We start from the raw sequence: 72,089 nt of genomic DNA on the forward strand, positions 1-72,089 counted from the left end.
AACCTCCGTGTTGGGAGATCCACTGCTCTCTTCAAAGTTGTCAGACAGAGTCTTTCGCGTCTGCACAGGTCTCTGCTGTTTCCCCTGTTCTTGATGATATTTTTGATTGAAACATTTTTTATGGGTTCGTGTTATATAAAGAGTTAAAACTGGAAACATGGTTTTTATGCCACTTGTCTTAGTCCATTCAGGCAGTTATAACACAGTATCATAAACGATGTGGCTTATAAATCATAGAAATTTATTTCTCATAGTTCTGGGCACTGAGAAGTCCAAGATCAAGGTGCTGGCATATTCATTGTCTGGTGAGGGTTGGAGTTCTGGTTCATAGATGGTAGCTTCTTGCTGTGTCCACATGTGGCGGAAGAGCTAGCTGGCTCTCCGGAGTCTCTTTTATTAGGGCACTAATCTCATTCATGCTGGCTCCGCCTTCACGACTTAATCACTTCCTAAAAACCCCATCTCCTAATACCTTGAGAGTTAGGATTTCAACACATGAATTTTGAGGTGATGCAAATATTTAGACCATAGCACCAACAAATGATTCCACAGCAATCAGTTGTATAACTATACCATAATTTCACCAGTACCACATGGTTAGCATGAAGTTTTGTTTCTTTGTAAGAATATTAATGATATTGGGATAAACATCTCTGTAATTATCTCTGTACATTCTAATATTTTATGAAAGGGAAGAAATATTTTTTAAGTGTTAAAAAACTGTTAGCCCAGATGTACAAAAGCAGTCATAGACAATTCATAAATGAAACAGCATGGCCGTGTTTCAACAAAATTTTATTTGTAGACCCTGAAACGTGATTCTCATATAATTTTTATGTGCCATAAAAGGGTCTTCTTCTTTTGATTTTTTTCTAATCATTTAGAAATGTGAAAACTACCTTTAGTCTGTGTGCCATACAAAAGCAAGTAACTGGCCCTTCCTTGCTCCAAATCATCCATTCATCCTTAGAGACCTAAGTCTATGACTGTTTCTAGCCACAAAGTTACAGAACTGTGAGAGTTCTCTTTCCAACCCTTCCTTCTCCTGGATTTACACACACACATATACAGGGACATATACTCCTGATCACCCCAAAGTCCTGCCCTAGTAAGCTGGCCACCCTCTCCCAGAGTTCCATAAGTTCAAATATTACTTCTATTTTGTTTAATTCTGTTTCTTGGAGCATCTGATTATCTGAATGAATTAATTCACATTAAAGAGTGATTAGTAGGGATCAACTCTCCCTTTGATAATTTCCATTTAAAAGAACATGCACCAGTGAGGCTAACGGAATGCTGGGGAAAACGTTTTTGAGTGACTGGTTACCCAGCTTTTCATTTAGGATGTTGATTTTGGTATTATAAGGCTTGCCAAGAAGGCTAAGATGACTTATCCACTGATGCTTACAATCAGGGAGGCAGAACAATTGTGGTACAAGAAAAAATAAAAATTCAAATCAGAGGCTATTAACTGCCAAGAAAATGATAAAGAAATTAAATAACTAAATTATGATAAGGACAAAAATAATTGCTCAATGTTACCAAGCCTAGGCAGTCAGGGACATTTGTCTGCATGTTGATAGACATAGGACCTTGCCTTCTTCCTCTTACGGATAATGGCTTCACAATATCCTCAGGGTCTTCAGCCTTTGATCCAGTCAAGGTCACTACTTCATGGTTTTACTTGTGCATAAATGGTAAAAAGAAAAATAAAATTTAAACAACTTGAGCTTAGAGGGAGTTCTTGAGTCATTTACTAAATTTCTAGAGATTTGTAAAGCTCCAAACAAAATGCATTCATGAGTCCTTTAGCACATGACTGAACCTGGAAGTTTCACCACTAACTCCAAGGTAACCCTTGGACAGGCAAAGAGAAATAGGGCAATGGAGGGTTGATGTGAAAGCATTTCCTGCAAAGGTATCCTCTCACCAGGTAGACAAAGAAAGATAAGTTACCCAGACTGAAGTTGCAAGAGTCTTTTTTCCTGAAAATCACATCCTAAACCCCTGGGACAGTAAAACTCTTCACTGAGGTCTCATAGAAAGGTGGTCTTGAGAAACTAAAACAAGCTTTGACCTAGGAGCTGCCAGCCAGCAGGTTTTCTCTTGTGGCAGTGTTTGCTTGCCATCCATCCAACCCTGACGAGAGCCTTCAAAAGCTGGAGCTCAGCTCTACCAAAAGCACAGGGGACACTGGGGGACAGGTCTGCCCATGAAATGCCAGGAAATGCCAGAGCTAGGAGAGGTAGCTTAAAGGTCAACATCTGGGCATGAGGGTGCTGCTTAAAGTGAGTGGTGAAAAACACATCTTACCTCTATGTTCTAAAAATTGTTGCCGAAATATCTTTGTCTTTAATCATCCAATTTTCATTTCAAAGCCAAGCGCTAATAGGATATTAACATAATATGCACATTACTAACCCAGGCTATTGGCAACTGCTGCTTGCTGCAAGCCCTTGACATTGCCTCCCTCTATCTAACCATGGTTCTGCTTAGTCTGGCTTCCTGCCTTTGGCAATGGCCAGGGTTTGATGGTTCAGAGAAAGGCAATTTGCCTAGTTAATTAAAATCTGTACTTTTAAAAACATTTTTTCTCTTATATTGCCAGCCGAAGTTAAACGAGTACAACTTTCTTTTGAAAGGGCCAAAAATAAATTCTGGGCTTAAACACTGTAGATGAAATTGCTGCCTTAAATTTTAAGTTGCAGAAAAATAAAGGCTTATCATGAAAATTGTTATTTAGCTGTATCTGTGGGGGTGTGTGTACAAAGCGATTATTAACCTCCTTTACAAATGGGTATGTCAGGAACTTTGAAGGAAGACCCAGAGTTTGGTGGCCAAATGCCAGTGTGTGTTCAATGTTCACAGTGAACGCTTCTCCTTCTGGTAGTTGTAATTCTACGTCTGTTTCTAGCCTCTCTCACCTTGGTTATAGCACTCTGCTAGGGTCACAGGGATTTCCAAAATCAACTGCAAGGGAGTATTCTGAATTCCTGTCGATAAATAAATTATGTCCCAATTGCAGGTGCTTTTCTGAAATGTTACTCAATGAAGAAAAAAAAATGAAGCTCCTGAGCTCAGCATATCTTATTTTGCTATCGACTGTATTTCTGTGTCTGTGTTCAAGTAACTAACTCCCTTTGGCAACTCCAAGGAGAGCTTCAGGTAAACAAGTCAAACTGTCTTCTTGTTTATACCTTTTTTGGAGAAAAAGTGGGAGTGCTATAATTTTAAAAAATTAGAACAGTAACAATGTCATCTTGAATTTACAAAGTGCAGGAGTTGTCAGATCTGTGATTTCAAGTCTTCCAACAACTCTTTTTGGGTAGGAGTACTCAGGAGTCTGTGTGGTGGTTGAAGCCCAGGTTGGCTACTGGGAGCTGAAATAGAGGCCAGGACTTCTGGCTCCCTGTCCAGACTCTGAGGACCCAGAGCCTCCATGGGTACACTCAGAGGCCACACTAGATGCAGAAAGAACCAGGCACAGAGAAGTCAGAGGGTCTCAAAGGTATTTGTTTCAGCATTTAACAAGGAATTTTACCTGGGAGATGATTTTCATTCAGAACCTGGCTACAAAGCTTAAATAAAAAAGAGTCAGAACAACTAAGGAAGCCTGTGCCTGCCTTAGAAAGGCAATGAGAAGTCTGTTTATGTCTTTTGCCCACTTTTTAATGAAGTTAATTGCTTTTTGCTTGTTCAATTGTTTAGGTTTCTTATGAATTCTAGATATTAGACCTTTGTTGGATATATAGCTTGCAAATTTTTCTCCCATTTCATAGGTTGTCTGTTTACTCTGTTGATTGTTTCTTTTGTTGTGCAAAAGTTCTTCAGTTTAATTGGGCCCTACTTGCCAATTTTTGTTTTTGTTGCAATTGCTTTTGAGAACTTAGTCATAAAATTCTATCCCAAGGCCAATGTCCAGAATGGTGTTTCCTAAGTTTTCTTCTGGAATTCTTGTAATTTGTGGTCTTACGTTTAAATCTTTAATCCATCTTGAGTTAATTTTTGTATATGGTGAACGGGAGGGGTTCAGTTTCATTCTTCTGCATGTGGATAGCCAGTTATCCCAGCACCATTTATTGACTAAGGAGTCCTTTTCCCATTACTTATTTCTGTCAACTTTGTTGAAGATCAGATGACATATAAGCAGCGAACAAACGTGAAAAAATGCTCAATATCATAATAATCAGAGAACTGCAAATCAAAACCACAATGAAATACCATCTCACACCAGTCAGAATGGCTATCATGTAAAAAAAAAAAAAGACAGATACCGGCAAGGCTGCTGAGAAAAGTGAATGCTTACTGCTGGTGGGAATGTAAATTAGTCCAGCCACTGTGGAAAGCAGTTTGGAGATTTCTTAAAGAACTAAAACAGAGCTACAGTTGACCCAGGAATACCATTACTGGGTATTTATCTGAAAGAAAATAAATCATTTTACTAAAAAGACACACGCACTTGTGTGTTCAGCACTATGCACAATAGCAAAGACAGAATTAACCTAGGTGCACATCAACAGTGGTCTGGATAAAGGAAATGTGGTATATATACACCATGGAATACTACACAGCCATAAGGATAATGAAATCATGTTCTTTGAGAAACATGGATGCAACCTAAATGAAGTAACACAGAGATAGAAAACCAAATACCACATGTTCTCACTGATAAGTGGGAGCTAAACACTGGGTACTCACAGACATAAAGATGGCAGCAGTAGACTCTGGAGGCCACCAGAATGGGGAGAGAGGGAAGGAGACAAGGACTGAAAAACTACCTATTGGGTACTATGCTCACTACCCGGGTGATGAGATCATTCATATCTCAAACCTTAGCATCACACAATATACCCACTTAACAAACTTGTACATGTACCCCATGAATCTAAAATAAAAGTTAAAATTATTTTAAAAAGAAGAAAGGCAATGACATGCAACAATAAGCAGTCAGACTGATATTCACCGCATACCCTGACAACTCCCCTCATTTGTTCTCAATCACACTTGGGGTGCTTCTGCAGGAAGGCAATGGAGGAGGTTTGGCTCTTGGGACCACTTTCTGTGTCAGTGACTATAGATTATAATGTTAATTTCTGGTTTGGTTTTTTGGGGGTGTAGGGGGAGAGATTATTTTTCTTTTACTTTTTCTCCTCTCTAGAGCAAAACTCTTTTTCCCTCACTCTTTTTAAATAATTTTATTGTCAATGAAAACACAAAAGAGAGTTGAAAGCAACTCAAAATAGGGAATTTTCCACTGGGGAGAAATCAGGGAATGGCATAAAATGGCTTCTTACTTTTTTCTTCAAATTCCATATTAATATTAACAGCAAAAGTTGATGATTGATCAGCATCTGTTTTGAATCATCTTTGTCTCCAGACCTCACTCTCTTCCCACACTGTTCTCCAAACTGTCATCAGGTTTAATGGCACGGCAGTCTTGGGCGCTGCACGCTACCCTCAGAGACCACTCAGAACTTTCAGTGGCCCTGAGTGCTAGATCCTTAGAAATGGAACCATCTTAGAGATCATCTGGTCTTGGAATTTCTTTACCGCCTTCTTTAATAACTTGGATTGAACATTTATAGAGCACTTACTATGCACCAAGGAATGGTTTAAGTAGTTTATATATATTAGCTCATTCATTCATCACACAGCCCTATCAAGTAGGCACCATTATCCCCATTTACAGATGAAAAACTGGGGCACAGAGAGGTTGACTCATTGACCAGGACGGCCTTCTACAGGGTGGCATAGCTGCCTTTCCTCGTCACACATTCTGCATTCCAGCCAAACTTGCTGTAGGCTCTAGGTCTCCATCTTATGCCTCTGCTCACTCCTGTTCCTTTTGCCTGGAAAGCCTCCACACCTGGTCCCTCCCCTAAGCTCTGCATTGTCCAAATCCTATATAGCCTTCAGAATGAAGGGTGGATGCTATCTCCTCCAGGGAGCTTCTCCTAATTGCCTTTAGCTAGGGTCAATCTCCTTATGCTGAAATAGCAAAGTACTTCCATTGTACTGTGTGACATGTGCCACATTCTGCCCTGCAGTCTAGTTATGTATGCATGTATTTCATTTTTTTAAACATAAGATAAGCTCTCTATGGTAGAATGCATGTGTGATGATCTCCCAGCTCCCATATCACCTAGTGCATTCTGTGGCACACATTAAATAATGTCTGTTGCTGTATTTACCACATGGTAGGAAAAATGTGTGAATGAATATGCACATCATAGATAACATTGCTTCATGAGCAAATTCCCTCTTTTACACATTGCAATCAGGCTCCTATAAAATTCCATATTTATAAAATGAATATTTACATGTGTTAGTCAAATGAGATGCAGTTTTTCCTAAGTGAGGAGGCATATGTGTGATGTGTAAACTTGCAACAACAGAGCAGCAGATCTGAGGACCCCATGTATACATGCAGGGTGCTGTCTGCCTTGGATGAGCTAGTCATTGCATGGCTTCTCTGCATGCTCTTGTGTGAAAGACAGCTTTTCTCTTGAGTCTCTATACCATCATTGCCCTTTCTGGGCCCATGAACTTTTGAACCAGGCGGTGGGGCTCAGCTCAGAGTAATTCTCACCCACCAATGTGCCCACATTGCAAGTGGTATTCACAGGCCACAGAAGCGTCACTGCTTAACCATGAGCCTTGAGACTCAGCCACAGCTCAGGCCACCACCCTCAGGACGCAAAACACTTCCTCCCATATATAAAGCTACACACTGAAAGTCATTATTGATGACACTCAGCCACATGGGTAAACTTATGAAGGAGTATACTTTTTCTAATTTTCATGTAAGTATCAGAGAAACAATGAGGCAGAGAGAGCAATGAACACAAAATATTTTGATCTGATCATTTGACAGGGTCTTAGATCGTAAGTATCAGCTTATAATAGAATTTAAATCACCTCCCAACCTCAGGCTTACATGGTTCACAGTGCAATATTCCCTGAAATTAGTAATGTGAGGGTGCTTGATTCTGGCTACATATCAGATTTCCTGTGGAATTTCACACACACACACACACACACACACACACACACACACACACACACACACCAGGCTCTCCTCTTGGAAATTCCACAATTCCAAAAAACCGCATAGTTCATTCTGATGTGAAGCCTGGGTTGAGAATTACTGTGACCAAATGAGACACAAAAATAATAGGCCACTCAGTCCCAGGCTGTGTCTTTTGCTGTTGCTGCTTTTTAATCAAAAAGGCTAGAGAGGCATCTCAGTGGGAACATTAGTTCTGCAAGTGACAAGACTTATAATATTTCATAACTATAGAAAACAGCGGGTGGCCATGATTTCAACAGCAGAAGTCAAACATTTTTCCATCAGCACAAACCAAAATATATAAAACCCTACATACCCAAAAGAAGAAGAAATATAAATACAAGATTGTGAAACTTATATTCTGTTTACATTAGAATACCATTAATTAATTATTGACAATAGTTTAGTTTGAAAATAAAACCAGAATGGAGAAGACTCATTAGTGCCTGAGACTCTAAAGAAGGCAAACTGTTGTTTACTGAAAAAATTTAATGAACCATAGTCTATAGCCATATGGAAAAGCTAGTACATTATATTTTACAGCATGTAATTGATCTACAATATTATCTTCAATTCATCCTCATTAATTGGCTTTTCTATGAAACAGAAGGGCTTCCCCTTGCCATCTCTGATTTGGCAGATGTCGCTGGATTTCATGCTGTCAGGGTTCACCCTATGTACTCCCCTATAGATGTTCTTTCTCTTTCTGACACTTCACTCACTCCAGAGATGAGCCTTCACACTGTTAACAATACTTTCATATCCCTGTCTACCCTGGAAGTAGATTTTGGTCTCTACCTTTCCAACATAATCAGAGTTTACCAGTCCCATGTTCCCTGATTCCAGAGTATCCTGTTTCCCAGACTCTAGGAAATGTTAAAGTGTTTTGTAGAATAATCTGAGAAAATGAGATCTAATAACAAAATACATCATATTTTCAGGGTACAGATTTGAGTTCAAAGGGATCTTTTGGCAATAATGCCTTAGCCTAAAAGTGGCACTCTAAAAGTCGGAATTCCAAGCACTCAGAGCGAGGGGACTGATGCAGCTTTGGCAGGATGCGTCACTCTCAAATCACATTGCATAAGCATCTACTTAGTCCACCTATTCCGAGAGCTTTGGCCCATTGGTCCATGTGGTCTCCTAGCACAGAGGAGGATGAGAACTACAGGCTCCTTCTTTTGGTGTCTAGCACAGTCCAGGACTCCCTACCCCTTCTGTTGAGGCTGAGCATCCAGAGTTAACCCAACAGCTCATCATTCTTTATTTCTCTTCTATATATGTCCTGGTAATTTTCCTGAAGACACCATCTCCAAAGGAAAGAACAAGTATTCAAAGCAGTCAGTTTTGCTCTTGCTTAACAATTCTGGCCAAAGTCTTACCACCTGTAAATAACAGGGACTCTTCCCGCTTTATTTCCCATTTCCAAGCACAGTGGGGAGTTGGGTCCTTGGGGTGGACAAGGGTTAAAACATGTACTTATGGCCGGGTGTGGTGGCTCATGTGTGTAATCCCAGCACTTTGTGAGGCCGAGGCAGGCAGATCGCCTAAGGTTAAGAATTCTAGACCAGCCTAGCCAACATAGCGAAACCCCATCTCTACTAAAATACGAAAATTAGCTGGGCATGGTGGCACATGCCTGTAATCCCAGTACTCAGGAGGCTGAGGCAGGAGAATCGCTTGAACCCAGGAGGCAGAGGTTGCCGTGAGCCAAGATCGCACCACTGCACTCCAGTCAGGGCGACAGAGCAAGACTCCATCTCAAAAACAAACAAACAAAAATGTACTCATTTCTCGTTCTTAGTAAATCTCTGGAGGGGGTATAAGCAATGCCCTGAGTTCATCTAGGTTCCATCAGCAATTCACCGTGGCTTTCCCATTTCACACACCCTGTTCTGCTGTCCCTCTGAGTACATCTGTATATGCCAAGCCATTTGGTCCTACTTTCGCTTCAGAAAGAATGAGGATTCTATTCTTGGAAAGGAGAAATGAAAATTTTGTAGAGTTGGGGGTGTGGTTCATATATATATATGTGTGTGTGTGTGTATATATATACACACACACAACATATTTCAAATTGCCATCTTCAATTTTGTACTTACTATATCAAAGTAGTCTGGTATCCAGAAATGGGAGTCAGGGTTTACCTAGATTCTTCTCTTTGGGAATGAAGCCCATGAATTCCAGCAGAGAAGACAGAATCAAAACAACTGGATTCGTCATTAGAAAGCACAAGTTCACCTCGTCTGGCCCAGTCATGTGCTCACTACAGTCTCACAAGGCTGAGGGCAGAGGATGTGAAGCAAGATCGTTCAGAGGCACAGGAATATACATGCAGCAGCCGACTGTCTGCTGGTACTGACACAGCTCACTCTGCTGACATTCGTTTGCCTGTTGTCACAGGTACAATTTAGTAAGCTGGCAAGGAGGGAGACATTTATTTTAAAAGCTGTGGGAGGGGAGCTAAAAATTCTAGATATATTTTGAAATTAGGATTTGTCTTTGCTTCTACTTATTCACATTCTTCGGGAAAAGGTGAATGCTAAAATCTAAGAAGAAAGCGTGTTTCTTTGGCTGCATTAGAGGCTACCTTACAAATACCCTCTCTTTGTCAGAAGGGAAGTCTGGAGCTGTTCTAGGGCAGCATTGCAGAGTCCCTTGCCTACTTTCCATACCCACATGACTTCCCTCTGCAGGTGCAGGTGTGTTGACATCCCATCAGTAGCATCACCCCACACCGAGGACCCTGCAATGAAATGCAGCTCATCAGGATGCCTTAAAAAATAAGAAGGTGGCTTAGGTAAAAACTACAAAAGGCATTGTTTACTAAACTGAGTGACAAAATAACATCACATAACTATCAGCTCTGCCTTTATCCCTTTCCTCTCACATCAAAGACTGAGCTGACTCAGATAGGGAGGCCTTAAAAATAGGTGCTACAATGAGGAATGCACAGGTTTGGTCTTTCATTGCACTTCATATGTTTTTAACAAAGGACATGCATTTAAAAAAATCATTTGTAAGATATTTTGTTAATTTTAAATGAATATTTAAAAAATAGAAATTGTGGCTTCTATAAAAATCAGAACTTTGCTTTGATATGTACATACAGATTAAAAATTTAACCCTATTTGCTGTAATCTAAAGGAATGTGTTAAGACTCTGAGGCTGAATTACAGTTACTATGGAAACCAAAAACTGTAACCATTATGACTTAGGAGCCTCTAGATTCTCAATAATTATGTTGTTTGAAGAAGGAAAATTACATTTTTAATTAAATGAGTAGAACACAAATAATTTTACAGGAAATTTATTACATTGTGTTCAAATGGCATCTAATGTGTTCCTTGATGCTCTTTGGGTAATTTTTTCAGCAATTGCTGGCAAGTTTTTGAGAGCTAGATTAGAATATTTATTGAGCACTTATTACTTATTTAAGCATTGTACAGGGCTCCAGGGATGGGAAGGATAACATATAAATACATCATTTCTATACACGAGAAATTTTAGCTTAGTTAATTTTTAAAACACACACAATAACCCAAATGCCTTTACAGAGCTATAGTTCAGCAACAAGGCATCCTAACCATATTTTGATCAAAGGGCTCTGAAATGAGGAGAGAGCCAAAGGGGTCTAAAACTCTCAATGGAGCTGAATTTTAAACAAAGTCTTTTTGTAAATCAAAATGTATTCTCTGATCACAAAAGCAATGTGTGCTAATTGTTGAACATTTGGAAATATGAAAATTTTAGAAGATAAAACTAAAACCAGCTATAATTCCAACTCCTATACTAACTTTTTGGTGTATTTGTAACAGTCATTTTTTTCTTATAGGTATGGGCAGTTGTCACTTTGCATGATAGTGTGAGACTGCAAAAATGACCACGAAAGCTAGAATCATGCAAAGTTCTTAACAATCAGTGGAGAAAACCCAATTGTTCTGTAACCTTGAAAATTATTTTGTCATTAACTTCTCTTACTGTTGTTAATAAATGTATAAGAAAATAAAAAATAGTGGCCGGATGTGGTGGCTCACGCACTTTGGGAGGCCAAGGAGGGTGGATCACGAAGTCAAGAGTTTGAGACCAGCCTGGCCAACATGGTGAAACACCGTCTCTACCAAAAATACAAAAATTAGCTGGGCATGGTGGCGCACAACTGTAATCTGAGCTAATTGGGAGGCTGAGGCAGGAGAATTGCTTGAACCCAGAAGGCAGAGGTTGCAGTGAGCTGAGATTGCGCCACTGCATTCCAGCAGTCTCGGAAAAAGAAAGAAAAGAAAAAAATAGTAAAATTAATCTTTAGTACTCTGAATTTAAAATATAGAAATGTTGAGAATTAAAGTGTTTTATTTCTTTGTAAAGAATTTACCAGAAGTAGTTTGAATAATGCTGGTCTATCTTTCATTGTATAACTTACAATATGGGGCAAGCATCTTTTTTGCAAATTGTCATACTTCTAAGTCTGGATCAGCTTCCAGCACTTGTCCTTTGCACTTTCAATGATGTGAACTATCTCTGATAGTTCCTTTAATGTAAAGCGTGTTTTTTTTTCTTTTCTTTTCTTTTCTTTTTGCCAGCGTCACTTCTTCTGTGTGTTTTCAACACCACCACTTTCTTCATCTGTCAATTTCACCTTAACTAAGTTCCTTGGGTTCCATGTCTAGTGTCTCTCAAAGGGTGATGGTGTCCAGATTTCCACGGTCAGCTAATTCTTCTATAACTTCGTTTACATCAGACTCATATTTAACTTCCACCATTGTCACTTTTCATTTCTTTGCTGCATTTTCATCATTGTTGACCAATTTCCTGTTTTGATCGCCCAGTTTTAAAAAATGCCATGTAGGGTTATCACTGGCAGAGAAGGAGGCAACCTGGTGCTGTCTGTGCCGGAACTGAATAACAGAGGGGCACTAACCCAGTCTGACCAATCACAGGCTGACTGAGAAAACAAGGATGTGACTGCCGATCATGCACACCGATCATGCACACCGATCATGATGTGCATCTGTCATTCCCACAGTGATCTGTGGACTGAATTGCTAGCAGTGAAGTTGGTGCAATTACTCAATTAATATACTGAGATAACTGAAATTTGAACTGTGTTGTTGGGAGATGGGTATTATTTAACTCACGGTAACAAAAACGCATGCATTGCGGACCCATGCAAAATGTGAACAGTCTATATGGACATACTTGACAAACATTTATTACAAAATTGAGATCATGAATATATAATTGTGTACTTGCTCTTTTAACTTAGCCTTATATCATAAAGTTGTATCCCTGTTATTACTAGTCTCCAATAATGCCGTAGCATAATTTATGTGACTGGGGAAACACCAGGGGAACGGTAAAATGAGAGCCATAGATTGGTAAAGAGGGAGGTGCTCCCTAGTAAGAAGCAACATAGGGAAAGCCCAGGGATTGGCCAGTGTATGTCGGTAAGTTGGGAAGAAGGAGAAAACTAATATGGCTGGAATATAGGATCTTAGAAATAAAATGACAATAATATCAAAAAGTCCATTTTCCCACACTTTAGTAATAATAGTAATACTATTACTATTACCAATAGCAAGCTTACTATATTCCAGGTACTCTCAGACATTATCTCACTTAATCTTCACATTGACCTTGTTTGCTGTCATCTCCGTCTCACACCTGAGGACCCTGAGGCTCAACACAGATGTTGTAGTGAGCCTGTAATAAAACCCTGGTTTCTGTAATCCTGCCCTTGGCTGCTTCACATTACTGCCCAATGAAAGCACTTTTCAGCTTACAAAGTCCTTTTGCATATATTGACACGAGGCATGCAACTGGGTAAGTTGTACCAGCTGCTGAGGTGTGGGGCTGTAATCAAGCCTATGCTGCTAGCCTAACCCGAGCCATCAAACCACATACTTCCAGAAGGGCTGCCTTTACCTAATTTACACAAAGACGCAGTATGGACTGGCCTTGGCCCTGGTCAACATGACAGATTCTCACCACAGCCCTCAGAGGTGACAGAGAAGTTATGATTGCTCCAATTTTATACTAAAACAAAACAACAAAACAAACCAAAAAACCCCCCACAGCAGCTCCCATTGGGTCAGTGATTTATCTAAGCTGAGAATGAATTGGTGAGATAAAGATGCAGTTGAGGAAGATATTAGAATCCAGGCTGAGCAGGTTTCATCTGAAGAAAAAGGCAACAGGGGACTGCGAGGTATATCTAAATCAGGCTACACGTAAACTTCCACAGAGTGAAACAGTAAGTCACAGCTGTCCACCTGGAAGAGATTGCTCTGGGCAGCTGGATGCCTTCCAACCAGTTAAATTATTTCTTCTCCAAAACTTTGGTCACTTTTTGCATTTGGATCAGATCTTTGGAGACATCTCCATTTCCCTTGAGGAGTAAATATATAGCCACCAGGATTTTTAAAAAGTGTGTCTGAAAGAAAATATCCCTTCACCTCACTGTCTTTTGTAATTGAACTTTACAGACCCCTTTTAGAGAGTTGTAATTACTGTTGTTACTGTTCTGAGAGTATCTGGGCCTAGGATTTTTCTGAGTTCTAAGCCACACGGTCTGTACTCTTACTTGACAGAGAAATGCTGTTGCATAAACTAGATCCTTCAGATATTAGGGACTCAGAGGGGTTTAACTTTCCTGGGTGAATTTAGCATTTCTTCTTGGATTTACAAGCTTTAGAGGAACACTTGTAAAAAAAAAAAAAAAAATGCCTGGGTACAAACCAATTAATCCTGCCTCCAAAAATAGCCAAATTATATTGGTAGGCATTTAAAAACAAAAACAAACCCAAAAAATCCAAGAAGCTGCCTCTGAGAAATAGAACTTGAAAAATAGGTCTCTGGTCAAATGTTTGGAAAAATCTAAACATTCATTCTGCTTCTTTGGAGTGTCATGGCACTCTCAGGGAGTCCTTCCTTGTAGGTAAGCAATGTTTTCAATTTACTGGGATTTACAAACCTATTGTTTTCTACACTTTTTAGATAAGGTAAGAAATCCAACATTAACAAAACTTTTTAAAAAATTCTCACTTACCTGATCTTTTTTTTTTTTTGAGTTTTGCTCTTGTTGCCCAGGCTGGAGTGTAGTAGCGCAATCTTGGCTCACTGCAACCTCCACCTCACAGATTCAAGCAATTCTCCTGTCTAAGCCTCCTGCATAGCTGGACTTACAGGCACCTGCCACCATGCCCCACTATTTTTTGTATTTTTAGTAGAGACGGGGTTTCACCATGTTGGCCAGGCTGGTCTCGAACTCCTGACCTCAGGTGATCCACCTGCCTCGGCCTCCCAAAGTGCTGGGATTACAGGCGTGAGCCACCATGCACAGCCTCAGTTACGTGATCATTTATTGATATCTGGACTAACTTGTGTTCTATGGAACTTGTTTTAAGAAATGCTGGACCACGGCCATGGACACAATTGGGTATGCACAGCCAACTCTATTTGAACTCAGAGCTACTTCCTGTCCCCAACCCCAGAGCCAGAGGAGTAGTAACAGAAAATGAGCCAGGAACGATCAGCCTCTCTGGCTGAGGCTGGCAGTAGCATTTTCGTCCCTCAGTGGAGAGTGTTTTGTGTATGTGAAATGAGGAGTGTGAGGCCAAGCAGATGGGGCTCTGTTCTCCCTCAACCCTTCTTCAACCCAAGCAGATCTGCTTTGATCTGCCTTAGATGTTACAGTTTCTTGCGGGGTTTCATTAGAAAAGTAAAAAAGACTCCATTAGCAAACAAACAAACAAAAACAACAAAAAACAACAATAAAAAACCCAAAACAATATAATACTGGGTGGTGGTGTTTTAAAACCTGTACATGGAGCAAAAATCTAGGAGTGATAAATACTCTCTAGGACCTTCTATAGTCACTTATCCTGTGGTTTTTCCCATCTGTAAAATGGTATTGGTAATGCTGTAGGGACTAAAAACTCTTTTTGGAAAAGAATGAAAGCTTGCTCCATACTTAATTCAAGGTAGAATGTGAGCAGGTAGAGAAGGACAGGAAGGAAAGTAAAGATTTGTCATTTTCCAGCTCTCCATCATCTGAATCCCCTTCCCATTATCAGCTGTGAGCTAGAAAGTCAACTGCATGTTCCTATGGGGGTTTAATATCAGAGTGAGTGACCCAGAGAAGCCTGAACAGTTTAGGGCTCATGGTGGTCATGGTGCAGCCACTGCTCAGTGACAATGGCATCAGCCATGGCGCATAGTCCCCAGAAATGGCAGTGACCAAGCCACACTGTTCATGTGGCATGAGACTTTATGAGTTTCCTTTGCTCCCTATGTGGGTTTTGTGTCTGATTCTCTGGCCTTCCCATGAGTCTGTGAGCCTCTCTGTGTTCTTTGATTTAATGCTTTACAGTTTAAGGTAGCCAGAATTCTTTCAACTGAGACCTGTTAGGCATAGATGGTGGCATATCAGAGTGTGAGGTTGGGGCAGCCTGGGGTGGAAGTCGTTTTAGGAGATCTAGAACTCTCCTCATGTGAGCATTCAAGCTGATCACTAAAATTTGTCTCAAAGGGAATGGGAGAACCATGGTCCCCATTTGGGTAATATTCCTGTAGATGTAGAAGATATTTCAGCAGGGGAGGGTATTTCTGCTCCTTGTATTTATAATTTATAATTTTCTTACATAATCAAATAGAGACCTACAGAACACCTATTTTTCTTTTAAACTTCTCTCTGTGCTAGTTTTGTTAAGACCTAATAAAAATTCATCTTTTAACATGTCTAAAACAAAATTAGAAGAGAGAATATGAAATAGCACAGTAATTCAGACTGTAGTAATGCCAGAGAACATAATGAAAAAGAAAGAAAACATGGGTGAAAAATAGCTAAAATCCTAACCCAAACAGCGTTTGACTCTCAGGGGTCACGGGAGTTCATTTCCATCATGCTGTAACCCTAAACTTTGTCTTGTTCAATTGAATGCACAGAGCAGTGATAAGAACATCACTGCAGCTAATGTCAGAAGGACCCTCAAGGTTACTTTCATGGATGGGGACCACTTACTTCTTTTTCATATTTTAATTTTATACTTAAGTATTTTTACAGTTAATGTAGCTTAACTATTCAAAGTAAAACACTGAAAATGTCTAGATGGGTCTGCACAACCCCATAAACAGATAGGTTTGGTCCTGGCCTTTTTATTAGCTCTTAGTAAGATTACACATGCAAGCATCCCCACCCCAGTGAAAATGCCCTCTAGATCACCCAGATCAAAAGGAGCAGGTATCAAGTACGCAAATACGCAGCTCAAAACACCTTGCTCATCCACACCCCCACGGGAAACAGCAGTGATTAATCTTTAGTAATAAATGAAAGTTTAAGCTATACTAATATTTAGAGTTGGTCAATTTCGTGCCAGTCACCGTGGCCAAACGATTAACCCAAGCTAATAAAACTTGGTGTAAAGAATGTGTAAGGTCTGCCCTCAATAAAACTAAACTCCATCTAAGAGGAGGTGACACTTAGAGGTGTCACTGCTACCTCATCTGTATTTTCAGAGAAGCCACCTCAATCTACTATTAAAATTTAGCTGCAGGTGTAAACATAGACACATAGGTCAATGGAACAGAATAGGGAACCCAGAAATAAAGCCACATACCTAACAACCAGCTGATCTTTGACAAAGTCATCAAAAATATATACTGGGAAAATGACAACCTATTCAACAAATGGTGCTGGAAAAGTTGGATAGCCACATGCAGAAAAATGAAACTGGACCCATACCTCTCATCACAGAAAAAGATGAACTTGGATCAGGAGTGATGGCTCATGGCCATAACCCTAGCACTTTGAGAGACCAAGTAGGGAGGTTCACTTGAGCCCAGGAATTTAAGACCAGCCTGGGCAACATGGCAATATAGCAAGACCCTGTCTCTAAAAAAGTTTTCTTAAAAAATTAGCTGAGTGTAAGCCAAAAGAACAAAGCTGGAGGCATCACGCTACCTGACTTCAAACTATACTACAAGGCTATAGTAACTAAAACAGCATGGTACTGGTACCAAAACAGAGATATAGACCAATGGAACAGAACAGAGCCCTCAAAAATAATACCACACATCTACAATCGTCTGATCTTTGACAAACCTGACAAAAACAAGAAATGGGGAAACGACTCCCTATTTAATAAATGGTGCTGAGAAAACTGGCTAGCCATATGTAGAAAGCTGAAACTGGATCCCTTCCTTACACCTTATACAAAAATTAATTCAAGAAGGATTAGAGACGTAAATGTTAGACCTAAAACCATAAAAACCCTAGAAGAAAACCTAGGCAATACCATTCAGGACATAGGCATGGGCAAGGACTTCATGACTAAAACACCAAAAGCAAGGCAACAGAAACCAAAATGACAAATGGAATCTAATTAAACTAAAGAGCTCCTGCACAGCAAAAGCAACTACCATCAGAGTGAACAGGCAACTTACAGAATGGGAGAAAATGTTTACAATCTACCCATTTGACAAAGGGCTAATATCCAGAATCTACAAAGAACTTAAACAAATTTACAAGAAAAAAATCAAACAACCCCATCAAAAAGTGGGCAAAGGATATGAACAGACACTTCTCAAAAGAAGACATTTATGCAGCCAACAGATACATGAAAAAATCCTCATCATCACTGGCCATCAGAGAAAGGCAAATCAAAACCACAGTGAGATATCATCTCACACCAGTTAGAATGGTGATCATGAACAGGTGCTGGAGAGGATGTGGAGAAATAGGAACACTTTTACACTGTTGGTAGGACAGTAAACTAGTTCAACCATTGTGGAAAACAGTGTGGCGATTCCTCAAGGATTTAGAACTAGAAATACCGTTTGACCCAGCCATCCCATTACTGGGTATATGCCCAAAGGATTATAAATCATGCTGCTATAAAGACACATTATAAATCATGCTGCTATAAAGACACATGCACACGTATGTTTATTGCGGCACTATTCACAATAGCAAAGACTTGGAACCAACCCAAATGTCCATCAATGATAGACTGAATTAAGAAAATGTGGCACATATACACCATGGACTACTATGGAGCCATAAAAAAGGATTGAGTTCATGTCCTTTGTAGGGACATGGTTGAAGCTGGAAACCATCATTCTGAGCAAACTATCGCAAGGACAGAAAACCAAACACCGCATGTTCTCACTCACAGGTGGGAATTGAACAATGAGAACACTTGGATACAGGGTGGGGAACATCACACCGGGGCATGTCATGGGGTGTGGGGAATGGGGAGGGATAGCATTAGGAGATATACCTAATGTAAATGACGAGTTAATGGGTGCAGCACACCAACTTGGCACATGTATACATATGTAACAAACCTGCACGTTGTGCACATGTACCCTAGAACTTAAAGTATATATGTGTGTGTGTGTATGTGTGTGTATATATATGTATATATATATATAAATTAGTTGAGTGTGATGGTGCATGCCTGTAGTCCCAGTTACTTAGGAGATGGAGGCGGGAGGATTGCTTGAATCTAGGTTGAGGCTGCAGTGAGCCATGTTCATGCCACTGCACTCCAGCCTGGGTAATGGAGCAAGATGCCATCTCCAAAATAATGATAATAATAATTATTATAATAAGATAAAGACCTAAACATAAGACATGAAACCATAAAAATCCTAGAAGAAAACCCAGGAAATAGTCTTCTGGACGTTGCTCAAGGCAAAGAATTTTTGAGCAAGTCCTCAAAAGCAAATGCAACAAAACCAAAAATAGACAAATGGGATTTAATTAAATTAAAAAGCTTCTGCACAGCAAAAAGAAACAGTTAAGAAAGCAGACAACTACAGTATGGGAAAAATAATTGTAAACTATGGATCCAACCAAGGGCTAATATTCAGAATCCATAAGGAATTCAAACAACTCAAGACAAAAAAAAAAAAAAAAAAAAAAACCCTTTAACAAGTGGGTAAAGGACATCAACAGGCATTTTCAAAAGAAGTCATAGACACATGTGGCCAACAAACATACGGAAAAATGTTCAACATCACTAATCACCAGAGACATGTGAATTGAAACCACAATGAGGTATCATCTTATACCAGTCAGAATGATTATTATTAAAAAGTCTAAAAGCAACAGAAGTTGGTGAGGATGTGGAGAAAAGGGAATGATTATACACTGTTGGTGGGAATGTAAATTAGTACAACCTTTATAGAAAACAGTATGGAGATTTCTCAAAAACTTGGAATAGGCTGGGTGCGGTGGCTCACGCCTGTAATCCCAGCACTTTGGGAGGCCGAGGCAGGCGGATCACAAGGTCAGGAGATCGAGACCATGGTGAAACCCCGTCTCTACTAAAAATACAAAAAATTAGCCGGGCAAGGTGGCGGGCGCCTGTAGTCCCAGCTACTCAGGAGGCTGAGGCAGGAGAATGGCGTGAACCCGGGAGGCGGAGCTTGCAGTGAGCCGAGATCGTGCCACTGCACTCCAGCCTGGGCGACAGAGTGAGACTCCGCCTCAAAAAAAAAAAAAAAAAAACTTGGTATAGACCTACCATTTAAACCAGCAATCCCACAACTGGGTGTATACCCCAAAGGAAAGAAATCAATATATCAAAAAGACACCTGCATTGTATATTTATTGCAGCATTATTCACAGTAGCAAAATCATGGAATCAATCCAAGTACCCATCAACAAAGGTTTGGTAAAGAAAATGTTATATATATACACACACACACACACACACACACACTCACACGTATATATATAATATATATGTATATATGCATATAATATGTATACATACTATATATAATATATAGTACATATATATATGCACCATGGCATACTATTCAGTCATAAAAGAATAAAATAATGTCTATATATAATATATACATATATATGTATTTTATATATGCACCATGGCATACTATTCAGCCACAAAAAGAATAAAATAATGTCTTTTGCAGCAACATGGATGGAACTGGAGGTCATTATCCTAAGTGAAAGCACTCAGAAACAGGAAGTCAAATATCGCATATTCTTACTTACAAGTGGAAGGTAAATAATCGGTATACATGAACATACAGAGTGAAATAATAGATATTGGAGGCTACGAAAGGTGAGAGGGTGGGAATTCAGTGAGGGGTTAAAAATTACCTATTTTGTAAAGCTTATAACCTTTAATCCTTACAACATGCAAGATAGGTATTCCTATCTTATAGATGAGGAAACCAAGACTCAGGTGTTATTTGATCTAAAGTCACATAGTTAATAAATGTGAAACCTGGATTTGAACCTAGGTCCAGCTGCCTCTCAAGTTTTTGCTTTTACTCCCTTCTCGGTCTTGCTTCAGAGGCAGAGAATTTAGGATATGCTAAATCTGAGAGTTCTTGGCTAAACACTAACTGTAAGCACTTAAATTGGGTAAACACTTAAATTGTAGCCTAATCACAATTTCAGGTTGGGAGATTGCATAAAAAAAAGGAGAAAGGGGTCACTCCCTCCCTCCCCTGGGACAAATTTAAGTTGTATGTGCATATGTATGAAGGTGAAAGACGGTTTACTCCGGAGAGACTCAGATGTGGTGAGGAACTGGGGGCCTAGGATAGCTTTGCTGGAGAAACAGGAGGGGCTTCTAGGAGTGAACATAACATGCTAATGTTACAACAGCAGTCACAGGAACAGGGTGCCTAGTGGAAAGGAAGAACTCCACCTTGCCAGGCTGTCCTAGAGAAAAACACCCCGAAACTATAATGCAGCAAAGGGGAATGATAGGATGGCAACAATGACAGCTACTGTGCATTGAGTGTTCACTACATGCAAGGATCATTCCAAGGGCTTTATGTGTGTTAACTCATTTAATATTCACATTCTTGCTAGAAGATAAGTACTGATCACAATATCTTTTTATGAATGAGGAAACTGAGCCACAAAGAATTAATTCTAAAAAGAATGAAATTTGCCCAAGTCACACAAGTGTTGTAGAACCAGAATTCAAATTTAGGCCATTTGCCTTCAGAGCTTATACCCTTTACCACTATAATTTACAGACTCTGAGGAAAGTGAACACGTATGAGGCTGATTGGCAGTGAAAGAAACTAAGAAAAGGAGAGACCGGGATGGATCCTAATGGATATTAAAGCAACACTGTGTTAAATTCCATCTCTGTTGACAAGAACCTGCTCACACACTGATGATGGTGTCAACTGCTTCATGGAAAAATTGCAAAGGGCCTTGGAATGTGATCATCATGTTACAGAAGGTACCACACAGAAGTAATTATAATAAAGCCAACTTCCTCTCACAGGTACCAAACCTGAACTGATGCTGTCTATGCCCAAGTGGTACCATTGACCAATTTCCCTATTTCTGCCAAAGCTATGTCAGCTTGGAGGCAACTTAGTTCCTTTATTATTGATATCCTATCATGCTTTCTCAGTCCTCTCTGGAAAATTCTACTATTTTCACTGAGCCCAGTGTACCTCTTGTACTTCACTTGGATTTTGCAATAATGCCTCACAGGTCATCTTGCCTCTTGTCTCTCCCTTCCAGGCTGAACCAAATGCCTGTCCTGGAACATTGGAAATAGCCTTAAAGCTGAAATGATGAATCAGAAGAGTTATGCTCTATTCTAGCGCTGCCACTAGGTAAGTGACACTGGGAGTCATTTCCACCCTCTAGATCTTTAGATTCTACAAATATAAAAGGAGGAGTTGACATTGATGCTCTCTAAGGTCCTTCTAGTGTTTTAAGTATATGAATGTACGAATGAATGAATTCCTTGCTTGTATACCTGCCTATGATTTCTGTTTCAAACTTTAAACCTGGTGCTCAAGGCTCTATAGAAAAGTTTTGTCACACCATTTTACAAGATAGCCATTCCTCGCCTGTCATGTCTTATTCATTTCTAAACCCCAGCTTCTCTTTCTGCTACTCTTGCTTCCTAAAAAGTCCAGTTCCATCTTCTTCACAGCCAAAACCTTAGGCCATCATTAAGGTTCTGCACCAGAACCGTGTCTTCCACTGACAGCTTTCCTGAGTGACTCCAGGCTGCACCATTGTAATTCTTCAGAAAGTATATACACATGGTAGCCAAAGAGCCTGGGCCCTGGAACCAGACTGCCTGGAGTCAAATCCTAGCTCTGCTACTTACGAGCTGCTCGTTAGTTAACCTTTCCATGCCTCAGTTTCACCATGTGTAAAATGGATTGTAAGAGTGGCTACTTGGCAAGATTGTTGTGAAGTTTAATATATTCCAAGTTAAAACACATGGAAGAGCTCCAGGTACATAGTAAGTGCTCTGTAAATATCATCTATTATTATTATTGCAAGCCACATTTCACACATTTTAAATAAATCTTAAGAATTAAATTGTTTCGTGTATGTAGATAACGTCTCCCCAAGTAAACAGCAAGGATCTTCACTATTTTCTATGGTTTCATGTCCTGGCAGGGGAATTCAAAGCATCACAGCAGCTATTCCTAAACCAACCAACCAACAAACCAACCTATTCTAAACAAATACCCGAAGACAGTAAGGGAGGCCTTACCTGGTGCACCACAACTTTAAACCATTTTAGTTCAGCAAATAAAGAGAATTATGACACAAACAAACATAATAAAGACCCTGCAGCTGCAGGCACTGGCTTCTCCTTAATGTCTTGGTTTCTTTCTGACTCTTTACAGCTGAATTCTAAGAGTTGGGAATGAGAATTTCTAATGGATTTACTGACACTACTTTATATAATTCAATACATAATAAAATGAAAATCTCTTGAAAATGCATATGAGTGCCATCATGTTGAGGCAGTTATTGCAGGAAAGGGGAGAAAGTAAAAACTATGTGTGGAATAAAATGATAAAATATTCTTATTTCATCATCTTACCTTTTGACTCCTTTATATTGTGAGTTCCAAATATGGTCAAGATGAAATGTGTTCATTTTGCCTTGAACCTTCTCACTAATGTACCAAAGGGGCATTTCATGAAAGCTAAGCAGTATGAATTTCCAATAAAGCAACCAAGCTCCCTTAAGAAGTGCTCTGGAAGGAAAATTTCTCATCATTTTGTTGTACTTCTCACCACCACGTCAAACCAACTGCCAATGCCAAGTTGGACAGGAAGGGTGTCATGACATCAAATATTACATTCCACTGGTAGTGAGATGACCATTATGTTTCTCAGAGCAAGCATGGCTTCATAAGCCAGTTCCTGTTTGCAAGTTGATCTCACCGGTGATCCAGACAAATGCATACTGCAGCAGCAGTGTGGGATAGTGGGAAGGCTTGTAGCTTCCGAATGATTCTGCACAGCCTTTGGACGCCATGGTGGGTCTGGAGCCATAAAATGGTGTGGTTACAATGCCGGAGGTGAAAATACAGCAAAACTCCAAAGTAATGTGGACTAAAGCTGAGTGTGCAATTATTTTCTTGAGTGATGATCACAAGGAAGGTAATATCATCCAATATCTTTCCTCATTAAGTGGGATGATGGACTGTCCTGACGGACAAGTCATTGCTCTCATCCTGATCTCTACTGGATTAGAACATATCTCAAAAACAAAGCAAAAATATTCTCCTTCTGCCCTTCCCCACATAAACAAACAAAATGGAAACAAACTCTAGTGACTCTTTCTCTAGAACACCAGGGAGCATGACAAGCTATTAGAAAATAGCATAGACTTCCACTTTAGTCGGTATGGATGACGTCTTCACAAATATTTACTGAGCCCTATGCAAGGAGCATGGGCTAGAGAAATAAATAAGGCAGGTTCTATTCTAAAGGAGCTTACAGTCTACTAAGATAAAAGATAAGCCCTTTTTGTCTCAAAATGGAACATGCATGGACAGCTGGGATTTAATATTCACAACAGAGGATTTTTTTCAAAGTCTTTCACCTATTGTGGTTCCCTTATGATGATTTGCTACTCTTTGGGGATGACACTCTTTTCACCCTATATATAGCTGTCTGATTCAAGCTCCACAAATTTAATGGGGGTAGGGGAAGCATTTCCAGGTTAGAATAAAACATAAAGTTCTTTTGCTCAACTGAGCTTTTCATCAGCTTAGACACTGAATCCTGGAAACATGGTAGAATGTGACGCCAAGAATTCGGCAAGTATCTGGAGAAAATCAACTGAGCTTTAACTTAGCATTTTATTGCCTCTTCACAAAATGAACCAAGAATAGATAAAGACATATAAACTTAGTGATTTATAGTTTTCAAAATATTTTCTATGTTTCTCCACCATGTATTTGTTTTGCTTTAAGTCTTTTGAATTGGTACTTGACTGATAAGGATATGCACTGTAAATGCCTCCAAAAGATAAGAATTTCTTCTAGCTTGGGAAAAAAGAGAAGGAGAATGATTATGAAACTTCTTGGAGAGTACTCACTTTGTTTAATTTTCCCTCTAGATTGTTAGAAACTTGAGAGTGGGGAACTGCCTTACTCATCTTCGTCACTTCTGAATCTACCTCAAGTGCTCCAGAAATGTTTGTTGACTGAATGTACGAATGAGGCATGGATGAATGTCTAGGTCTTGAAGGAGAGGAGGTAGTGGATAAAGAAAGATGGCGGAGAGACTGAGGATGAGACAGAAGCATTTGTACAGTGTGGGAAGTGTGGGCAGATGCATGTTTGGGGAATGGGGGCAGGTTACATAGTATTAGTGTAGTTGAACCGAAACGCATCTTGGCAGAGGAGGCTGCAGAAAGACTCTGTGGCCACATTGGTGAATATATCTGCTTTCTATGGTACTGTGGCGGCCAGTCTATCATTTCCACATCTTTTCTCTTTTATTTAATTTTTGAAGGCCACACTAGCTCAAGCTCTAGTAATAGGTCTTCATTTAGTTCCTATATTAATTTATGGATATAAAGAAGCCTGTATTTTTGGGCTACCATGTGAAGTTGAGCAGGCTGTCCACTGCACAACTCACAGGAACAGTTACAGATCCAGTACAGTGCATGACAGCACTGTGTTCCCTCATTCTCCCTATATTTGTAATGAAATACATTTACAAACTGATAAATTGCTGGAAGTGCAACACGTTGAGAAATACTTTTAACTATCTTTCCTCTTTACCCATTATATAGTCCTGAAGAACCCCTGATTCTTTCATTTTCCTCAGTCTGCAAGGGTTATATTACAGAAAAAAATTGTGTTGCTTTTTTGTGATGCTTCCACATTCTAACTCTCAAAAATCAAAGGGTGCCTATTTTGAACCATTCTATATTGGGTAGGGTTCTGATGTTGCAGTTCTTGAGTTCAAATTCTGGCTCTGTCACTTAATGTGTGATCTTGTACAAACTATTTCACTTCTCTGTGCCTCATTTTCCTTAGTTGTAAAATGGGAATCATAAGAGCTCCTACCCTATAGGGTTAATGTAAGAAATAATTGAGATAATCTATGTAAAGCACTTAGCACAGTGACATAGGGAGTGCTCATAGGTGTTTGCAATTATGCTACTAAATTATTATTGCTGATACTGGATTTCCAGGTTGAGCCTGCTGGGCAGAATTCCTCCTGTGCCCCTACAGCTGGGACTGCCCATTCATAGCCTGTCCATTTCCAATAAGCAGAGCAGGTGTCCACATTCCTCCTAGGTTGTTCATTCCACAAGAGTTAACCAGATAATCCCCAGCTATGGGTTGACAGATCACAAAAATACACACACACACGGTGCACACAACTTCCCCTTTGTTTCAGAAACTTCTAACAACAATGCCACAAAATCAGGATGTTGTTAGGGCTTCCCTCCCTGTCTCTTTCTCCAGTCTAGTCCTTTCAAATGTCGGGTTTGAGAGGGAAATGGGGGATATGTGAGTCCCCAGAACATTTCATGGGTAACAGTGGAGCTCTGGCAGATAACAATGGTTTTTGGTAAAGGATGAGCCCAAGAAAGAGAGATAAGACAGTTTTGTTGTTTTTAGTGGTGGTGAGTGTGTGCATGTGTCAGATTGTAAATGGGGCAGAGAATATGTCAGATCTGGAGAGGGACCTGGAAATCAAAGATCAAGTTGCAAGGGGAGAGGGGTCTAGGGTCAGGTGAACAGTGAGAGAGGAGGAATACACTGGCAAGTTGAAAAGCAGGATTCAACAATGAGCAAGGACCAGAGAATCATACCATGTCTTCTCACTGAATCATTTACTCTTTCACTTGAAAAATTGTTCTTGAGCATTGACTATGTGCTGGAATGTGTTAAATGTAGGGTATTCAACAAAGAACCAGACAGAATCCCTACTTTCATGGAGCTATCATCTAAAGGAAACAAATAAACACACTATTGGTGAGAAGTTATATCCTAGAAGTAAGTGCAAGGCATTATGGATATGAGGGGGTGTCATGTGGTCTGATAAATTGTCTTGGAGAAAATTTGGTGCTTTCAGGAACAGCCATGGGGTCGGCACAGCTGGGGTAGACTGTGGGAGTGAAGTGAGGTGAGGATAGAGAGGTAAACAGGAGCAATATTATAAAAACGATCTTAGGATCAAAGGTTAAAGAAATTGTTCTTTATTATGAGGGCACTCTGCAATGTAAAACTTAAATATTAGTTATATCTAAAGGCTTGGAATCCAGGGAGGGAAATTGGGTGGTTGTTTCCTTGAATATATTTTATATAATATGAAAACTCAACTGAGGATATTTACTGGACGGTGCCTCCTCCCTTATGTTTTCCTTTATGAGAGATGAAAGATTGTCCCTGCCTGTGGCAAGGCACTCTCCAAAGAGAAGTGATACATCTTCAGCCCCACCTAGCATCTCTTCCTCTTTAGAGCAAACCTTGTGCCAGCCTATATGTTTGCTGTGGGTGGGTTTTCATAAAGCTGTAAAGAAGAAAAGGAAACCTATCATTTATTACCTTCCCATAGCCACATTCATATTCCTAAGCCTGGCCTTCAAGGTCAATTAATTTCTTCCACCCAAACTCATACTATTTCCCCATGCATGGGTCCTCTTCTCTGGTCAAATGGATTGCAGAACATGATATGTACCTCCCTGCTTGGGTTTCTCTGATCTTGTTTTTCTTTTTAGTCTTGCCCTCTTCAAGCCTCAGTTTCCTCATCTATAAATTGGGGATCATAATATCTTATTCAGGATGTTACGCAGATCATGTGTCTGAAAGTACCCAGCATAGTTGCTGGCACAAAAAAAACATCATTCAACAAACGCAAGCATTTGCAAAACTCAAGTTCTAGATCCTTGTCTGCATGTCACAAACTTCAATACTGAAGTGTTTTCAGGGCTGGGTATCACACAAGTGGTGGGAACCAGAGCAAATAGGAAAGGGCAGGCTCTGCTTAGAGGCAATGAACATGCACAGAAACAAAAATGAAAATACACAAACAAAAATGCCTTGGACCTCCTTTGGTTTAAACTTACCACTTTGGAATCCTTTTGACTTTTGCCTCATTACTTAGATGGTAAATATTTCTTCTTATGTAATTCTATTTCACCCAGTGGCCACTTTGTGCCACTTATTTTTCACTTACTTTATATTCTTTATGGTGTTATTTATATTTCAGTGTAAGTTTTTTGACTCTCAGGATTATTATGAAAACCAAGTGAAATCACATATGTCAAGAATCCAGTGCCTGGCATCAATGGTAGCTTTACTGTTATTCATAATGACAATGATGCTATTATCAGTCTCTTAAATTCAGAGACCAGGTCACTAAGAATTCCAGGAATTTCCTTCCTGCTTGTTGACTTGGCAAAGAACAATAATAACAATGATGGCTTCTGCTTATTGAGTAATTAACCATAGGATAGGAACTATTAGGAGTGCTTTACATGCCTAAACTCATTTCTGCTCATGATAACCTGTGAGTAGGCCCTATTGGTATAATGCCTGTTGTAGAGATGAAGAAATTGAGGCAACAAAAGATCAAGTAACCAGCCAAGTTACATAGTTAAGAAATAGCAGAGGCACGTGTATACCTACGTAACAAACCTGCATGCTCTGCACATGTATCCCAGAACTTAAAGTATTAAAAAAAGAAAAGAAAAAAGAAATGGCAGAGCTAGGATTTGAACTAGGTTGGCTGGCCCCAGAGCCTATATACACAGTGAGTATAACTCTGTACTCACTTTCTGACCAGCTTCTGTTCATCCTTGAAGGGCCAGGTCACATGTTACCTCCTCTCCTACTTTCCGTGCAGAGTTAGTTGCCCCATCCTAGGTACTGTCATAGTACTTTAAATGTAGCAATTATCCAGATCTACAGCAATTATCACATTAACATTGTTTATTTTTATGTGTGTGTTTATTCGTATGTGAGTTTCTTATGGAAGAATCTGTGAATTACTCAAGGCTGTATACTTAGCATAGGGCTTGGCACATATCTGATATACAAAACTATACATTGAGTCTTCATTGAACTAGTAATTCAGCTAAATTTGATGATCATGATGATGTGGCTGGAGATGAAACATGGTTGAATGGAAATTTCAAATGGTAAGAACCATAGTGCTGAGCTACTGGCTGTTTGGGTCATGAGTTTGGTGATATTTTTGCTATTCTTTTTTTTTTTTTTATTGGAGTAGTTAAATGACTCCTATTTAAGATGTCTCAGGGCTCCTAAGCCCTTTTTAGCTACATGTCTTCCCACCCACTCCCTTCTGAGAAGGACTAGCTCCTGGCAGATGTGACTGCCTTGTGAATACCAACAGAAGAAACAAAGAATGTGCTGAAACCTATGCCTTGCAACAGTTATTAAAATTTCACCAGAGGTTACACAAACAAGCTGAAAGAATGACTGAAGGAGGCTCAGCCCCACCCCAACATAAACCATGATCATATTTTATTGTAACAACACCTTACATTTGCATAGTGCTTTAAAATGTATAATCCTCTCCCCTCTATTATTTCACCTGATTCTTACAACTCATTGGATTAGACAGGAGAGGCTCAAGGAGAGAAAGAGACTTGTCTAACATCATGTGACCACTGGAAAACAAAATTGGGAGGAAGACCTGTCTTCCATACAACATTTAAGCAAGGTGCCAGACAAGATGGCCCAAGTGGCTAATTTGATATTGAGGGGTTCCTGTCCCCAGAGTGCGTATATCTAGTCTCCTAAGTACTATGAAGACAGAAAAGATTTTGCAGATGATAGACATGAACACACTGAAGAATGGGTCAAGGGATAACATGCTGAGGGTCAAAGAAAAGATGAGGAACATGAGCTTAGGGGTGAAGGGGAGTACAAGGTGATATCCACTCACGGAGGACCAAAAGAAAAGCTCTGTCACAGAAGGAGGCAGCATGTTGAAGTTCACAGGATAAAAAGAAAAATTTAAAGCATTCTGCTTCAAAAGAAGAGATGAGATAGGCATGCCCGAGTTCAGAAGACAGAGGAGGTTTCAGTCTGCATGAACTGTCTGGGCAAACTAGTTATGTTAAATGCTTTTAAAGGATTCTTCTTTCTCTATGTTGTCATGCGCTACCAGGAGATCTAAGTGACCCATCAGATCCCCTGGCCTGTGCTTTCCACTTCAATTCCCTGTTCCCACCATACTGGGCTTACAGTCTGTAAGGCTATAGGAATGTGGAGAAACCCAGAAACAGGAAATGGGGTTAGAATGTCTTCTTTGATGTCGGCACTTAAGTTTGCTTTGTGATTCCTCCTGCCTTGTGCCTCTGGTTCCTGCAGACTCTGTGGGCTCTTGTCTCAGATCCTCTTCCTGTGGCCCACTCTCCTGGGTGTCAGGTGCCAGGGCTGCTCTGGTTCTTGGTTGCTCAGGCTGCCCTTTGCCTCAGGTCTGCGGTCTGCTCTTCTCCTCCACTGCCAACCACAGGCTCAGGCTGAACTTGCTCTATTCTGGCTCCCAGCTATAACCATTTGCTGCCAGTAGCCTGGTGCTGATGGGGTCTCCACCTACTTTCTCAAAGAATGTGGGACTATACTGGAAACTGTCTGCAATAAAGTAGCATTTGTCCCATTTGGGAATACCTGCTAATCGGTTCATGTTTATAAAAATGCAGCTCATGGCCCATGAGCTCTTGCTGGCCATGACCAGAGAGAAAAAGAGAGAGAGTTCCAGCCATCTGCAAATGTAAAACAAGGCAGAAACATAGCGCATTCTCAAATACAGCTGAAAGCACTGCAGCATAGGCAGCTGAATCCCGTTAAGAAATCATGAGGAATCTCTGTATTCCTGCCATTGTGACAAAGAAGAAAAGAATCTCTAAAGATTTCAAAAAGAAAACATTTACAAGCAGCAGACTTAAAGTTCTGCAATATCTCACAAAAACAAAACAGTCACACACACTCCTCTGACACTTTCTAATGGCCTTACCTAGGGAGACCCCAGAAGGGAATTTCCACTCCCCTCAACCAAGGAGCACCTGCATCCGCAGGAGAAAGTCAGAGCCAGGTGGCCCCCTGGGGCACTCATCATCTCAAGCATTTATACTTTCTTTGTGTTACAAACAATCCAATTATATTCTTTTAATTATTTTAAAGTGTACAATAAATCATTGTTGATCAGAATCACCCTGTTGTAGTATCAAATATTAGATCTTATTCATTCTATCTAACTACATATTTTTGTACCCATTAACCATTCCCACTTCCCCCACCCCACCCACTACCCTTCCCAGCCTCTGGTAACCATCATTCTACTCTCTATATCCATGAGTTGAATTGTTTTAATTTTTAGCTCCCATAAATGAGTGAGGATATGTGAAGTTTGTCTTCCTGTGCCTGGCTTGTTTTACTTAACATAATGTCCTCAAGTTCTGTCCGTGTTGTTGCAAATGACAGGATCTCATTCTTTTTTGATGGCTCAATAGTACTCCGTTGTACATACGTACCACATTTTCTTTATCCATTTGTCTGTTGATGGACACTTATATTGTATTTTAATAATTCAAAATGAATATAAATCTCAAAAAAGAAGATTTCTTATCAGGGTAGCTTTAAAGGCTCCGTGGATATTTAGATTTTATTTTTGCGTGTGCCCTGATTTATGCTTGGAAGACGATGGTCCAATAAATTCCAGGGCAAAATCAGAAGAGACTAGAAAGGCTGAGCAATGAGAGGGAGAGCCTATTGCACCCTTCACGCTGAAAAGGAGGTGGCTAAGGGCAGAGAGGACTGATGTTTACAAAACCATAAGGGCTGGGCAGGGCTGGCAGGGCAAGCAAACGAAGACCTTCCTGAGGATTAATCAAAGGTGGCTTTAGCACAAATAAAAGGACGCATGAAATCACCATGTGGCTAGTAATTCTATGAAAACTGTTACCCAAGAGATGCTTCACAGAAAATAAAAAAATAGGTTGAAAATAAAAAAAAGGTTGAAAAAAATAGATGAATTTAGTAATAACTAATTATTTTGGGACTCTGGGAATGCCTCCTAAAAAGCAATCTTGCCTTATTTCTTTCCCTAAATATCCCTAGTTGTCATTGTATTAATAGCATCAGTTTCCTTGGTTAGAGAGACAACCAACCCTGTGGTCTGACTGATACATGGTGATTCTTTGACTCCTTTTTGCAAATGATGGTCTTGGTAAGTAGTCCTCTGCCTCCTACCTTGCTTCATTTAAGGTAAGTATCCAGTCTCCTGAATTTAATAACTTGGACATAGAGATTTGAGACATGGGGACTATCTTCATCACCATAACTTGAATACAAAAGACCAGCGTGATGTTGACTCCACAGTAGCATCCTAAGAATTCAGTATGCCAGCAGAGCATCATAAATACTGCTTCAGCCTAATGTAGGATTCCTGTCTATGCCTTCCCTGAGATCTGGCTCCTCACAATATTTACTTTCTTGTATGTACTAAAGAAAAGTAGCAAATGGATGAGGGAGGAGTGTATTCCTGGAATATCTGTTTCACCTTAAGAAATTTCCTCTGTCCCTTTTCACCTTTCTTTCCTCCCCTCTCTCTCTCTCCTGCTCCTTGGTCTCACATTGGCATAAGAGGTGACAACAGGGCCAGCCAGGCATTGAAATGTCAGTGGTCTTCTCAGAATTTCAACACCAGGTCACCTTATTGGCCTATAACCCCTGCTTTTCTTCCAGTAAGTGGCTAGTTATGGAACCCAGCAAGGGCATTTGAAAGCACTGACTGAGGACAAAGTGGGGTTTAAGTGATGCATAACCCCCTTTATCCTCCATAGTCCATCTTAGCTAGAAGCCTATCACAGGACTATCAAGGGCAACTGAGTCTTCCCCCAAAATGAACAAAGAAAACAACCTCATTTCTATATATCAGCTGTGTCTGAAGGACCATTGTCTAGATAGATCCCCTCCTCTCAGATGATTTTTGTGAGTGGGGGTGGGATGGGGAAAGTGTTGTCTATGAAAGCATCATATGATAAAACCTAAGAATGTGAAGATTAGTCTTCTCTCTCTCTCCAAAAATTTACTGTTAAATTTCAAGTGGGTCTACAAGCCTCTGACTCTTCAAGTATGTATTGAAATAGAACAAAAGGACTAGTTTGAGGGGACAGCATTAAGCTTAGTTGATGGAAAGTAAAAGCTCTTTGAAATAATTCCCTTAAAGGCCTTGGCCTTCTGAATTCAATATGCTCCCTTTTCAACCACCTTAGGCGTTCATTTTTAGTAATTTTACAGAGTAAATGATTCAACAAAGGAACTCAAAACTGTTTCTGACTGGCAAAAGAAGAACAGATTCCAGATGTTTCTCATTTTTCTGTGTCACTAATTCAAACTCAGAAATCTCTTGTTTATTGGACACTTGTTTAATCCTAATGTTTTACATACCTCCCCTCTAAGAATCCCCTTTCTCTCTGTCTCCCTTCTCTCACCAAAGCCATGTACAGGGCAATATGTCATAGATGTAACTGTACCTTTTCAGCATATGCTATGAAATATTTCAACTTATGCTAGAATGAGATTTCCTAATCATATATAACAGTTTGCAAAGATATGTGATTTCTTCTCCAAATCATACATATTTCTCGACAAGTAGGTATCAGAGTCTCTTAGACTCAGTTTCCTCATTTATAAAATGAAGATACTAATAGACTGTACTAGTGAGGATTGCTCTAAAAAATAATGCAGATAATCCAGGAGTACTTAGCAAGTACCTGGCTTAATAAATATTAGCCATGACTAAATATTTTATTAATAGATTTATAAATTCAAAAAGGTTACATCAAACTTGGTCTCATTAAAAACAAGCAGACAGGGGAGATATCAAGTATCTCTCTTTTGCATGGCTCACCTACCTGTAAGTTTTCTCATCCCCACTAGACCAGCAGTACCACCACTACTATGTTTTATCTTCTATGAACGTTTGTTATTATGTCACCTCCCTGTTCTCTGCTCTTCTAGTTCCTTGGCCACTGCTGGCACTCCAGCATAAGGCCAGATAGAATTAGGGACATGATAAAATATGGAAAAGCATCATTCATAGCCTATCCTTAGTGCTAGGAGAGTACAGAATAGTGCCTGCTATTAGCTCCTCTAATGTTCACAAGCCCTTGGAGCAAAATCCAGAAAGCCAGCTGGGTGACCTTAGTACAGAAGATCAAAGGACCAGAAGAGGATGCTGAAAGATGATTTATTTCCCTAACCTCTATTCAACGTACAAAGCAAAACACATCATCAATTTGCAAAGATTTCAGGAGAAGGAAATTTCCCTAACCTTTCACATAAATGCTAAACGTTTTCAGAACTGGTGATACTGGATAGTGTGGAGAACTCCAGCATACCCTAAACACTACAAGAGGACAGAATCACATTTTGTGTGACAACATAAATCCTTCATAAAGTACAATACAATCCTTTACAAATGACTTCAGAGGCATACTGCAGTGTCGAACTCCTCAGCTCAAGTGATCCTCCTGCCCCAGCATCCCAAGTAGCTAGGACCACAGGTGTGTGCCACCAGGCCTGGCTAATTTTTATTTTTCGTTTTTTATAGAGATGAAGTCTCACGATGTTGCCCGGGCTAGTCCCAAACTCTTGGCCTCAAGTGATCCTCTTGCCTCAGCCTCCCAAAGTGCTGGGGTTACAGTCATGAGCCACCATGCCCAGCCATGCCGTGGATGTTAATTATAAAAGGCAGCCATCTTAGTAGCTGGATACCCATTTATAGATGTGTCTTCCATGACTATTTTCCTTCTCAAAGCTAACAAGGGATATAAATCAGTTCATTAGTTGACAGTTTCTACTGAACACATTGTTTTGATGGAGTCCCATATTAGAATTTAAGCTGTCATAAAGACAGTATGTTTGGAATAATGTGTGATTTTATGAAGCAAACTTTAGCTTGCTAAATGAGGAATGGATGAACCTGAAGGAAGAAAAGGCAATGGAGAAAAGAAAGGAAGAAACATTAAGTCCATTAAATTCCATCAACCCGGAGAGATATTTTCTATTCCTTTGGTCCATGAAACCTATCTAAAACTGGTTCTCAAAACTGTATGTGCATCAGAGTATCTGGAAAGTTTATTAAAGGACAGTGGAGAGCCTGAAAACTTGCATTTTTAACAAGTTCCCTCGTGGTGCTGATGCTGCTGGTCTGGGAACCACATTTTCAGACCCACTGCTCTCAAATGTATTTGGAATTGCACATGATTGGAGATCTTATTTGACCTTTCCCAGATTACAGTCCAGAGATCTGTCCAAGACTGACACCATCTTTAGATTTCTTAAACTTGGGGTTTTTTTTTTTTTTGAAACAAGGTTTACAGATTCACATTTAGCACTTTTTACCTGATGAAATTTGACAAATTTCCAACCAGAAGAAGCTTCATAAGAAAAAAATAGATGTGAAGGCTGTTGAGAAAAAAATAAGGAACAATCAAGAAAAGAAAGATAAATTTCTCTATTTTTATAATTAGCATTAACTTTTAGACAGATTAAACACCACCATTTCAAAGATACATCGATTTTATTTTCTCCATCATGTTTATTAGCAACTTGAACAAATTTGCAGATGAAGAAAATGCAATTGGACTAACAATGTGACAAGTTAAAAAGAAAATTTTGGCTGGGCATGATGGCTCATTCCTGTAATCTCAGCTGTTTGGGAGGCTGACGTGGGCACATCACTTGAGCCTAGGAGTTTGAGACCAGCCTGGGCAACATGGCGAAACCCTGTCTCCACAAAAAATACAAAAATTAGCTAAGCAAGGTGACATGCTTGTAGTCCCAGCTACCAGGAAGGCTGAGGTGGAACTATTACCCAACTCGGGAGGTCAAGGCTGCAGCGAGCTGTGTTCACACCACTGCACGCCAGCGTGGGCAACAGAGTGAGATTCAAAAAATAAAAAAAGAAAGAAAATAAAATTTTGTGATTCAACAATAAATTCTATTATTAAATAGAAAGTGACAATAATGTCAGAGTTACAATAAAATATTCTAAACAATGTTAATTAGTGTTTATTCTGACCCTGGTATTGTTTGCCTAAGTTAAGGCACTATTTTTAGTAACAAAAGTATTTTGGTTATCTTTTTTTTTTTTTTTTGGCATTCCAAAGTCTGCTTCCTAATGCAAGGCTGTTGTCTGTTTATCTGATAATTTATTTCTTTTTCTGATTACCAAACAATTTGGGAAACTCTGAGAAGTATAAAGAAATGTCTGAGAGGTACATCTGTGTAGTGTTTGTGAGGGCTAGTATGAAGATAGGGTTTCTTCAGTAAAAGCCTTTCTGGCTGGGCTTACGCCTGTATCCCAGCACTTTGGGTGGCAGAGGTCGGGGGATCACTTGAGGTCAGGAGTTCAAGACCAGCCCGGCCAACGTGGTGAAACCCTGTCTCTATTAAAAATACAAAAATTAGCCCGGCATGGTGGCACAGGCTTGTAATCCCAGCTACTCAGGAGGCTGAGGCAGGAGAATTGCTTGAACCCGGGAGGCAGAGGTTGCAGTGAGGCGAGCTTGCACCATTGCACTCTAGCCTGGGCAACAAGGGCAAAACTCCATCTCAAAAAAAAAAAAAAAGTAAAAGCCTTTCTGGATATTTTATTAGCATTTCCAGGTAAGGGAAGAAATACAATGTTTTCCTTTGGTCAGGCAATCAATTCATACCAGAGCTGGTCCCTTCACCGTAGCCTCTTGATCCCCTATCAAATCAAGCCCATTGGACTTAGGGATCTGTAGAGGTCATTGTTTCCATACTTCTTCACTCACAAATGGTGCTGGACAATTCAAACCACTCCCAGAACCATCCTTGGGCAGCCTGGCACACATACCCAGCTGTTCTGGATTTTTGGCCTACTATTGGCCACAGAGAGATAACTTTAACGGGCCTTGCAGTGTTTGCCATTTCTTAGTCACCCCTCCTCACTTCCATACAGGCACAAAGATAGTGGTCACTCATTTCTTGAGCTTCAATGCTTGCTCCATTTCTCCTCCCATTACACCTGTTTCTGAATTAACACTGCTTACAGCTCACGCTGTACTCCTCCAAAACACTGTAAGAAGAAGGCCCAGAGAGTTCTGACTTGTGAATACGAAACAGGAGCTTGACATTCTTTAGCTGGACCTATCATTCTTCTAATGCCTAAATCAATGGAAGGTTTCCCGCGGACAGGAATTGGCTCAGAAAATTTCTCATTCACAGTCAAGGCGTGTAAGGAACAACATCACCTCCACGGGACTAAATATAGCCTATGATATTTTTATTCTAGAAAAGACATAAATGAACTCATAGCTATTTTGCCAAGTGCTTTCTTCTTAAACATTTATGGCAAGCCAGCGCTTCTCAGCTCGTCAGGGCAAGATGCCCACAGATGTTAACTTGTTAGCTTGCCTAGGCTAGAAATTCAGGAACTTCGAGACACGAAACTCATTCCTAGTATAACTACATATTTGTGTGTCAGCAAAGACTATTTTCTTTTCCCTTTATTAAGAAAAATACCAACTGTAAACATTTATTGAGCTTTGAGACAGCTATAAAAGAAGTATTAGATATGAGTCTTGTTCTGGAAGTGCTTATGATCAAGTCTGAAAACACACTCTATACACAAGAAATAATTAGAAACAAAGAAAGGAGAGAGTTAAGCATTAACTGTGCAATACAGACCTACAGATGTATGATGTCAGCGTGTTGGGGATAGCTTTAAGGATGTGATTAAGAAAAAGAATAAAGGATGCATATGATTTCTACAAAAAGATGGGTGGGGCAGGGCATAGTGGCTCATATCTGTAATCCTAGCACTTTGGGAGGCCAAGACAGGAGGACGCCTGGAGGCCTTGAGTTTGAGATCAGCCTGGGCAACATAGCAAGCAAGACACTGTCTCTACAAAACAATTAGCCAGGCATGTTGGCACATGGCTATAGTCCTAGCTACTAAGGGGACTGGGGCAGGAGGATCACTGGAGCCCAGGAATTGGAGGTTGCAGTGAGCTCCAATGCCTCCATTGTACTCCAGTCTGGGTGACAGAGGGAAACCTTGTCCCTAACAGAAAACATAAACAAAAGCAGATGGGTAGTCATGGTAGTGTCTAGAAGTCTCATACTGGTAACCAGAGGGTCAAGGGACTTTTTAATTTGACCTTCCCACATTTCAAAACAAATTTGAGTTAGTTGTCAACATTAACAAGTCGGAAGATTTTACATTAAAATACATTTTTTTCTTTTAAAACATGAAGAGTCTGTCAGAATCTGGCCTGTGTTTCTGCATGGTAACTGGCCTATGTTTCTGCATGAATTGGAGCTAAGTAGCACCCATCCCATCAGATGGGGCACTAACTACTCCTTCCCCACCTCCCATCCCACTTCCTGTTGCTTCTCTCACTCAACCTGCTGCTTTGCTCATCTGTAGCAAATGTCTGGCTCCTGTGGGCGTTTTCAATCCCTGCTGTGCATTAACAGAGCCTCCTGCATAGGGGGCCTGTGACAAATGCTCAACCTCAACCAGTTCTATGAAAACAAGCGATCCTGCCCTCTCAGTCCAACTTCTGCAAGGCAAAACAACTTATACACAGAAGGATACTTTACAAAACTTTCTTCTTAGTCTAGAGAGGAAACTATCATGGACAACACACGCAAACAGTTTAACTTTCGGTTTTGAAAGTATTGGGTTGGTGCAAAAGCAATTGAGGTAAAAAGTAATGGCAAAACTGCAATTACTTTTGCACCAACTGGATACATTGGGGATAATAACTCAAAATGCATGTTCGAGGCTGGTGGGTTGCCTGGCTACTGTGTAGGAAGGTTGGAGCTTCATTAACTCTTCCAGCTGGATGAATTTAAAAAGACCCAGGTGAAACAAATATTAAGTGGGAAAATTCGGATTGAAAAGCAGATAAATTGAGGTTGCTTATCGGATTTTTCAGAAAATGTCCCTATTTTACAAAGAATTTTTCAAAGCAGAGTTGTTCATATATATTTAAAATATGGTCAAATCTACCTGAAAAGTAGCACTGTGTATTCTATAAAGCCAGATACATCTGTATGGGTCTTTACTGTGGACAATCGATTCTTTACTGTTTGCTCTGAGGAAATGTAGGGCGCATCCAAGTGGTTGGTCAATGCAAGCTGCGTGTGTTCAATTTGGAATGAGTTTTCATGCTGGTACTGGAATGGTCATTCATTTGTTCATTTGACTATCCTAAATGCACACATTTCTTTAGCCCAGTGGGCTTTGTCTTGAGGTGGAGTCTCCCTCTTTCACCCAGGCTGGAGTGCACTGGCATGATCTCGGCTCACTGCAAGCTCCTCCTCCTGGGTTGCCGCTGTTCTCCTGCCTCAGCCTCCTGAGTAGCTGGGACTACAGGTGCCCGCCACCATGCCTGGCTAATTTTTTTGTATTTTTAGTAGAGATGGGGTTTTACCACATTAGCCAGGATGGTCTCGATCTCCTGACCTTTTGATCTGCCCGCCTTGGCCTCCCAAAGTGCTGGGATTAGAGGCGTGAGCCACTGTGCCCTGCCACTGTCTTGACTCTTTTAATAAACAGCTATGTGAACTTGGAGAGATTCATTAAACTTTCCTGGTTTTTGATCCTCAAATGAGGGAACATAACAACACAATGTGCCCCAATTCATGACTTCCATCGAAGGCCTCCCACCTCTAGAACTGCTACTGTTCCCTGAGGCCCCACTTCCTTCATTGTTAATGGAGGTGGTTGGGCTAGATCTTCAGAGCCTATTTTTTACCATGGCATTGTCTGGCTCTTGGTGATTCATTTAAACAAAACAAGGACGACCCACAACTACCCGCCCCCACCACCAGCACCACCACTATCACCATCAGCCCCATCAGAAACTTCTGTCTATTGCTCAAGACTGAAAGTGAAAAGGGTTGTTTCTTTTCAAATATTTAAAAACAAACCCAAACTACCTTTGGGCAAGAAGCCTGGAAGAGCATGCCTCACCTCATACCATCAATTCTTGGTACTTGAACCCAGTGGGCTAATCCGGTATTGTTCTAGCAGCACCTAGAAGCTTACTAGAGCTCAACTACAGCTGCCCCCAAGTGGGTTACACTAGTGTCTGGCACGCGTAAGCCAAGTGTTACAACTTTCTGTGAAGAAGTCATTTCAGTTTGGGAAAAACTGTCTAATTTGGCCATTCAATTTGCATTGTTCTGAAAGTTGCCAGACTTGTCCTGCCAGGCATTAGTGTCAAGAACTTTCATCTTCCTTGGCTCCACCTCCTCTCTCTGTGAACACAGAAGAACAAAGGGGGGAGGCCCTGAGGCAGTGCCATCCAAGGAGCCAAACCCGGTCTTTTGAGTTGATGACTTTTGAATTATAAAAGCTTTTCCAAGGAAGTTTTCGCTCAAGACTTTCATGGGTTTTACAAACAGAAATGAATGCAAGCTGGACAGTACACCATGGCAAGTAAAGCATCATGAACAGGTCTGCCATTATTACCGTCGTGAAAAATCACTTCCCTGTGTTTTTGATTCTCTTTAAATATATACACATAGAAAATGCACATACATTTCTTTTCCTGTATTTTTAATTAGGAAAATATCCCACGTGTTGTTAAACTTCTTTCTGTGAGTGACATGGTACCTGATTTTAGCAAATACAAGCTCCTACATGCAGGTGAAGTCACCCTTTAACTGTTATGAGAACTGCTTATTTAAACATTTGCTTAGAAGAGGTTGTTGCCCTGAGGCCTTTCCAAAAGGGCCCTTGACCTCTCTTTCTAAGGCTGTTGTGCTGCTTTTCAGAAGAGGATTGTTAATTACATCCTTTAAACCACCTCTTATTCTGAGTTGCTGCTGTCCATAATCTCTCTCTGTCAAAGCCGCCCTAGGTCAGCTCTCTCAGACCCCAGAGCTGCCTGCTCAAAATGGAGGCCACTTAATCTCCCTGGGTCCCTTCAAGTCGCTCCGTTTTCACTTCGTCTCTTCTCAAAGAGGCCAATTTCTTTTTCATCTCATTTAAAACCTTTAAAAAAGAGATTTTTGTCTAAAACTAGATCATACAGGTTTCTGCCCAAATTCATTATTGTAGAGAGGAAACTGAGGATCTGAGGCAAACTTAAATCACATACTACCTCAGAGATCAAAGACAGCAACACGAATGCATTTTCCCTGGCCCTAATGAGAAGACTCTCCAAGCTTAGGAATTTACATGTTTAAAAGTAATGACAAATATAAGTACCGTGTAAAGACAGGCTCAATCAAATGCAGTGTGAAGCTTGAACATGACCAAGGGATGCTGGTGGAGGAAATCGGGCCCCTCTGTGGGGATGTGAAGTAATATTGAACAAGGAGTAGGATAAATAGTGACTAGAGCTGTAATAAATGAAATCAGTACCTAGCTGCATACCTGAAAAGAAATTTTTCGTAATAAAAAGTTTAGAAATGGTAATAAAACAATTGTTTTCAAGAGGTAAAAGTGGTTAGAACTTGAAAGTTTATGACTTGTGATCACAAAGTTATTAATCTTGTGGGAATTCTGAAAATAAAATTGTTTCTAAATATCTCTAAGTGTATAGTTAGAAACCTTACTATCAGTGAATAAAAATGGACTTTCCAAGCTTGATTATATTAAGCATTTTTCATAGCCATTAGTATAATCATAGACCTTCTGTATACTTTCTTCACTTCTGAGTTGTTACTGAGCTACGCATTACATCAAAGTTGTGTTGCAACCGCAGAAACTTTTTTCTTTGTTCTTTTTTTTTTTTTTTGAGACTGAGTCTCGCTCTATTGCCCAGGCTGGAGTGCAGTGGCACGACCTCGGCTCACTGCAACCTCTGCCTCCCAGGTTCAAGTGATTCTCGTGCCTCAGCCTCCAGAGTAGCTGAGATTATAGGCACCCACCACCATGCCCAGTTATTTTTTGGATTTTTAGTAGAGACGGGTTTTTGCCATGCTGGCCAGGATGGTCTTGAACTCCCGACTTCAAGTGATCCACCCCCGTCGGCCTCCCAAAGTGCTGGGATTACAAGCATGAGCCACCACGCCTGGCCAACAAGCTTTCTCCTACCATGGCTCTAGCTCTTGATGGCTATGCCTTATATGAATGAGGCAATTTGAAAATATATTTAAATCTTATATAAAAATTATCTGACACATTGAGAGATGGGGTCTTTCACTCTGCCCCTTGAATCTGGACTTGTAAGCGATAATTCTTTTGCTATGGGAATGATGCTGTATGAGGCTAGGTCAGAAAAGGTCATAAAGCTTCCTCCTGGTTCTCTTGGGATACTCGCTCTGGGAGGAGCTAGTCACCATGGAAGAAGTCTGGCTCTTCTGAGGCTGCCATGCTGGAGGTGCTACACATCGGTCAGCAGTCTACTGTGCTCTCTGCCTACAGTCAACATCAACTGTCAGACATGACAGAAAGAAACCTCAAAATCAGTTCAGCCCTGAGTCATCAAATCACCCCCAGGTCATGAGTCTCCCTAGCTGAGGTCCCAGACATTGTGCAAAGAGACAAACTATCCTTTCTGTGTCCCGTCTGAATTATTGACCAGCAGAGAATTCTATATCCAAGAGTATCATAAATGTCTATTTTGTGCCACTAAGTTTTGGGGTGGTTTCTTGTGCAGCAATAGTAACTGGAGCAATTAATAATTACTATCATGCAAATTGTGCTTCTTAATTAACCCATCATGTTTAATTTAATTCAGGTTATCAAGTCTTATGCTGGAAGAAAGCTGTCCTGACTCAGATCTTCTTGATAATATATTTTCCCAATCCATTATGATAACCTGTTTAGATATTTAGCTACTGTATAGAAATCACCCTTGGGTTGGAATGAGGGAATACTCTTTGCCAAGAAATAAACTGGAGAAGCTTTATCTAGGCTAACACTTCAGGGGGCTCATGCGGTCCCCATGCATGATTGACTTCCCACTCCTACTCATTCTGAACTACTTTGGTATCAGAGTTTTTACAAAACTGTGTCTCCACAGTACATATACTTGGGCCAGCTTGAAGATCCCAGGGTGCCATGTGGCCTGAGCAATATGCATGCTATCTTCTGCTTCCTAATAAATGGTACCATGCATGACCTCCTAGATAGAGATTGTCCATCTGGGTAAGATCTAGATCTAATCTCCTGTGACCTACTCCCATTAGTCCCTGGATCCAGGCAATCTTTGGTTGATACCTAAATTCTGATTAAGGAAGCAAGGTATTTATTTTTGATCATGGAGCCTGCAGATGCAGGGATGGGCAGGATAGAAATGTGGGGGTGAAAGATGGATATTTACTTTGCAGTGCTCTTTGCTTCCTCAAATACTCATCGCTCAAGTCATCTTGGAGCTGAAGGAGCAATTGATGACAGACTTGGACCCTAAAAGGCAGATAACAAAGCTAGGGTGGGAATCTTTCATTCTGGCCAAATTCTACAGAATAGAAAAAGAACCTGAACTGGCTAATTCTGAAAATGTAGTTTTAGAAAATGGTTTCACACCAGGATCGTTCTACAAGATCAGATTTTCTAGCAAAGATAAACTAAACATGTATTTTTTTTCAATTGGGATAACAATCAAAATGAATCTGAGCTGATGTCTTCCCTTTTTCTTCTTAGTGAATTATGATACTGAAAAACTCAATTAAAATAGCCTGAAAGGGTTATAGGAATTATTCGGATGCCCTTGACCTTCTTTTTCACTGAATAAGGTTGACATATCCATTAACATGGAAACCTCTGCTGGGAAGTGAGTGCTTTTCAGCTCAAGACTGTTTTTCTGAGCTCATCAGGTCAATATCAGGTTGAAGTCATCAAAATAAATAAATAAATAAACCACCCAAGCCTGTTGTCAAATTCAATATAATCTTTGCTTACAAGTTTACTATATTTGCCTACAACTCTGTTACTTAAATGCATGATTCACAGCTTCAGCTGTTGTTGTCTAGAGAAGATACTTCCCCCGCTGCTCTCTGAGCACTGGTAGTTCATAATACATTCTTAGTGCTTAGCCACAACAGGCTGCAGTACAAAGGAGGTCCCTTCCAATGCTGATGGGACATTCCAAATGGAATTGCTTGCCTTTATTCAGTTCTATATTTTAGCCCTCAGTGATTAAAAATGCCTTCTTTGTAACAGGGTTAGGGTTAGAAGCCACAAGAGAAAGACCATATTGATAGTCTGAGAAATTAATGTTGTCATTGATATAAAGAAATCATGTGTGGCTGAATTCATCTGAATCCTGATTCATCCTTGAAAGGCAGCTGGTGTAACTGCCTCCTACAGAAACACTTCATCTTAAGTTACCTAGATTCAAAGGGCAAATATTCTGTACTCACAATTTAGCTCTGTCTTCCCCAAACCAAGACATTTTCAAGTGGGATAGCAAGTCACTAACTCATAGTCTTCTGACAGCAGGAAGAGGGGCTTAAGAATGTGGACCATATAGATGTCAATAATCCAACATTAATTTTATTCAATAAACTTTTTAAATAAAATGCAAACATCAGATTACTTTCTCCCTAATACCAATATGATAGACTGGAAACTTTTATTAAAGAGAAACCAAGAGTAATTTTGGAGTTTGGAGAAATTCATGGGTGAACAGGTCATGGTAGGATGTAGGAAGGGCACCTTTGAGAGAACTCTGGGTACCTAAAAAGTGGGATTGGCCAGGTGTGGTGTCTCACGCCTGTAATCCCAGCACTTTGGGAGGCTGAGGAAGTTGGATCACCTGAAGTCAGGAGTTCGAGACCAGCCTGATCAACATGGTGAAACCCTGTCTCTACTAAAATACAAAAATTAGCCAGGCATGGTGGCGCATGCCTGTAATCCCAGCTACTGGGGAGGCTGAGGCAAGAGAATCACTGGAACCCAGGAGGCAGAGATTGCAGTGAACTGAGATCATGGTATTGCACACCAGCCTGGGCAACAAGAGCGAAACGTGGTCCCAAAAAACAAACAAACAAACAAAGTAGGATCAATGCAAAGGTATGGGATGTCAACAGAGATCACCTGCCCGCTTGGCTGTTGCCGGGCCTGTCTGTCTCCCATGCGGCTTCTGAAACACTGTTGCTGGCCTACATGAATATTACTATTACTACTCCATTCAACGTGTAATTTGGTACATAAATATATGACACTGATATAAAACCTTTTATTTTAAGAACTTCTTATCAGAGAAAATTTAAATAAGCATAAAACTTAATTCAATTTTGTGTTGGGCGATGTTTATTTCATTGTATTAGGTGAGACTCTGCCTTCTCACACCTCAATTGTGGTACAGAAAACAAGGATGCAAAGTATAGATCAATATGGATTTATTCCATGTCTGTAAATGTATTGCAGATTGCTAGTGTCTACTATTATAAGAGATACAACATGATTATAAAGCATAGTCCTAGAATAGAAAAGTTTCAAAATATAAAGACAAAAGACCAGCAGAAACGTCTTAAAAAGGAAAAGACAGAAAATTTAAAAAATTAAATTGGTATTTACAATGTGAAGACTAGGCAGGACTGGAAATGGCTTTATAAGTCATCTAGTTCTCTTTCTACCTATGAACATGATTGTGCTTATACTCACTTCTGAAAAAACTCCCAGAAAAAGTGTTTCCGTCACTTTGTATAATCCATCTATCCATCTTGCAGGCTCAGGGAAGGGGATAGGCATATTGCAGGAATTGTATGTTCAGGAAAAAAATGATTACCTTATTTGTTCTTGACTAGGGAAAGATTGATGGTCATAAAATATTCAAAGGAAGGTTCTGAATTTGGAGGTCTGGAGAAGAGAAAATTCAAGAAAAAGTGGATAAGCAGAAAGTATGAAACTGGAAAAGAAAGCATAGAGATAGGAGGAAGGGTTGGTGGAAGAGAATTATGAAGAATGTCAGAGGAGTCATTCTAGCTTGGTGATATAAACTCTCATATGCCTGAAAATTTACCACAAGGAGGGCTTGCTTAAAAAAAAAAACAAACCTGGAATATACCATCACCACTGGAGGATTTTGATTGGATTGACCAAGGGTAGTTAACAAAGAATCTGCTTATTAACATGCAATCTGAGTGTTTCTGATACAGTTGGTCTAAGGACCACACTTTGAGAAACACTCAAACAATGATGGTTGAAGTCTTGCAGAAGAAGGCAAAAATTATGAACTTTAAGTAGGGAGATGGATGGAAAAAATAATATTGTCCTATTGGATTTACATTTACAGATCTTATTTCTTTTCTGAGTGAGAGTTAGTATATTCTCTAGAATCAGAGAGTAGGTATCAAATCAAATGAAGGCCTGTTTGCCAGGGTATGTTGATATGCAACTTTCTCTCATCTAGCAACTTCATTTATCTAGGACAGTTAAACTAAGAAATGCAGCAACAAACTGTTTCAGTGTGGATAAAATGGACTGAAACCAATCCACACACTGTACTCATAAAATAACTCCTCAAGGCCTTGCTTAGAGCTTACTTTTTGTTTAGAAATGTCTACAAACATAGCTATAGGGTTTCCTAACCCATAGCGGTTAAGTCATAAAATTCGGCAAGGAGTGGTACAATCAGGGAACAAGGGTGAGGCTGATGCTGGAGGTACAGACACCAGTGACAACAAGAAATGACAGCTGGCATCCTGACAGCGAAGAATATGAAAAGCAGACAACAGAACTCCTTTAGAGGAGGGCAAATTTTCTCAAATGATTAAAACCCCTAAGGGCTACTATGTTATCACATGTTACATAGTAACTGATATTCATAAGGGTGGTCTCTAAGTAAAAAGAAAAAAAAAGAAAATGAAAACGAAAAAGATTAAATTATGTTTAGTAGATTTTGTTGGAAAAGGTGTGTAATTATATAATCATATTATGACAGTTTTGGAGACTTCTCATTTAAAATGGCTAAAATTTTTAGCTCCTAAGAGAGTTTGCTTTTGTTTTCCATATTATATACTTATTCATTTGCTAATTTTTTTTTTTTTGTGAGACAGAGTCTCACTCTGTCGCCCAGGCTGGAGTACAATGGCGGAATCTCAGCTCACTGCAACCTCCACCTCCCAGGTTCAAGCGATTCTCCTGCCTCAGCCTCCTGAGTAGCTGGGATTACAGGCGTGCACCAACACACCTGGCTAATTTTTGTATTTTCAGTAGAGACAGGGTTTCGCCATGTTGGCCAGGCTGGTCTCAAACCCCTGACCTCAGGAGATCCACCCGCCTCAGCCTCCCAAAGTGCTGGGATTACAGGCGTGAGCCACCGTGCCCAGCCTCATTTAATTTTTACAAAGGCATTTATTAAAAAATGAAAATTGTATATATTAATGGTGTACAACATATTTTTTAAGGAATTCAATGCTTTATTGAGAAAAGACAACTATACAGTTGTAAACAAATTATTAACAAAAAATCATCTTTATATCTTTTGGTGTCTTCATGAAAGCCTCAAATAATAATTGTACTTTCCTTACCAATTGTCCTTTTTTTAAAACTTTTATTTTAGTTCAGGGGTACACATGCAGGTTTGTTATATAGGTAAGTTGTGTGTCACAGAGGTTTATTATTTTGTCACTTTATTATTTTGTCATACAAATTACTTTGTCACTTAGTAAGCCTAGCACCCAAAAGGTAGTTTTTCCATCCTCTCACTCCTCCCACTCTTGACCTTCAAGGATCCTGGTGTCTGTTGTTCCCTTCTTTGTGTCCCAACATGGTATTTTGATATACGAATACACTGGGGAAGGGCTAAATCAAGCTAATTAATATATCTATTACCTCACGTACTTATTTTCTTGTGGTGAGAACATTTAAAATCTATTCTCTTAGCAATTTTCAAGTATACAATACATTGTTATTAACTCTAGTCACCATATTGTACAGATGTCCTGAATTTATGTTTCCTGTCTAACTGAAATTTTGTATCCTTTAAAGAACATTTTCCAATCCCTCTCCTTACCATCACCCTGCCCCAGCCTTGCCCTAGTCGTTGATAACCACAACTCCACTAGTTGAGTTTTACTTTTTTAGATTCTACAAACAGGTGAGATCATGCTGTATTTGGCTTTCTGTGCCTGGCTTATACCACTTAGCATAATGTCCTCCAGGTTCATCCATGTCATTGAAAGTGACAGGATTATCAAGACCATCCTGGCTAGCACGGTGAAACCCCGTCTCTACTAAAAATGCAAAAAATTAGCCAGGAGTGGTGGCAGGCGCCTGTGGTCCCAGCTGCTCAGGAGGCTGAGGCAGGAGAATCGCTTGAACCTGGGAGGCGGAGGTTGCAGTGAGCCGAGATCGTGCTACTGCACTCCAGACTGGGCAACAGAGTGAGAGTCTGTCTCAAAAAAAAAAAAGAAAAAAAAAAAAAAAAAGAAAGTGACAGGATTTCCTTCTTCTTTTTAAAGGCTGAATAATATTCCAATGCATATATATATATATATACACACACCACATTTTCTCATCCGTTGATGGACACCTAGGTTGATTACATATCTTGGCTATTGTGAATAATGCTTCATTTGCTCATTTCCTTCCTTCCTTTTTTCCTTTCTTCCTTCTTCTTTTCTTCTTCTCAGACAGGGTCTTACTATGTTGCCCAGGCTGGACTCACATTCTAGGGATCAAGCAATCCTCCCCACTCAGCCTCAGAGTAGCTGGGATTATAGGGACATGCCACCACGTTGGGTTTATTACTTTCTTATAGCCTACAAAGCATCATGATAAGTGTCAGAAAAAAATAATATGGTTCCTCAAAAAGTAAAATTCGTGAGTCTGGAAAAACAGGCATCTTAGGTTTAGAATAATGGTCAGAGATTTAGATCTGGATTTGGAAGCCACTTGAGTAGAAGTTTTGGTTGAAGCTATGGAGTATGGTGGAAGGGGTAGAAAAGGAGACAGGGGTAGCTCAGGAAAGAACTAGGTGGTGAACTCACTCTCCAATGATGGATAAGGCTAATATTACTATATTGCAGATAAGATGTACGTTAATCCTCCTAAAAACTAGAATGGACTACGAATTGGAAAGTTTAGACATAATAACAGACTAAATCTCCTTTGGAATAGAAACCGTGTCTAATGCCAATACTCCTGTCCCCTGGCCCACCAGGGACTCTGTCTAAATGCATAATAAGATAAAAAAGAAGAGTTGCTGAGGAAGACAAACTTGACTGAGCCTCAGTTTTATAAAGCAATTAAATAAATGTCACCACAGAGCGGAATTTAGCACTTAAGGTTTTACTCTGATGATTAAGGCTCTCACCTACTCACAATGTAAAATTCTACAAAGTAAACTGGGGCTATGAAATGTTTTGACACTTGTTAAGAAGAAATACCTTCTAATTATTCAGTGATTGATATGAAAAATGAATACAGTGCATTAAAATACGTAATTTATAGTGCATTAAAATACAGAAATCTGAGAGAACAAAAGTGTCTCATTTTACCATTGATGTCTGTGGATAGAAAGGAAGCAGTAATCAAGATGGCACATTCTGACTATTCTGTGATTCCAGTCTAAGCCTCCAGTTAAGGCATAGGAACCGCAGAGGTGTACCTTGTTTAACCAATTCACCAAAAATGTGTTGAGGCAAGGCCCTTTGGCCATTGCATGGGAAATACAAAGGTGATCAATACTTAGCCCTAGTTTTGAAGGAGCTTATGAGTAGCTGAGGTAGGTACAAATGACTACCTCAGAAGGCAAGAGGTGATTATAAAGTGCCTCTGCATATCTCTTGTTCCAACCTTTGAACAAATCATCCAAAGAATTTGGACCTTACATAGGAAGTAAGCAGTACCCAATATGTAATTAACAGCAACTTCAACGGTAGCATTTTTTTCTTTAACATATCACTACTATTTATCAGGGGCTTTTTTTTTTTTTTTGAGAGTTTCGCTCTTGTCGCCCAGGCTGGAATGCAATAGCGCAATCTCTGCTCACCGCCACCTCCGCCTCTCTAGTTCAAGTGATTCTCCTGCCTCAGCCTCCCGAGTAGCTGGGATTATAGACATAACGCCACCACGCTCAGCTAATTTTGTGTTTTTAGTAGAGACGAGCTTTCTCCATGTTGGTCAGGCTGGTCTCAAACTCCCTACCTCAGGTGATCTGCCCGACTCAGCCCCGCAAAGTGCTGGGATTACAGGCGTGAGCCACCCGTGCCCGGCCTATCGGGTGCCTTTTTAACCAGGAGCAGACTACAGCAGTATGTAATTAAAGCTACATACTTATAAGTGCTTCCAATTAATTGGCTCCAAAAGAAATTTCTACGTAGCCCAATTGTGAAAATCAAAGGTAACTGGCTGAAATATTTCCTGGGACACAGTAGGCAATCTGGTTTAAATTTAGTACAAACAAACTGAGTTGTATATTTACAATGTGAACTAACTGCTATCACTTGAAACTTAAATTTGTCACATTATTTAGACAGACATAATTAGTAGAACTCTTCTTTGGAGATTGAATGCTCCCAGTGATAGACACGTATGCATCTAGAAAGCCCAGGAAGTAGACTTCTGCCAGATGACAGCCATCTGGTGGCCCTTTGGTAAAATGATGCCTATTTTTACATCACTGCCCTTTTAACCAAGAAAGCTACTTGAGAAATCTTGTATTGGAGGAAGGGTCCACAATGTATGGAGTAAGTACTTCCTAGTGCAGGCCAGGATGGCTCTTTTAAAAACAAACTTTATTTCTCAGAACAGTTTAGATTTACAGAAAAATCGTGAAAATAGCCCAGAGTTCCCATGTACCATGTGCTAGGTCCTCCTATTATTAACATCTTACACAAGGTATACTTATTAGCACTAAAGAACCAAAATTGACACAGTGTCACTAACTACAGTCCATACTTTTGTTCCCCTTTCCTTAGTTGTCACCTAAGGTCCTCTTTCTGTCTCGGATTCCATTTTGGATGCGAATGTAAATTGGATGTGTCCTTAGACTCCTCGTGGTTGTGGCAGTTTCTCAGGTGTTTCTTGCTTTCAATGACCTGAACAGTCATTTTGGGGAGTACCGGTCGGATATTTTGTAGAATGTCCCTTTATTGGGATTTGTCTGATGTTTTTCTCATGACTAGACTGTGGTTATGGATTTTGGGGAGAAAGTCACAGATTCCACAGATGCCATTTTCATCACATCATATCAAGGATAGCATAGCATCAACATGACTTGTCACTGTGCTGGTGATCTTGAGCACCCAGCTGAGGTACTGTTTGTAAGGTTTCCCCACTATAAAGTTACTCTTTTGCTTCTTCCTGGACTATACTCTTTGGAAAGAAGTTACTATACACAGCCTTGATTAAGGAATTGGGAGTTACATTCCATCTCCTTGAGGCCAGAGTATCTCCATAAAATATGGAATTTTTCTGCTTGGGAGATTTGTCTCTTTTATACTATTTATTTATTCAGTCATTTATTTATAACATGGACTCACGGATGTTTATTTTGTATTTTGAGTTATAATCCAAATAATTCTTTATTTGTCAAATTGTTCCAGCTTTGGCCATTGGGAGCTCTTTCAGTTGGCTCCTGTGTTCCTTTGAATACTCTCATCATCGTACGTTTTGGCCTTTGTTTTGTTTTAGAACTTGCTTATTTTCTGGCTCAACAGGGTGCCTTAGGTTCCTCTTGTATATTTTTTGCTCCAGCCCTAGAATCATTCATGTCTCCAAGAATCCCTGGTTCTTTTTATTGGAGAATGGTCTTGGAAATCAACACCTGGGCCCCAGGTATGCTTGTTGCTAATAAGATATTAGGGTGCTATTTTGATGTTCAGGTACAAGTTTGTTCCTATCTTCCTAGACATTTTCACAGATCCATTTCTCTTTTCCTACTAAATTCACAGCCTGCCCCCATCCGCTCAATAAACTCAACCGTCTTCTCTTAGTTATTCATTATCTGCAACTCCTTCAGGACCAAAGCAGCATTAGAAAAAGCCACTAGAAAAATGAAGTCCTTCAGGGACTTGTGTCTCTTAGAACTGATCAGTAGGTATCCCTAGAGAAAATCTGATCCCTTTTCCTACCTCTAGGCAGGTGTTTCAGTATGATGTACCTTTTAGCTCCTTTTAGCTGCAAAATCAGGTATCTACCCTTTAAGAAAGAGGACCCTTTCTTAATAACCAGAAACTCAGCTCAAAATAAATAATAAGGAAATAAAACAATAAGCAAGTATTCTTGTAAATGCTCAATAATAAATATGACTAACTACGCATTTCCCTCATAAAGCATTTTAAATGTAAAAGAAAATGTTCTGGATTTCTTTCCTTTGTTGATCAGGCAGCACAGAATCTGCTGCTCGTGTTTTGATGTACTCTGATCTGGGAACCTGTTTGATTAAAGCTATGGTCCCATCCTGCAGAGTTAAGAGCATTCATTGGAAATAATGTATTTTAATGACCAATGTGCAGATACTATTATCCCGAAATGACATTTCCCATCACTTGGCTGGGATTTGTCTGTTTTTGACATTTGCTTCCTTTTTAAGATTCAGTAGAGACTTTTAGCTCCAATAGAGCTCCAAGAGAAGGTAAATGTGAGGGTTTTAAATAATTCAGCCCAAGAGATCTCTCTAGAAATCAGGACTTATTCACAATGTATTAAGACCTCTTTCAGATCTGCTTGCCAATTCACTGTGCCAGGTCACAGGTATTGGCAGTCTCCTCTATTTGAATTGACATTACCTACGGGAATCGCCTGGCAGGCTGCCAGCTTGGGACTTCTTGCATCTACTTATGACTTCCTGCAGGAGCCACTGAGAACCTAGATCTGGCTCACAAGAGCAACGTGTTGCACCCTTGAAGAAGGCAGACCGAGCCAGTCTTTTGAAGCAGTCTTCCACCTGGCATTTGAGTAACTGGGGCAATTTAAACAGTTCCTCAGTTTAACCCAGAGGCTCATTGTTCTCAGGTGGATTTTGTTTTGCTTGCATAGTTTCATATTTTAAATTAAATGAGCTGCTATTATTTCAGAATCAAGAATTTCACGTAATTTTTCAAGTTTTTTTACTTCTCCTGAAGAAAGAAAACAAGCTGGTGCCATTGGACCCCACCTTGCCACATGAAAGTTCAGTAGTGGCTGCCCTTTGGAAACTAGCACTGGGCGAACGCTGACTCTCTGTCATGTATTGCACTCCAGTTTTGCAGAGTGACTGCAGTGGGTTCCTGTCTGCACCACTTGACCTGTGAAATCATTGCCAGCCCCTAGGGGCATCAGGGTTTGTGCCTACTGGCAGGGAATTCAAAGGCACTCGTCCCTCTTGTAACTGTCCAATCCCTAAAAACATTGCACTTGAAGCCCTCAAATTTTAAAGGAAAGATCATTTTCAGATTCGCAGGGTTAATTAGTCCAAATAGGATTCAGTGCTAAATCACTGTGCAGTTCTAAAATAAAAAGTTACGGCAGACGGGTTCACCAACAGATGTTAGTAAAGATCTATCTTAATCTCTACACCATGAAACATCATTTCAGGATCCATTTAAGCTTTTTTTCCATGTGAACTTTTCGTAACAATTTATCAACAGATTTATCCCATTTAAAAGAAAATCCAACATTGAAAGCTCAAAATTTACACAGAAATTACATTAGGATATGTTTTCTCATTTATTCTAAAAATATTTATTCATTGTACACTACTACAAGCTAAGCAATGTTCTAGACATTGATTTGTTTAAACAATAATTGATATTCAATAGCACAGGGGGTAATCAGGTGGAAAAAAATACAAGCTATAAAACTCTAAGAACACTAAGACTGTGTGTGTGTATTTCTGATGGTTTCTGAAAACATAGAATAGTTAGAGGCCAAGGGATCAAATACATACCTATATACTAAAAATATTTTAACATATACTTACATAATATATGCTAATGGATTTTATATTATATGCATTTATTTGTATATTTATATAAAATGCATTTATTATATATTCATGATAAAGGTTTTTAATAATGAATATTACATATTCATGATAAGGGTTTTTTTTTCTTTTTTAAGAGGTCTCATTTTGTCACCCAGGCTGGAGCGCAGTGGCCTGATCTCTGCTCACTGCAGCCTTGACCTCCTGGGTTCAAGCCATCCTTCCACCTCAGCCCCCCAAGTAGCTGGGACTACAAGTACAAACCATCAGGCCTGGATAAATTTTTTGTATTTTTGGAAAGACAGAGTTTCGCTATGTTGCTTGGGCTGGTCTCGAACTCCTGAGCTCAAGCAATCTGACCACCTTGGTCTCCCAAAGTGCTAAGATTACAGGTGTGAGCCACCATGCTGAGTCATATATAAAAATTAAAAGGCTATTCACCAAGGTAACAAATAATTGTTCTCTGTGTATAATAGGATTACGACTGAACTTATTTTTCTTTCTTTTTATTATCTATATTTAAGTCCGTTTTCCTTCTACGATGAACCTATATACTTTAAGTTAATGTTAAAGAAATAATTTATAAAATTTGTATTTCCTTCAAGAATGCCAAAAGTACTGGAATTTGAAGAGGAAGTGCCCCAAGAATAAACCTTCCGGATTCTAGTATTTTCAAATCAGTTCCCAGTGGCAAATAGCACAAGTTTTTTTTTACTTAGTAGTGGGAGATCCTGGATCTAGAAACATGTGGTGGGTAAATGAGGGATCTAGTGGGTGGTCAGGGATGGACAGAAACTACTGAAGGTGCTGGAAGAAAGTCCACCTGGCAGATAGACCATGATTTCTGACCATGGTGTCAAGGAACAAGTGAAGGTCATCCAACAGAACACTTTAAGAAGATTCAACACAGAGAAACAGGGAGTGCCAGACAGTGTGGGTGGTACCCGGGACCAGCAAACTGGGAGGGAATTAAAAGCATTCATTATGCACGTTTTATGTGACAAGCACTAAAGTATGTGATATTTTTATGCATCATAATGAGGAAACAGGCTCAGAGAGGCAAGGGAAACTAGCAAATGGTGAACACTGACTCCCTGTCATACACTGTACAATGTATTTCACAGACATGATGAAAATTGCCAAGATTATACAAGTAGTGAGTAGGAGAGTTACAATTCAAATCAAGGTTTTCTGATTTCATGGCCAATGCTTCTTCCACTCACTGTCCCACCCTTCTTCTGCCTCTACACCATGAAACATCATTTCAGGAGTCCATTTAAGCTGTAAGCATGGCGGGTCTCCTCCCAAGCTGCCCTCTGATGAGGCTGGCACTGGCAAGGCCTCTCAAGGAAAAAAGCTTCCTGAGGGCCCCACAGACACACAGGCACAAAAGCCATCTTCATCTAGTGTCAGAGAAGCAGAGGCAGCCCAATATTTATACAATTTTTGGCTGGCTCTAATTTCCAACAATTCATTGAATATAATAAAATGAGCCAATAATAAAAAGATATTCGGGAGGCTGAGGTGGGAGAATCACTTGAGCCCAGGGAGGTCAAGGCTGCAGTGAGCCATGATTGCACCACAGTACTCCAGCCTGCACAACAGAACCAGTAATTTTTTAAACAAAAAAATAAAATAATAAAAAGACATCATTTCTATTTCCAAAAGAAATGGTGGATTTAGGGATGAGAAAAGAGGACACAGATTGTTACTTCCTGGAATGAATTTCTTCATGTTGTCGTAAGCTCTCAGCATTAGCCAATGTGGCATGAGCAGCATTAACAGGATCTTAGAAAGAAAGCGATCCCCATTATTTGCAGAAGTATCATTAAGGCTATACAACTGTGGCACCAAAGGACAGGCATTATTTAAAAATATGCAAAAATTTAAAAGGTATTGGTTTAGGTCAGTGGACGTGTGCTGGAGACAGGGGCGTCAATGTTGCAGGCAGAGTCCTGCCTTTAAAAGGTTTATACTCCAGCTGTGGAAATATGGCCTAGCTAGAAAAAAAGAACTTAGCAATAGAGGGCACTAATGCAGTAGCAGATGAGATGAGGGAAGGTATTCTTCTCTGCTGGAATGAACACCCTTCCACAAACCAAACCTTGCTCCATAGGCTGTTGGAGGCCTAGAACTGTCCAATTTTCAAAATAAGACTTTGTTAGCCTGCCATGTAATCTACTGTGATTGTGGTATTAAGCAAGCCTATACTATGGAATAACACAAAAAAATCTGCTTGTAACTGATTTTTTAAAAATATTCACTTCATCTTTCGTTTTTTTTTTTAGGGGTTTACCATGCTTTTCATCCACCCATTCATCCATCCATCCCTCCATCCATCTATCCATCCATTCACCCATCCATTCATCCACCTTAACATTTCATACACTGAGCTAGGTGCTGGGAATCCAAAGACCAGAGAGGCATGGCTGCTGCCTTCAGAGTGTGCTCTACCAGTTAATAGCATTGCACCTGCTTTTTTCTGGGACTTTTTGGCAATCATAACTGGAATATAAATGCCTTCTAGACAGAATGATAAGCTCTCTAAATAAATGACGTATTCTAAGCATGGATTACATCAATGGTTCTCAAATGTTGATAAGAATGCCAATTGCCTGGGTCCTGGGTCCGTGTTAAAATGCAGATTCTGATTCAGGTCTGGAGGGGCCAAGATTTTGCATTTCTAATTAGCTCCCAGGTGATGCTGACATTGCTCCTCCCAGGACCACACTTAGAAGGGCAAGGTTTTACAGTACATCAGTAAGTCTGGACTTCTGAACACCAAAGTTATTCTTCTTAAATTCCAGGGTAAATGTAACATCACTAAATTCACTTTTCTTTTCCTGCTTTAGAGAAACAGTTTCACAGAAGTACTTAAGCCTTTAACTCATCTCCCCATTTCCCCCACATTTCCCCTTCCAAAAAATTGAGAGTTTAGTCCAATTATTTTTCTATTTCACAGACTTTCTTCAATTTTCTTTAAGAAAGGCAAAATATTGCTTCAGAAATCCACTGAGAATCAAACCCACTTCAGAACAAGAGGAGGGGATCCAGCGCTAATGACCCTAAGCCAGCCAGGTTGTGTTAGGAATCCATCATGATCATGTTTACTGCATGCTGCAGACCCACAGGGGCACCTGCAATTAATTCTGATGGCTACAAGCCACGGGGTAGCTAACAGCTTGTGGGTGATTAAGAATGAATTACTAAACTTTGATTTAAAAGGTCCCAGGAAGAAAATGGGGACAAATGCCAGATATGTTTACATTACTCAGAGTGCTTAGTGAGAATGAACATTCTCATTTATTTCCGGCAATGCCTCTTTTAAATTTTTCTGTTTTAGAAAATTATGCTGCCTCTCCTTTGGTGCCACAGTTATTTAGCCTTAAGATACTTCCACAAATAACGCGGATCCCTTTCTAAGATCCCACTGATCTTTGAGTATCATTTTTTTCATAGGAGAAAATAAATTGGTAATTATTTCCACTGTTTGATGCAGGCACACATTGTATTTCTTAGTAAAAGATGATTTCACAGCCATCACCTCATTAACATTTCTGTATATTTCAAAACAAATGTTATATGATACTGTTTATAAACTCTGGGTTGGTACAGTTTCTAGTTCAATTACAAAAGACCCAAGATACTTTTGTTTTGTTTTTTTTCAGGGCCACACAGGGTGCCCACATCCATCCAATCTCAAGATCTTTGGGAAATATGCTCACCCTCCAAAATGCTTACAGGTATGTCTCCTCTTTTTTTGTAAAATAAATGCTCTTCTTATATTTGATGTTTCCTCGGTATGGTCACAAGATTATTTAGTATGACATATTTAATGGTGAAGATAAAGGTGAGCACCACAATATTTTAAACAAATCACATTTGGGTGGGATATTATAAGAAAGAAAATTCCCAGGGGACAGAAAAAATGATTTCCTTAAATCACTCCATACTCAGTAAGCATCGTAGGGCTCTCAATATACATCACCACGACCAGAAGATGCATTTGGCTAAGGCGTACCAGAGTAGGATATGAATCATGGAACACTATTCCAAGACTATTACAGAATCCACATACAATATAAACCAGAAAAGGCTGCGTTTTAACCTCTGTGACTCATGCATTACAGCCTGTGACTCCATGAGGAGGGTTAGGAATCAGGCTGACGTCCAGCTCAGGCCAAACAAACTTATAGCCAAGAGAAACAGAAGCATCACCTTCCCAGCAGAGAACAAGATGCACAGAGCTTGATACTTTACACTCGTTAGAATTATGTAACTTGTCAATGGTTGAGACTCTGGGGTAGAGGGTTTTGTGCTTTTTATTTTTTCTGGTATAAATATTTAAACTTCTCCATAACATTAGAGTTAGAACTTACTTTCCTGAAATGAAATTCTAAAACAAATTTGACAGCAAAACACTGTGGAATTTCTAAATGCCAACAGGTTTGTGTCCATTACAGAACACACAGCGTTTTGACCTCTCTCACTTTTCCTGGTGCTACTGCTTCCAAAATTGCTAAGGTCATTGTACCATGGGGCTCTAATTCTTGGTTAAGGAAGGCACCGAGATCATACCAGGAGTATTCTCCTATTAGCTGAAACTTCAACTTTGCCTGGCAGGAGGTGTGTTATAAATATTTTTTGGCTAGCATTTGCTTTTTAAAACACTCTTTTTAACCTGGGTTTCTCAAATTAGTTCCTGTAGTGATACTATCTCTATTTTTGCTTCTTTATGACTAGGGTCTTTAATGGCCTCAGAAGTGCCCTGGGCTGAAACTTGATCTGAGAAGGTTATTATCAGAACTTTGTTCCAAGAGAAAGCAGTGTGCTAGCTCTACATGTATACATGAGTTGCCATCAACATGAATTCAATTACAATGAAGATGATTTGGAGTAGATAATTGTATTTTGGTTGCATGACATCCATTTTACCTGAGTGTAATAACGCCACAGGTTTTTTTGACGGGGAGGGGGAACACATTACCTTTAGCCTGTTAGATATACTCTTACAGTTGTTTTTTTTATTAAATAAATTACCTTTACCCCATTAGATATTCTCCCAAACAGGCATCAGGTGTGTGGCCAAAACCAGATCAATCAAAGTAAACTTCAGGAATTTTACAGGAACTATTAAAAAAAAAAAAAAAAAAAGAGTTTCTCTTTCCTGAGAGACATGATTTTGGGAAAAGCATTCCACTTTAAAGGCAGAGTTTGGAGCTGCTGAGGCTGCCACGTGGAGACTGGAAATAGCAATAATCTAATAGAAGCCAGAGAAACCGAGCACTCATGGCCTGGTGTGATCCTGAATCTAGTTGTGTTCAAACTCAGACCTATCCCTTGATTTTTACCTTGATTTACAAGAACCAATAATTCCCTTTTTGGCCTGAGATAATGTGTGTCAGGAATTCTATGATTTATTACTGAAATCCAGACTTGTCATATTTTTCTACAAGTGTTCAAAATTATTTTATCATTTTCTATTTGTAATGGAATTTCAATGAGCTGTTTAAAGGAAGACAAAAGTAGAGTGGATATTTTAAATTTAGATATAATTTCCCATTTTCATTTTTTTGGAACTTTAATTCTTTCTCTCTCAGCAAATATTTTATCAAGATCACGATGCTATAATAATAAGCACTACCATGGGTTGATTAGGTTTTCACTGCTTTTGTCCTATGTCTGAACATATTCCTTTGTATGCTGCTAGTAAAATTGTCAAATAGGGACAAAAACAAACAAACATAGGCCATAGAGGATTTATCAGTCTGATACACAGTTGAGAGTTGGCGGCATTTATTTTCAATGGCAAATAATAATAACAATAATGGTAGCTAGCATTTATTGAATGCTTTCTCTATGGGGAGCTCTGTGAAAAGTGCTTTACATAAGCTAACTCGTTTTATCCTTAAACTTACCTGGGAGGCAGTGGTGTGCTGGTAAAATGGCTCTGGGGGATGAGGGGCAAAGCCAGATTGAAGTTGGCTCATTTTTGTGGTGTAAATACTCCCACCTTGGCTGGGTTCAAGCGACTGACAGTTTAAATACTAGTTTGCAAAATTCCTGCATATTTAACAATCAGCTCTTGAGATCAGGTAAAATAGACTCCAGTGCACCACTGGAGGAACCTAAATTGGAAGACAGGTCATGCAGCTTCCTTAACTCTAGCAGTTTGTAAACCCAAGTTTGTACTACTCCAGAGCACACCTCTGGAGTACAGAATAGAATGTCAACCTCTGTACTCCTTTCTAATCCTGGGGCAGATTTTTGCTGTGTTTAAAAAGAGTAATTCAATGTTTTATATTTTATGGGTGAAGAGCAAAAATCAATATTAAATATGACACTTGTATCACTGTCTTTGGTTAACAGACACCAAGCTATTCTGCTACAGAATATTTTGAAGATAACTATGTCTAGTGCGTGTCTGGGCATGTTGACAAAAATTACAGAATGATAAAAAGGATGGAGCATCAATTATGAGTGATCTCTGGGAATGTTTCAGCCCCAAACTCTTCCTAATTTATGTGTTGCCATGTTTCTTAATCTTACTATTAATACAACCCTTTCCAAGAGGTTCGGGAAATTTATGGGTGGGTTTTGAGCCCATGGAAAATACTGAGTTGTAATTAAGGATTTAAAATCCTTATACACATGTGTGTGTAGTGTGTGTATGTATAAATGCCAAATATTCCCATACTACAGAAAATTAAGTATAACTGTTGAGATGTTACACTAATTTCCTTTCATCTTCATGCAGGCTTGACTACAAAGTCTTTCTTGGCTCACAAGTAGAGGATTTTGCATATATTGTTTATTATTTCATTCCAAGCCCAAAAGCCACAACAAAGTAAAATTGATTTAAAAAACTGTAAACAGTAGATAATAGACATCTTTGCACAGCAGAACTCTCAGAGTTCACTAGATAATAGACATGAAAGCACTTTGGAAAATTCAAGGCATGACACAAATGTGAGGAATTATTATTGAGTACAAAAAAAATCTCAAAGGAAAATTCCTCAACAGCTCAACTTATACACATTGCTTTCAAACTATGAGTGCATAACAAAGTAGAAACTTCCCTGCTATACACATGTAATAAAAGAGCTAATAACTGATGTGGCTCTGGGACTGTATATTTTGTATGTATTTGAAGAAGCATGATTTTAGTTTTTAAGGAAATCACTCTTGCATGCCTTACCAAAGGTATTAAGGAAAAAAATTCTCCATAAGAAATAATATAGAATTTTATATGTGAATATTTACATAAATCCTTAAGTTTTAAAAACCTCATACCATTAATAAAGTATTATTAACTTTATTTAAATAGGATAATAGTACTGAGATATATTTTTAAGAGTTCTTATCTGTTGGAGTTACATAAAAATCTTCACAGATGAAATAATATAATGTCTGAGATTTGCTTCAAAATACCTGGGAAAGGGGCCATGGGGGCAATCAATGAAATGAGACTGGCCATGTTTTTGATAACTGTTGAAGCTGTGCTGATGGTACACGAAATAATTTTTTATATGTTTGAAACTTTCCGTAATAAAAGTTCAAGAAACCTATGTCACAGCAATATCCGAAACACTTTAGAACAATTCTAAGGGCTGAACAAGAGTATGGTGCAAATTCACTGCCAAAGTACCCATTCTTACTGACTTCACTGTCTGATTTTGGTGTCTTCTAGTCCAGTCCACCCTACTATTGCTGCCAGAATTACATTTCAAAAAAATTAAATGAGTTCATGGAACTTCCGTGCCCAAAATAATTCTTTTGAGTTCCCACCACCAAAAGAATACAGTTTGGAATTCTTTCTTTTGTGATCTCACAGCACTTTAGTCTCATTCTTCTATAGAGATGTCCTGTGTGTGTATAATCTTTTCAGCATCTGTGTTCTTGTGTCCTGCAAGACGGTAAAAACCATGAGTACAGAGATCAGGTCTTTCTATCTTTGGTGCTTAGCATATTATCAAGCATGTGGTAGATGCTCAATAAATTTTTGATGAGCAAAATAAATGTGAAATACAAACAGATTATATAAAAGTAAATGTTTAGACCAATGAAACTACAACAGGCAAGTCATGATAGCTAAACAATTTTTACTTAGCAGTTTTGTTTTTTATTTTGCTTTAACCCTTCTAAATAAGGCATGAAGTTTATTTATAATCAAAATTAAAGGTGAAATACTTATGTTAATAAAAAGTATATTTTAATTGAAGAAGATACAGGTAAATGAAATGGGCATAATTTTTGATACTCTTACATATATACACCTAAAGTAAATCTAGCTATCAGAAATATACTATCCTCAACAGATAGGATCTTGGTAATACTGTCAGTGCAAGATTGGTTGTTTTAGTGCTATAATCATGGTCATAAAAATCATAATCAACTTGGGTACCCTTCTGTAAGCAATAAAAATCAGACAAATTAGACTTCATCAAAAGTAAAAACTTTTGTTCATCAATAGATACTATCAACAGAGTGAAAAGACAATTCGTAGAACGGGAGAAAATATTTGCAAATTGTGTAAAGAACTCCTATACCCCAACAACAAAAAGTCAAACAATGCAGTTAAAAAATGTGCACAGGGCCTGGATAGAATTTTCTCCAAAGAGGATATACAAATGGCCAAGAAGTTTATGGAAAGATGCTCAATGTCACTAGTCATTAGGAAAACGCAAGTTAAAACTATAGTGATAGATGACTTCACACTCACTCAGAATGGCTATAATTTTAAACATGGAGTATAACAAGTGTTGGTGAGGACACAGAGAATTTGGAACCACATATGCTGCTGGAGGAAATGTAAAGTGGTACAACCACTGTATATAACAGTGTGGCATTTCTTTAATAAGGTAAACACAGAACTACCATGTTACCCAGCAATTCTAGGTATATACTCAAGAAAAACAAGTGTTAAAACAGAAACTTGTACACGAATGTTCATAGAAGCACCATTCACACTACACAAAAGAAAAAAACACCCAAATATCTATTGCCAAATGACTGAATAAGGAAAACGTGGTATATCATACTATGGAATATTATTCAGCCATAAAAAGGAAGAAAGCACTGGATTATGATACAAATGGATGAATCTTGAAAACATTACGATAAGTGAAAGAAGCCAGACACATAAGGCCACACATTATATGATTCTAGTTATAGAAACTATCCAGAATGAGTAGATCCATGGGTACTAAAAGCAGATTGGTAGCTGTCAGACTGAGGGTAGGAGAGAATGAGGAGTGACTGCTTAATGGGTATAGGATTTCCTTTTGCAGTAATAAAATGTTTTTGAAAGCAGATTGTGATTAAGGTTGCACAACACTGAATATACTATTGTTGAATTTATACTTTAAAATGGGAACTTTTTTGTGTGTGCATTTTACCAAAATAATAAATGAAACTTTCAAAGTTCAACTTCCAGAGATCCTATTTTGAAGCACCTGATATGGGGCCTAGGAGTGTGTAGTTTTAATAAATACCACGGTAACTTGATGCAGGTGGTATTGGGAACAAACTCTGAGAAACACTGGTGTACTGTTTCTAGGGATATTTAAATTATTTCCATGATAAAAACCTCATACCATATAATCTAGCAAGGAAAATGCCTCAGGGACATCACACATTAACCTTCAAAGTTCCTACCTCTTAATATGGGAAACCGTTCACAACTTTAAATGACACGTCTCCAGGGCCTAGTTACATAAAAACACCTTCAGTCTCTCCACTGAGAACTCTTCCTGTGACATCTGGAGTCACCATTCTGTTCCCCGATCAAGGTTAATCTCTCCTATACTCTTGATCTCATTCTTTTCTTCTCTCTCATGTTTTCAACAATTTTTGTTTCTAGTGCTTCCTCCCTTCCAGCTAAAAACCATGCCTACATGTCTGCATCCTAACAATGGGTCTCCCTTAACCTTTTCTCACATCCATACACAGCCAAGATCCTTGAAAATCCAGTGGATGTTTTGTCTCTCAATTTTTGTCTTCCACCTCCTTACTCTACCCCCATTGAATCCTCAGAGCAGTGCTGTGAGATTTATACTGTTTTTCTTTCGTTTTACTATGGGGAAAATAATAAGCTCTACCAGGATATAAACTCCACGAGAAGAGGAACCTTGTGTGTTATTCATTGCCCTTTTCCCAGAACCTAGATGAGTACTTCAGTCAATGCTCAATGAATATTTATGGAATCAAAATAGCATGTAAATGATAAGCAAAGCTTTGAGAATGGAGGAAATCTAAGAAAACCCAGGTTCAACGATCCTGACACATTTAGAGATGTAACAATTTGAAAATTATTAAACTCAAGTAAAGTCACCCCAACTTTGAAGTCTGTCTCTATTTTGTCCCAGGCAATATTGTTAGGAAGCAACTGGAAACTTGCCCATGAGTACTCAGAAACCTCTGCTCTAAGACACCCCACATCAACATAACCGACAGGGTTTGGAGAGTTCAGAAGAAGGGACTCAAATTGTAATTTTGTTCTTTTATTAGAGAAGTATTCTGAAATAAGAGGAAAGATAGGAGAGGGTAGCTTTTGCATGGTGTTTACCTTAATATATTAGTCTAAGAAAGTAGATGGATTTGAGTATTGTGCTTTCATAAACTTCCTTTTCCATTCTTGTTTCAATATAAATTCCTAGTATTTTTAAATTTCCTTTGACAAAGCATTAAAAAACCACAGCTAGTAAGCTATATTTTTCACTTTTGAATCATTTTCCTTTAAATTTTATTGACAGCAAAACAATGATTTCATTTATTTGCTTATGGAATCTATTTATAATTATCTACTCTAAACAACTAAAAATTAAGTCCTATAAATATTTGTATTTTGTGGCACAGAAGATAAAAAGGATGAGCATCAGGATAAAACAAAAAATGCAGGAAGTGAGCTTACTTCACAGGGTTGTGAAATCTACTTTGCAAAGTAAGTTTGCCATGCATCCTCTTGTTTAAGACATTCTGTCCAATTTTCACTGAGCCTCTACTCTAAGCCAGGCATTGTGGTAGGCAATGAAGACCCAAAGACAAAACAGAGCGGCCCCTATCATGATGGTCTTGCAGTTTCACAGTACAATGTTTCTCCATGGGTAAAAGGTCTCAAAACACCTGAAGCAAAACCCCATGTCAGATGCATAAGGAACATCTAAAATATGGATCACAGTGAGAAATATCTACTTCCCAACCTTCTTTCTCTGTATGCAAACATTTTCCTTCTGTCTGGCCTGACAACTGGAACATGGATTCCAAGAATAGGGCAGAAAGTTTGTCACACACTGACAAGTGGCAGCCCCACCAAATCTTGGCTCCACTTTTTTGGCCCCTGAGCTAGTCTTTTCTTGGTTCTTTACCACCCTCAACGTTTCTCCTGATTCTGGGGATCTATGCCATCACCAAAGCACCAGAGCTGAACCTAGACTTTTAAGAGAATTTCAATCAAGAAAAAAAACCACGTTCTAACTATTGCCACTGATATTTACAAAGCATTCAGGGTGGGCAATAGTTGGAAGGCTCTAAAGTATTCTTTTAAGACAGCCAGAACACAAAGTGTGTCTTTTGTTGGAGTGTTCCAAGAGAATATTTTTCTTGCTAGTCACTGGAACAGCTGGTTGGGGATTTCCCTATTTTTGTTAGAGTGAATTAATTTGGTAAGGAAAGTAAATGAATCTTTTCAACTCTCCACCTTCCTCTACTCCCCCCACCCTCATAAGTCAGCTGTACCTCAGGAAAGGTAAGAAGCAGACAAAGAAGTCATCTGCAAATGACTCAGAAGGCTGAATTTTTCTTTCGGGGTTTCCCACCACCAGGCAAGAAACTTTAGTAGAGAGAGAAAGGTGGGGGTTGGGGGAACCATGTTACTGGCTGTACACTCAATGCCTCTGCTCTCCCAGACAATCATATTCCATTCTGGAATGTAACTGCCCAGAAGGAAGCCAGAATTGGTTACACAGGTGGTATGCCCAACCTTAAATTTGCTCCCCCCACCAACCTGCCCAAAGTTCTTATGATAGGTAAATTTTCCCAATGCTATTTATTCATTTTTTCTTTCAAAAAATGCTCATTAAGTATCTACTACATGCCAGGCACTATGTAGATGCTGAAAAATATAATAATGAGAAAAACAGAGGCTTATTGTCTGCTGGGGAAATTGACATTGGTCAAAATATAACACAAATGAGCTCATAAGCTAAGGTAAATGTTGAGAAGAAACACAGTACTATGACAGCTTCCACAGAGAGACCAGACATGGACTGAGGTGGCGGCAGCTCAGGGAGGGAGAGGTGAAAGATAGTTAACCAGGTGGAATAATTCAGAAGGGTGACATTCAGACAGAAAACGGCATGTGCAAAGGCCCTGTGACAAGGGGGAGCTTAGTGTGTTAGAGAAATTTAAAAAGATAAAAAACGGGCCGGGCGCGGTGGCTCAAGCCTGTAATCCCAGCACTTTGGGAGGCCGAGACGGGTGGATCACGAGGTCAGGAGATCGAGACCATCCTGAGCTACACGGTGAAACCCCGTCTCTACTAAAAAATACAAAAAACTAGCCGGGCGAGATGGTGGGCGCCTGTAGTCCCAGCTACTCGGGAGGCTGAGGCAGGAGAATGGCATAAACCCGGGAAGCGGAGCTTGCAGTGAGCCGAGATCACGCCACTGCACTCCAGCCTGGGCGACAGAAGTGAGACTTCATCTCAAAAAGAAAAAACAAAAAAAAAAACGGTGGAATTCAGAGATGAGGAGAGTAGTGCAAAGTGGAAGTAGGATCTATTAAAAATAAAAGAGGCCCATTAAAACCAATACATGAGTCCAACAAGGTTTTGGCATACAAGAGCAATATATAAAAGTCCATTGTATTTGTAAACGCTAGCAATGAACCATCCAAGAATGCAAAACTCCCCAAATTGATCTACAGATTCAAGACAATCCCCATCAATATCCCAGATTATTTCTTTGCAGAAATTGACAAGATGATCCTAAAATTCATATGGAAATTTAAGGTACTCAGAATAGACAAAACAATTTTGAAAATGAAAAAGCAGAGATCATATTTCATATTTCTCAGTTTCAAACCTTACCACAAAGCTGTAGTAATCAAGACATTGTGGTACTGCTGAGAAGATAGACACACAGATCAATGGGATAGCACCAAGAGTCCAGAAATAAACCCTGTTACCTTAGTTGGCTAGTTGATTTTTGACAAGGGTGCCAGGAAAATTATTGGGGAAGAATAGTTTTGTAATAAATTGTGCCAGAACAACTGAATATCTATATTCAAAAGAATGATGTTATACCAATATCTCACACCAAATACGAAGATTAATTCAAAACATATAATTGACCTAAATACAAGCATTAAAACTATAAAGCCTTCAGAAGAAAACATAGGAGTAAATCTTCCTGATCTTGGATTAGGCAATGATTTCTTAGCTATGACATCAAATTCACATATGACATAAGAAAATAATTGACAGATAGAACTTCATTAAAATTAAAAATTTTGGTGCTTCAAAGTACACCATTGAAAAAGTAAAAAACCCACAGAATGGGACAAAATATTCTCGTTTCATAGATAAATCAAGTGAGGGACTTATAACTAGAATATACATTCTTAAAACTCAACAATGAAAAAGACAACTCAATTTTAAAATGTACAAAGTTAACACAAACAAAAATATGAATCTAGACACAGACTTTGTACCTTTCACAAAAATTAACTCGAGGTGGATCATAAATCTGAATGTAAAATGCAAAAATATAAAACTCCTAGAAGAAAACACAAGAGAAAATCCAGATGACTTTGGGTGTGGTAATGACTTTTTATATATAAGATCAAAGCCATGGTCTAGGAAAGAAATAATTGATAAGCTAGACTTCATTAAAACGAAAACTTCTGCTCTGTGAAAAATACTGTCAAGAGAAGAAAAAGACAAGCCATAGGCTGGGCGCAGTGGCTCACGCCTGTAATCCCAGCACTTTGGGAGGCCAAGGCAGGTGGATCACGAGGTCAGGAGATTGAGACCATCCTGGCTAACACGGTGAAACCTCATCTCTACTAAAAATACAAAAAATTAGCCGGGCGTGGTGGTGGGCGCCTGTAGTCCCAGGAGACTGAAGCAGCAGGATGGCGTGAACCCGGGAGGCAGAGCTTGCAATAAGTGGAGATAGCACCACTGCACTCCAGCCTGGGCGAGCGTGAGACTGTCTCAAAAAAAAAAAAAAAAAAAAAGACAAGCCACAGACTGGGAGAAAATATTTGCAAAAGACACATCTGATAAAGAACTGTTATTCAAAATATATGAGGAAATCTTAAAAGTCAACAATGAAAAGCGAACATCCCAAGGGAAAAAATGAGCAGATAAAGAGACACCTCACCAAAGAAGATGTACAGATGACAAGCGAGCATATGAAAAGATGTTCAACATCCTACGTTATTAGGGAATTGCAAGTTAAAACAATAATGAGGTAGTATTACACACCTATTAAAATGGCCAAAATCCAAAACACAAAACCAAATGCTGGTGAGGTTCTGGAGCAACAGGAACTCTCATTCATTGCTACAGAGAATGCAAAATAGGATAGCCACTTTGGAAGATAGTTTGACTGTTTCTTCAAAACTAACTTACAACAGCCTTATATGATCCAGCAATCACACTCCGTGGGATTTACCCACATGAACTGAAAACTTAAATCTACATAAAATTCTGCACATAGATGTTTATGCAGTTTTATTCACAACTGCCAAAACTTAGAAGCAGCCGAGATAGCCCTCAGTAAGTGAATGCATAAAGAAAAACTGTGGTCCATCCAATACAATGAAATACCCTGCACTAAAAGCAAATGAGCTATTGAACCATGAAAAGACATGGAGGAAACTTCAATGCATATTGCTAAGTGAGAGAAACCATTCTGGAAAGGTTACATGCTATATGATTACAATTAGATGGCATTCTGTATAATGCAAAACTACGGAGAGATCAATGTCTGAGAGAAGGGATGAATAGGCAAAGCACTAAAGGATTTTGAGGGAAGTAAAACTATTCTGTATGATACTACAATAGTGGATACTCATCATTGTACATTTGTCAAAACCCATAAAATATACAATATAAAGAGTGAATTCTAATATAAACTATGGACTTTGATAATAATGTCTCCATGTAGATGTATCAGTCGTAACCAATGTACCACTCTGGTGGGGAATGTTGATAGTTGCGGAGGCTGTGCATGTGTGGGGAGCAGGGGGTAGTTAGGATATCTCTGTACCTTCCTCTCTCTATTTTCCAGTGAACCTAAAGCTGCTTTTTAAAAAGCCTATTTAAAAGAAACCCACCCAAATATATTAAAAACTCCATTATCCATATCACTCCACCATGTAAAGTGTTCTCCCTAAAACTGCTCAGCTGGTTTATGAATTATCGTAACTAGAAGGTAAGATGTTTTCTAAAAACTTTCAAAAATATGGGCAAGAGGCCAGCTGCAGTGGGTCATGCTATAATTCTGACAATTTGGGAGGCTGAGGCAGGAGGAACACTTGGGGCCAAGAGTTCAACACTAGCCTGGGTAACATAGTGAGACCCTGTGTATACAATTTTTTTTTAATTAGCTAGGCATGGCAGCATATGCATGTAGTCCCAGCTATTTAGGAGGTTGAGATGGGAGGATCACTTGAGCCAAGGAGGCTGAGGCTGCAGTGATTCATGATTACACCACCACACCCTGGCTTGGACAATACGGTGAGATCCTATCTCAAAAACATATATATATATATAACATATATTAATAAATATATAATATATATTAGGTGTATTATATAATATATATTATACATGTTATATTATATATATATATATGTGCAAGGATTTGAGTAGAGATTTTACCATAGGAGAATAAACAGATGATAAGATGTGTTTAATGATAAGGTCAATAAACACATGATAAGATGCTCAACATCATTAGTCACAAAAGAAACACAAATCAGACCCACTTCACATCCACCAGGAAAGCTTAAAATAAAAAAATCAGACAGTAATAAGTGTAGACAAGGATGTGGATAAATTGGAACCTTCATACCTTGCTGGTGGGATTGTTAGGTGGAGCAGCCACTTTGGGAAAGTTTGTCAGTGTTTCAAAACATATAACCCAGCAATTTCACCCTAAGAGAATTAAAAACATACATCCACACAAAGATATGTGCATTAATGTTTATAGAAACATTACTCATAGTAACCAAACAATGGAAACAACCCAAATGTGCATCAGCTGGTGAATGGATCAACAAAATGTGGTATATCCACATCATGGAATATTATTTGGCCATAAAAAGGAATGCAGTGCTAATATATGCTACAACATAGATAATCCTTGAAAACATTTTGCTAAGTGAAACAAGCTGGTCTCAAAAGACTATACACATTCCATGTCCAAAATAGGCAAATCTATAGAGATAGAAAGTAGAAATGTCCAGAATAGGCAAATCTATAGAGCAGAAAATAGATTATTGGCTGTTTAGGGATGGGGTGATGGGAGAATAGGATTATGATTGGTAAACAGTACAGGGGTTTTTTTTTGAGGTGGTAAAAGTGTTCTAAAATTGACTGTGTGATGGTTATACATACTGTGAATATATTTTAAAAACCACCATATTATATACTTTGAAGGGACAAATTTTATGTGTGTAAATTATATTTCAATAAGCTATTTTTTTTTAAGTGGGGCTAGAAAGGTTCATGGACTCTGGAAGCCATGGGAGTACTGAATTTCCCTGATTTCAATCAAAAGATGACTGAACAGGCTCAAAATGTCCTTGTAGTTCCCTGAGCATTAGAAGAGAAAACTCCAAAATATCTGAGTAGTTCACTTTTGGTGGGGAATGTGGGTGAACTGCTCACTGCTCTTTCCTTTCCCTGAAGGGGAGTCTTCATCTCCTCTTGAGTCTCACCTTGGGTCAACAATACATCTAACTGAGCAACTGCCCCGGGGCCCTGTGTTCTCCACTGGAGAGTACCTGGCACACACTTCTGGTCCTCTCTGGGCTCTGGTTCCTCTGCCTGGCTCATCAGCTTTTAGTAAAACAAGCAGGAAAGCATAACCTTTGGGGTCACATAAATGACTCTGCTGCGCAGCTGAAGTCCAGGCCTTTGTCCAACTGCTTCCTGCCCCACTTCCTGTGGTGGCAGATATTGATTTTTCTCATGACAAAGCAATTATTTACCCATTCTGGAAGGCTGGGAATTTTAATCCCCAGTTTTAGAGAAGGGAAAGTGACACTGGCAACCTCTTTAAGTAGAATGTTATAGAAGGAAAAGCTAAATAGTGTGATGGCTGTCTGGGCAAAGAAAAGAGAGATGGCAATATTTACATAGAACTGATAGGTGTTGAAAATAGGAAAGGTAGAAAGAATGTTTTAAAAGGAAAACTTTTAGGATTATATCCAAAATAAACAACTTCCTGTAGCTAGGCTCTAAGCCCTTGTCCAATAAAAAATCAACCATCATAAGAAACAACTCACTCTCCAATCATGCAGCACCGTTGTAACTAAGCTTTGAGGATTGGTGATTACATCACATCGTACCATGGGTAGAGTGACAAAATCCTTCCTTCCTGTAATAGTGATATCATATGGGTAAAAGCTTGCTTATGTGGAAGAAGTTGGTTTAAGCATGTGGTTCAGGAAAACATAACCAGTTAGTAGACTTTAGGATGAATTGAGACGTACAGCCATTTGAACTATGTGGACAAGTCCCTACAGGCAGACGGGAGCAGGGTGAGTTCCCTGTGTACCCCCACCCTCCATAGACTTGCCTCCTTGGTTGTGCAAGGTGCTGGCAGAGCTGCCCAGGTACACGCAACAACCAGTCAACCCAAGGCTGTGAATTAGGTTCTTTCCCCACCCACCTAGAAGCTGCAATTCTGCTGTTCCCCAAAAGACTTTCCTCCTATTGGTCTTACTATAATTGAAAGAGATAAAAAAGAGATAAAAGGATCCACACTGAAGAAAGTAGCCCACGAGGAAAACTGCAAGTGAGGGGAATTGTTCTCAGTATGCAGTGACAAGAACTCACTAGGCACAACCTCAGCCAGGACCCAGAGATGCTCTCTGAAAGTGGGACGGGGGCGGCACCCTAGGAAGAAACAGGAAACCTGGGTCTAAGGGCCTGGCAATGTCATCTTGAGACCATGACATTTATTGATAGGGTTCAGAAGGGTATTTCTTTTTTAAAGGATGGCATTAGTAGCTGGGACAAGCCAGGCAGAAATGTCTGAATGTGATTATTTCCTCGTTGCTGAATGAGTTGAAGATCATCAACATTTGGTGAGACTCAGTACTAGGTCAGGAATTATACAAAACAGAGTCAGCCGTGATCTCTATGCATTAGACTCCTGTAAAAATACCAGTGTGTTGCCCAGACTCTGAGCTAATAGCCTCAGGAAAAATAATTTATGCCATTCAGGACAACTCATACAAGTGTAATGTGGAACCTGTTTTATCCAGCCTTTTTTAAGGCAATTTTTCTGGAAATCAAACCACTCTAAGAAATAAATCCTTGTAAACACCTCTGAGTAACTGCCAAAGCCTCTCTAGCAGAGCAGTTCCCTGCCATCAACCTGCCCCACCCCAGAAGATACTCCAGACTCTTCTTGAAGCCCAGAAAAAACCTAAGCAGGTCTTGGCTTTGTTCATCTGGCATTATAATTCCTCTGAATGGTGCTCTCTTTGCCATTGGGCTACACTTAGGTAAAATCAAGAGAGCTGCAAAAGGTATGTGACCCAAGCACTTGGCAAGACATGGAGGAGGCAGAGACCATTATTGGTTGTAGGACAAAACAATTTCTGGACTGTTCTAAAGACAAATTATTCAGAGTGAACTAATAGCAGTATTGCAGCCCTCAA

The 72,089-nt window shown here is 39.4% G+C and overlaps 1 long non-coding RNA gene across 1 annotated transcript; it reads left to right on the forward strand.

Annotated features, from left to right (window-relative positions):
* The first annotated feature begins 3,383 nt into the window (after positions 1 to 3,383).
* Positions 3,384 to 58,120, forward strand: LOC105522375. Its single transcript, XR_001003431.1, has 4 exons — positions 3,384 to 3,508; positions 21,597 to 21,691; positions 56,855 to 57,036; positions 57,930 to 58,120. It is a non-coding gene; the product is annotated as an uncharacterized LOC105522375 (long non-coding RNA).
* The last annotated feature ends 13,969 nt before the right edge of the window (positions 58,121 to 72,089 follow it).

This window comes from Colobus angolensis, unplaced genomic scaffold (genome assembly GCF_000951035.1).
Source record: "Colobus angolensis palliatus isolate OR3802 unplaced genomic scaffold, Cang.pa_1.0 Scaffold428, whole genome shotgun sequence".
Lineage (NCBI taxonomy): Eukaryota > Metazoa > Chordata > Mammalia > Primates > Cercopithecidae > Colobus > Colobus angolensis.